Source organism: Leptonychotes weddellii, chromosome 1 (assembly GCF_054177405.1).
Source record: "Leptonychotes weddellii isolate Sample4059 chromosome 1, ASM5417740v2, whole genome shotgun sequence".
NCBI lineage: Eukaryota > Metazoa > Chordata > Mammalia > Carnivora > Phocidae > Leptonychotes > Leptonychotes weddellii.
In genome coordinates, this window is record NC_138369.1 from 176,547,722 (window position 1) to 176,619,810 (window position 72,089).

The 72,089-nt window shown below is 39.7% G+C and overlaps 2 protein-coding genes, 3 long non-coding RNA genes, 1 other non-coding gene and 1 pseudogene across 9 annotated transcripts in view; 6 read left to right on the forward strand and 1 right to left on the reverse strand.

The window, feature by feature from the left end:
- Positions 1-4,622, forward strand: part of LOC145716875 (uncharacterized) — a 12,945-nt gene extending 8,323 nt beyond the window's left edge. The window contains exon 2 of the long non-coding RNA XR_014139832.1: positions 3,351-4,622. This is a non-coding gene — a long non-coding RNA (uncharacterized LOC145716875). The remainder of the gene's footprint in view (positions 1-3,350) is intronic.
- A 10,085-nt stretch (positions 4,623-14,707) lies between these two features.
- MRPL39 (mitochondrial ribosomal protein L39) lies at positions 14,708-34,953 on the reverse strand. 2 transcript variants are annotated; one of them, XM_081802301.1, is made up of 10 exons: positions 34,820-34,953; positions 33,866-34,072; positions 31,722-31,861; positions 29,361-29,460; positions 28,305-28,372; positions 25,398-25,510; positions 22,700-22,765; positions 21,654-21,807; positions 18,014-18,061; positions 14,708-14,811 (listed from the first exon to the last, which is right to left on the reverse strand). In XM_081802301.1, the coding sequence occupies exons 1-10, from the start codon at positions 34,881-34,883 to the stop codon at positions 14,764-14,766; spliced, it is 1,008 nt and encodes a 335-aa protein (XP_081658427.1). In that variant the 5' UTR covers positions 34,884-34,953; the 3' UTR covers positions 14,708-14,763. The 2 variants fall into 2 exon arrangements, with proteins under 2 accessions (XP_081658427.1, XP_081658434.1); XM_081802308.1 differs by having other exon boundaries at positions 33,866-34,136; positions 34,820-34,911.
- Positions 34,954-35,022: 69 nt separating this feature from the next.
- On the forward strand, positions 35,023-49,179 carry LOC115944464 (uncharacterized). The gene is made up of 3 exons (XR_004079013.2): positions 35,023-35,350; positions 43,129-43,180; positions 48,076-49,179. It is a non-coding gene; the product is annotated as an uncharacterized LOC115944464 (long non-coding RNA).
- LOC115944467 (U6 spliceosomal RNA) lies at positions 44,383-44,489 on the forward strand. Its single transcript, XR_004079015.1, has one exon. It is a non-coding gene; the product is annotated as a U6 spliceosomal RNA (small nuclear RNA).
- Positions 49,180-60,495: 11,316 nt separating the features above from the next.
- Positions 60,496-60,618, forward strand: LOC115944466 (U4 spliceosomal RNA; annotated as a pseudogene).
- Positions 60,619-61,763: 1,145 nt separating this feature from the next.
- Positions 61,764-72,089, forward strand: part of JAM2 (junctional adhesion molecule 2) — a 427,760-nt gene continuing 417,434 nt past the window's right edge. The window contains exon 1 of one of the 3 annotated variants that reach the window (XM_081802315.1): positions 61,764-62,261. In XM_081802315.1, coding sequence (XP_081658441.1) covers positions 62,195-62,261 — 67 coding nt within the window. In that variant the 5' untranslated portion in view covers positions 61,764-62,194. Of the gene's footprint in view, positions 62,262-63,708; positions 63,758-72,089 lie in introns of those variants that run through there. The other 2 variants (XM_081802327.1, XM_081802319.1) reach the window with 2 other exon arrangements.
- LOC145716873 (uncharacterized) overlaps positions 70,942-72,089 on the forward strand; it is a 5,536-nt gene continuing 4,388 nt past the window's right edge. Inside the window, exon 1 of the long non-coding RNA XR_014139829.1 lies at positions 70,942-72,089. This exon is cut by the window's right edge and continues 1,249 nt beyond it. This is a non-coding gene — a long non-coding RNA (uncharacterized LOC145716873).

Here is a 72,089-nt window from a genome sequence, read left to right on the forward strand (position 1 = left end):
CTCAGGATCTTGATCTTCACATACCTGCCTTAATCTTCACTGCTTACTTTCATGACCTGAGCCAAAACAGCAACTTCAGAATATAGGGAATCAGAGTAACTTCCATTGGGAACACCAGATAATGCTTCCTTAGGCAATCAGTCACTAGTCGCTTTGAGTGATTGGATCCAAATAGGGATCAACATTGAATTCCATTTTAATGATTATGGTTTTGACTGGTATATAAGAAAAATAAATGTAGGGAATACTTAAAAGAAATTATCTGAATTTAACCATTTTAATTTTCAAAAGCATAATTACATTTCACGCATTAAAATGGCTTTGGATGAGAATTTGTACTGCTACATCAATACAGGATCGTGCCTTTCAGCAGAAATTCATGTACATTCACTTCGTAACAACAAATTAATAGTTTCCAAGTATTTGCACGTTTCAGGATGAAAAAACTCATGATGGCTTAGTTATGAGATTCAACCACTGTGACTTTTTTAAAAGAAAATGTTACGGCATGCAGTTCTTTTGGTATGCAAATATTAAGTAGTTGATGCTAGGAATAAGAAAAATGGGAAAATATAGAGACATATAAAATTGTGGAAGGATATAACTTATGATTCATTATGAAATGAGATCCTTAGTGACAAACTTAGGACATATTCTGTTCTGGATATATAGCTGATACCATCGTTCCTGGCAAATCAGTAAGGTAAGAATTAAAGGATTGGGGTACTTGGCTGGCTCAGATGGTAGAGCATGCAACTCTTGATCTTGGCATTGTGACTTTGAGCCCCACGTTGGGTGCAGAGCTTACTTTAAGGAAAAAAAAAAAAAGCCATTCTTTAGAAAAGCTTAATTTGAGGAAAATTTTCCCGGAATGCTCCTTTCAGTTCTTACTACCAGAGGAAAAGTAGTCCTGCCATATGATGAAAGGTACCTGGTAGTCTTATTTATCTAGTATATATCTAGGGCTTCATCTTGGCAGATTTTTATCCAAGGTGAGAAGGGGTGGTTTTGATGCTTGATTACTTTGAAGCACTAACCTGGAACCTATGTACAGCTATTGAAAAGAATTGTGCAATAGGTAAAGCTTATCTTGACAGTGGATGTGAGCCTAAAAGTATTGTGGAGTGAGGGGCTTTGAAGCAGGTCTTCAGAACCACTCTCGTCAAGACTCCTGTTCTAATTTATATTGTGTGATCCAGAGAAATTTCTCTTGTATTGCCAAACATTGCAAATTATGCTCGTCACGTTCTTATCAAATGCTTAGCAGCTATTGACTGTTGATTGCTGGGTCTAGAATTGTGTCCAATTCGTCCCTTGCCACCCTACCAGTGGGGTGGCTGTATTCATCCCTCACTGCTTCATGACAGCATCTTCTGCCCAGTGTCTTGGCTCTTAGCCCAGACTTTGTTGTCTGTGATCACTAGTTTCTGCTCAGACGTATAGCAATTCTGTTGTTGGTTAACTTGGTTGACAAGCCTAGTTAAAAACACTGAAAGTGAGCTCAACTTCAACACTAATGGGCCTTCTGGCCAATCTAATGTCTACAAGTCTACTGAATGTACTTCTTAAAAAGCTATTCTAGGATATTTTCTCCTTCCTTCTGTTTATTGGGGTTTTTTTCCATCTCTCATTATGTTTTTAATGAGATTTAAGATTGTGTAGTAGAGTCAGACAAACTGCTCATTCTCTGCACTTTTAGGAATTCATCATGCCTGAGAAGTTTATCCAAATACATGGTACCACAGTTTCTCCTTGAGCACTGAGATCAAAAGAGGATCTGCATGATGCTTTTCATTTCAGCATACCTTCAGAGTTTGAGCTAATAAAACAAAAGCTGTTAGAATGTTTAGTATATAGCACATTGTAAAAAACATTTGTCACTCTTCTGAGCACTCCAATCAGGCAATTTGTGAAAAAAGATGAAAGACAAAAAAATCCAATTACTATACTAAATGTATTTTTTTTAATACTTGTATTCAGATGTCATCTTTAAAGAACAGGAGAAAAATGTATGAGTAGAATAGTAGGCAAATAATTTACTTTCAATATGAATTAGACATAGCTCTTTAAAAAAGGGTTGAATTATATTGGTTGGGGAGGAACCAGCATAAAGATATTAATATATATGGAGTATTTACTATATCTAAGGCACTGTGGCTAGGGGGAAAAAGTTATTTTTACAATCTTTATTGAGTGAAAAATCTGTAAAAGGTATTAAAATCCTCAACTGACATCATTTAATTCAAAGCTCTTCATCTTTAAGTTAATTCATCTCAAAAACAGCAAAGGTAAGAAAAAAATTACTATCAGTAAGAATGATATATTTCCTTGGTTTGGAAATTTCCAAACCACGGTATTCTGCCCTGTCAAAATACGTTCATTGGGGAATTTTTAAGTTTATAATTTCTTTTGAACTTAATCACAGTTTTACATCTAGCTGGTTTCATGATTAAATAAAAGAGAAGGTGATTCCCCTCTTGTACTGAGGAGACCACATACTTGAATGGTACTCTAACTTCTAGGTTCTGCTATATAGTAACACTGAAACCAGAAGCTTGTGGGAGAAATGTCACTTTATCTGAGAGACTAAAATCAGACTGTAACAGGAAGTAGCAAATTCATCTTTTTCTTTTTTCTTAATCCACTCCTTGCTGAAGACAAGAAGCTTGAGAAACATCACTTTTTAAGTCATACTTCCTTTATGTAGATCAAAACCAAAGCCACTGGGTGGTGCTTTCCCCACAGGAATCTCTAAAGAGCAGATGGAGCCATTTAATGGTGGATTCATTTATAGGAGAGACCCCCATTGTGTGTACCATACCTCTTGAAAAATAAATAAAGGTAAAGACTCAACTGTATACTACAGAATAAAAAATCTAGCCCAAATTTGACCTTTATAAACCAGGTGAATTCAGGTTTAATTTTCACAAATCATAAAACACTATTTTGAATTATTTTGGCCTTTTACTTAAATGATCTAGTTCCCAGGTAAAACGTAAATCAAAAAAGATAGTACTGTCAGAACTCAAGATCGCCTCTTTACATTTTAGCATGTGGCAACTTTGAAGACTTGTTATGGTTTTGTTTTAAAAGAAGACGATACATATACATAAATAATTCAGAATTTAAAATATAAATTTAAAAATAGCCCTCAGATACACTTAAAGGTAAAAATGTCTTTTAATCGCCAGTTTCTCTACCCTTTTCAACAAATCACTTCCTGGGATTTAATGAGCTCATGCTCTCCCTTAAGAGGAAAATAAAGACTGTTTTTGCTTTCAGATTTATATTCCCTCACTCCAGCTTTATGACTACAGGTGCACACACAACCATCTCTCTCTCTCTTGCAGGTGGCGCAGACCAGGAAGGGGAAATCTGTGGTTTAAATTCTTTATGCCTCATCCTCTGAATGCTGGAGGCTTGCTGTGTAGGCTGTATGCTGTTAATGCTAATCGTGATAGGGGTTTTTACCTCCGACTGACTCCTACATGTTAGCATTAACAGGGTATGATGCCTGTTACTAGCATTCACTGGAACAAATTGCTGACCTGGGAGGATGACAAAGAAGAATCAGTCACCCTGCTGGATAAACTTAAGACTTCAGGCTTTATTATTTTTGTTAATCATAATCTGGTCACCGAGATGTTCTGCCATCAGTTTTTAAGAGAGTAAGGTCATTCGAAAGATTTATCAGCAGCATTCTGAATGCAGACACTTTTACGCGAATCTTCAAGCCCACATCTTTGTTTGGATCTTTAGTGGAAAACGTATTTGCGTCGTTTTTGATTCAAAGTTATGGTGTGTTCATTGTTACTGTTCAGAAGCACTTTTCATAACTCAACTGAAAGAAATATGGACTAAACACATTCTGAAATAAATTTCTAGAATATCTTCATAGTTAAAAATTAGAAGGACCCTCCTGTTACATCAAGATGGTCCGGCAACAGTTTTAAACAGATTTACAAATTGGCATGTTTTTTCCTTCGTTTTACAGTTTTCTATTCAGACAACTTTGGTTTGAAGTTAGCATTTTTATCTGAATCTTAAGGGGTAATTATAAGGCTATAACAATGAGTGTTTTTTAGAAATGAAATATTTTTACCAATTAGCATGGTAAATGATGTCTGAGAGATAACCCCTCCCTTTTCCCTACAAGATACAAAGGCTTAATAAAAAAATTTCATATTTGAAATTAAGTCCCAAATCTAGGCTCAAGTTTAATAGCTTGGCCACCTAATTATGTCATGGGGGTCAAAGAATCCACTTTTCCTCTCAAAGCCCCACAAGATGGGGCTAATACTTTACAAGGTCAGTGTGAGGTTTATGTGAAATAGAACTATTTTGTAAAATAGAAAATTACATTAATGTTATAGTAAAATTCATCCAAGAACTAGCACCGCCCCCCCCCCCACTTTGTTAGAGAAAAGCTAATGATTTGATTTACAGAATTGTTCAGGTTTGGATTTCTCTGCAGTTTTTTTTTTCCATAATTGACTATATCATTTACAAATAAATAGTTAATTGTAATTATTGGCATATTTAGTGTATACTTGTATTAGCAACTCTTCTCAACATTTTGTCAGTTACGCACTGTAACCAAATAAACCTCTTTTAGTCACTTAGTTGATTTAAAATAATTTGTTATGGCCTTTTTTCTTTTGCAAAGTACAAACTGTAATTTCAGAAGTCATTTATGCAAAAAACAAGCCAAAAAAAGACAATGGGAAGAAACTATGAGAATACCAGGGGGAACGTCCTGACCCTCAGGACATGGTATTCTCATCTCAGGGCATCCCCTCGGCCTGGCCCACATTTGTGTTCAAGTCGTGTGTGCTGCCAAGATAAATTTCTCCTCTTAACCCTTGAAATGAACATTTGGCTCCGAGAGCCCCAAAGTAGGCACATCACATTGAAGGGAGTTTCTTCAGACTATGCATTTTATCTGCACTGCTCATCTCAAAGAGGAGTCCTTGTTTTGAGTCCCAATTCTCAAAACCCTGCTTGCTGCCTACAGTCAGAATGTTAGGCCTGGAGTAGACTGATCTAGTATTACCTTCCTGCTGTTATAAGGAAAAGCTATGAGCATCAAAAAGCTTAAGAAAAACTCTGCCATGAGGGGCACCTGGGTGGCTCAGTCGGTGAAGCATCCCACTCTTGGTTTTGGCTCCGGTCATGATCTCAGGGTCCTGGTATCCAGTCCCACGTCAGGCTTGTTCTCAGCGCAGAGTCCGCTGGAGACTGTCTCTCTCTCTCTCCCACTGCCCCTCCCCCTGCTCGCGCTAAGTAAATAAAATCTTAAAAAAAGAAAAGAAAAACCGTGCTGTGAAATGCTTTATTTGAAGAGCGCTAGAGTACATGAAACTTGGGTGAGTTCCTTAATCTCTGTAAGCCTCAATTTTCTCACCAGTGAAATGATGAATCTATTTCAGAAGGACGGTTAGCTCGAGTGAAATAGTGCGTGTAAAGAGCACTATTATGCATTACATGTTAAAGGAACACTGGCTTTAACACTTCTAGATTTCAGTTATTAAATCAAATGGGCTCCCGTAGCACATCTCCCCGAGGGCGCATTAGCTCCAACCTAGCTATAATCCCATGGTGACAACCCAGAAAAGTGAGATCTTCCAGGGGTGCTGGGTTTTCTCTGATGCCCAGCTCTCATAGGCTGCTAGTTCCTGATCTCTCCATCTTAGATGGAGCCTTCCGGACTGATAGGCTCAGCCGTGCCAAAAATTCTAGGCGTAAGATTGGGTATGTGTTTAGGTTGGAGGAAGCGGTAAAGTAGTAAGGAAGTGCATGTGTGTTTTGAAGTGAAAAACTCAGGGTGGCTGAAGTGAAAGTGGGTGATGTGGCAGATGGAGAAGGTAAAAGGAACCCGATTTTGTACACAGAAGGCTGAACTGAGTGAAGCATGACATCATGCAGGACATGGTTTCTTTAAAAAAAAAAAACAGAAAACACAACACTTGAATATTAAGAGGGTTGCCTAGGATCTGACCCACTTCCCTAGAAACTTGCTGAATTAGAGACTTCACTCTCAGCAGTAAGACTCAGTAGCTAAAAAAAAAAAAAAACAGAATGGGGGGAGAAGAAATGAAGTCAGGGGATTGAAGAATATAGAGAAAACTAATATAATATAATATAAACTATAAAATATAAAATAATATAAACTAATACTCTAATATAGAGTATTAGAATTTTTCCAAAAATAAAGAGATGACCAGTACTTTGATTAAAGGAAGTGGGGAAAACTTCTGAAGAAGTAAAAGAGCTTGAAGAAAATTAATAAGAAGTCTGTAAATGGGAAGCACTCAAAAGAAGTTGACTCATTAGGTGGTTTTCAGGTAATATTGACTAGGAAACAGTGAAATCAACAGTAAAACTTGCACATAAGTGTTCAGCTTTCCACTTTGGACTTCAAATTCTTTCCTGGCAGTAAGGATAAGGAAATAATGTACATATAGAGGGTTTGGGTTTTTCTGCTACTATTATAACAGATCTAAGTGTTCACCTGCTTAACACATATATTCCTAACTGCTTGAGTAATGGATTTGTTTTAGATAGATTTCTCAAATACCACTCTTCAGCGCTTCTTCGCAGGACTCAGGGATTTCCCAGGTCCCTGGTTCTAAAACATTGCATCGTAATTTGCTGTGGTGTGTAAACGACTGCACTAGAAAAGGTATATCCTTGAGGGCCAAGCCACCTCTTGCAGATTTCCATCTTACGCAAATGTTTACTGACTTAATCATACCATTATTATTCCAAGTTCAATTGTCAAAACAACTTAAGTTTAAATATAGTGAACATTTCACTCTATACCCATAGGCTCAAAGAGGTGATTTTTAGTAAATAAAAGGTCATTACAGCAAACAAATGACTGAAAAATTCTACATATAACTGAAGAGCTAGGGCAGTGATTCTTACTTTGGAAATGGGTCAAGGTGCAGGCTCCCAGGCTCCCACCGCAGAGCTTCTGATTCTGTCATGGAGCTCAGGAAATTGCCTTTTTACCAGGCTAACTGAGTGATCCAGATGCAAACAGTTCATAAACCAACTCTGAGAAACAATGGCTTATACCCTACGCTACTGCTGATACGGCAACTAGGAATGGCGCCCAGCAGAAATCCTGCAACATACAGATGCAATTCTGTGTACTGTTCACACACAGTTTATTCTGTGTAATGAGAGGCTCTGCCACGTGGGTGGAGTGATGAGTTGCCCGATCCTTGATCTCTTTGGGAGATAAGCAGCCATTAAATTTCAGGTCCCATTATCCCTTCCCACCAAAAGCATCAACGACCTTGGACTAGCCATGCCCAAACTATCAGCTGCTGCTTAGAGCAGTCATTAGGGAAGGTCAGTGAAGGGATCGGGTGCCAGTTCCTGCCTGGGAAAGAGTGGGTTGACTAACGAAACAATCACAAGATGTCACCGCCATCTTAACTCACTCTGTGCTGCCAAAGCTTCACCAGTCAGGATATTCAATCTTTACTGAGGAAAATCCTACCCTTTCCCAAATGCTGACAGCTCAACGATTTCGGATCCTTTAGCCTGTGCCTAGAACATAGGAAAAGAGCGCAGGAAAGGGTTGCACCCAGAATGACCTTTCTCCTCTGGTCTCCCAAAGTACAGTTTGTGGCTCTCCTGTAAAAGTGCTTCACGCTGTGCCCCACATTTGTTATTTGCATACATGTTGTCCTCTCTTCTAGATCATGAGCTCCTGTAGGAAAGAAATACCCTTTTATACTTTCCTGTATCCCACTCAGCTCAGGGCCTTGCTCAAGCTGCTTGAGTGGAATGGGGAAATGTATCCAAGTCTTCAGTGATTTGGAAATACAGCCTGTTCTGATGTCAGAGACTGTCTGTAACTGGCATATGTATATGTCTTGACTAGAGGGACTGTTTTTCAAGTTGACCTGTATGGACTCGTTACAGACAGCTCAAGCATCAATTTGGCTTTTCCTAAGTTTTGTATATCAAGAAGGCCATCTCCATATTCATCTTAATAAATTCCATTATTGAAAAAATATATATGAAAATGTGTCCTTTTATTTTATTTTTTTTTAAGATTTTATTTATTTATTTGACAGAGAGAGACAGAGCGAGAGAGGGAACACAAGCAGGGGGAGTGGGAGAGGGAGAAGCAGGCTTCCCGCTGAGCAGGGAGCCCGATGGGCTCAATCCCAGGACCCTGGGATCATGACCTGAGCCGAAGGCAGACACTTAACAACTGAGCCACCCAGGCACCCCAAAAATGTGCCCTTTTAATCTCTACAGGCAGGCTTGACAATAACACCCAACTTGGAGATCCCTTAGAAATAATATTGTAGTAGTAACCTCTCCTAAAACTTTTCCCTATTTTCCCTTTCTTTCAACATATGAAACCATGTATGAAACCTTAAATCTGCTCATTGGATAAATTTATCTTTAAGAGGATGTTATCTATACTATCAAAAGTTAAAATGCACATAATCTTTGATCAACAGGATCACCTATAAGAATTTATATTTCAGGGGCACTGGGTGGCTCAGTCAGTTAAGTGGTGGACTCTTGGTTTCGGCTCAGTCATGATCTCAGGGTTGTGGGATCGAGCCCACGATAGGCTCCATGCTCAGCACAGAGTCTGCTTGCCCCTCTCCCTCTGCTCTTCCCCCTCCTTGTTCTCTCTCTCAAATAAATAAACAAAATCTTTAAAAATAATAAATAAAATAGGGGTGCCTGGGTGGTGCAGTTGGTTAAGCACCCGACTCTTGGTTTCAGCTCGCATCACGATCTCATGGTTGTGCAATCAAGCCCGGTGTCTAGCTCCTCACTCAGCACAGGGTCCACTTGAGATTCTCTCTCTCCCTCTGCCTCTCCCACTCATGCTCTCTCTCTCTGAAATTAATAAATAAATCTTTAAAATAAATTTTTTAAAATTTATATTATAGATCTACAAGCACATGTGTACAATCATATATACAAGTTACTAATTGTAGCATTACTTTAATAGCAAAAATTAAAAATCAACCATCAATAGGGAGTGACTAAATAATGGTACACCTGTACATGGAATACTATATACTGAAAGAATAGAAATAAAATGTGTAACTTGTAAAATAGAAACGAGGGAGCGCTTGAGTGACTCAGTCACTTAAGCGTCTGAATCTTGGTTTGGGCTCAGGTCATGATCTCAGGGTGGTGAGATCCAGCCCAATGTCGGGCTCAGCACTGAGCATGAAGCCTGCTTAGGATTCTCTCTTCCTCTCTCTGTCTCAACCCCCACCCACCCCGCTCACACTTTTTCTCTCCAAAAAAAATTTAAAAAGAAAGAAAGAGAGAGAGAGAGAGATACTCTTAGAAAGGAAAAAGAGAAAATAGGAAAATCAGATCAAATACTTGACAAGAAAGAACAAATAATGAAATAATGTAAAGAAATGATAATCATTGTAAAATATACATGCATTAAAACTTATCTATTAAAAGACAGTAATTCCAAGACTCGGTTTTAAAAGAAAATGACAGTTACATGCTGTTTGCAAAAGAGACCTGAAACATAATGACCAAAAAAAAAAAAAAAAAAAAAGGTGAGAGTAACAGGACAGAAAAACAAATACCAGGAAAATACTAACAAAAACCCAAGGTAATAACAGAACCAGATTAAAGAAAAAATCAATTAAGGAAACCAGATTAAAGGGGATGAAATCATTATGAGGGATACAGAGGATCCTTATTTAATGATTAAAAAAAAAAAAACAATTTGCTGGCAAGTTATAAAAACCCCAAACCAGAATACATGGTGCTAACAATACAGTCTCAAAATATAAGCAAATACTGATTTAATTACAGCAGAAATTGTCAAATCCACAATCATTGCAGGAGCATGGATTTAAAGGGAGAAAAAAAGATTCCTCTCTGCTCTTTTAAAGAGAAAACCTAACACATAAAGACACGAAAAGCTGAAAGGAATGAAAAAATATTTACCATATTCTAAAGAAACCTCATGGAGAAATTTCAGTATCAGAAAAGCAGATTTTAAGACAAGTGGCTCAGAAGTTGACAAGCTGATCCAATAACCACTATAATGTTGAAAAAGAAGAATAAGGAAGGACTCATCCTACCAGAATTCTGAATTACTTAAATTACAGTTAGTTAACATCCAGTGTAATACTAGTTTCAGGGGTAGAATTTAGTGATTCATCACTAACTACAACACCCAGTGCTACTTCAACTTAGAAAAGGCTTTATTGAATTTCTTAAGCACATACAAATCATAAAGAAAAAAAATGGATAATTTCAACCACATTAAAAATAAAAACAGCACAAAGTTAAAAGGTAAGCCAGACCAGAGAAGATATTTATAGTAACAAAGGTTTAACTTTCTGAATATATAAAGAACTCCTGTGAACAGAACCAAAGATCCCCTGTAAAAAACAGGTGGGGGGGGGGCGGCTATAAACTGGTAACTCACAGAAGAGGAAACCTTCTTGGATAAAAAACAAATGAAAAGACACCCATTGTCACTGTACGTTCAGTATTAAACAAACTGATTAAACGATAGGATCGGGCATATCCAACCAACCTGAATGTCAGATAATGACAAGTGTTTGTGAGGGAGAGGGGAAACAACCACCACTGCTGATAGGGAGTAAACTGCTACAACTATTGTGGTAACTAATAACATTTAGTAACGTTGAAGATGCATGTCCCACTTGTAGGTACATACCCTAGAGATACCGTCAAATGTGTAAACAAAGAAACATACACAAGAACGTTTTCCTTTTGTAATACTAAAAAGTAAAGGGGCACCTGGTGGGCTCAGTGTGTGGAGCATGCGACTCTTTATCTCAGGGTTGTGGGTTTGACCCCATGTTGGGTGCAGAGATTACTTGGAAATAAAATCTTAAAAAAAAACTAAAAAGTCAGGACCATCCTCAATGGCCATCAACAAGAGAAATGAACTAATGGTGGGATTAATCATACAATGGAATAGTACATGTATCAACCAGTTCTGCATGTAAACTAGCTCCTCACATATCAACATGTTAAACGTGAAAACAAAATGCTGAGTAATAAACTTTAAAAGGATATGTATCATGAAGCCAATTATGTTTAGTTTAAAACATAGAGGGTACTATACATTGCAAAGCATGAAGGGTAAGGATATGCACGAAAAAGATAGTAGTTCTTGGAAGGAAATGACGAGAGGGAGATGTTCAATGGATAGGTAGCTTTTTGTTTATTTAAAAAGAAGAATCTGAAATAAATAGGGAAAAGGTTAACAATGGTTAAATTTGGGTAGTAACTATATGTCAACATTCTTGGCTGCAAACAACAGGATCTGTTCTAGCCAGTTTAAGCAAAAAACAAATGGCTCACAAATGGGCTCAGGCTTGGAAATCTGGTTACACAACTCTGAAAAATGCCATTACACCAGAGCAGCTGCAAAGGGAAGGACTGCTGGGCATAGCCCACTGCACCACGGCTGCCTGGAAAGCCACGAGTCCCTGCTCCCCGAACAAAATGGATCCCATGTGCCATGGTGTCTTCATGGTGTCACTTCCAAATTTCATACAAGTATGTCTAACTGGTGACCTAGGATGCCTGTCTGAGCCCCCAGCTACAAGGAAATTTTGGAAATTATGTTTTAGTCTTCCCCTTGGTGAGATAAGATCCATAGAGTGGGATGTCACCAGAGTGGATGTTCAAGCGGTACTAGGTACCCAAAAAAGCAGGACAAATGTCCACTCAAACAGGGGTTATGTTTCTATTTTTCTGTATGCTCAAAATAGGTCATATTTATTTTTAAAAAATCAAAGTATAAATCCACCAAGAGGATGGGAGAGGAAAGCAGCAGCAGAAATTTCCAGGAATTTCCAAAAGATGGGACTAACAGGACAGTAGAGGGTGTCACCACTTAGATGTATGTGGAGGGAGCCCATCAGAAGAGAGAGCTGACCTGCCCAGATGGGTCTGGAGAAGCTCAGAGGTGGTAGAAGACAGAAGACAGGAGAGGGGCTAAAAAGAAAAGGATTAAAGGTCTATATGACCTTGACCCCACATGCCCTATCTCCAAATACAGAAGGGCATGAATCCAGGTATTTCCCCCCAGGTAAACTAATGGAAGGATCTCATGAAATAAGTGGGAGCACTGTCTGGGAAGAACAAGAGCAGTCAGTATAGAAATCTGTCAGCAAGACTGAACAGCTCTTCATTCTAGCATTGAGAAAATCCCCATCATAACAGTCAGTGGCATAAGTTCAATTAAAAAGATAGGATACAAACACACACACAAAAAAAAAAAAAAAAAGAAAGAAAGAAAAAGAGGGGAGGGGAAATACAGAAGACCAATACAGAAGATCCAAAATCCAATAAAAGGTATTGGAGAAACAGAAAAGGAAAAGGAACAAAATATTTAGAAAGAAAAAGAAAAATTTCCTAGAGCTCAAAAGAGATGTCAAAATTGAAAGTACCAAGGAGAATAATTAAAAATCTAGATACAGACATAAAATTTTACCACTCTAAAACACCAAGAACATTAAGATCCTAAAAGTATCCAGAGTGTGTAATGCATGTGGGTGTGCGGCAGGGACAGTGGTATGGAGGAAGGCAGGGTTGCAGGGAACAGTTTATATAAAAAGGAACAAAGTCAGATGGGTTATCAGACTTTTCATTAGCAACATCAGATGCCAGAAGATACTTGAGCTGCTTTCAAAGTCTTGACAGAAAATTATTTTTCAATCTACAATTCTCTACCTAGCCAAACAGTCGATCAAATAGAAGTTGCAAAACAAAGCTACTTTAGACATGCAAGGGCTCACCTCTTACACGCTTTTTCTCAAGATGTAACTTATATGGACTCCAGCACAATGAAAAAGTTAATAAAGGAACAGGAAGTTATGGTCTCTAGGAAGAAGTAGATCCCACCCAGGGAAGAAATAAAATCTTCAGAAGAAACCGGTGTACTACGCCCAGGAAGAAATATTTTGGCAAAACAGTTTGAAGACTGATAATCAAGACTTGCCCCAGATACAGGAAAGCAGGAACTCTGACACACTGTTACTGGGACTGCCACTGGCAAAATCTTTTGGAGGTTAAGATCTGGTAGCATCTGTCAGTAACTCTACAATCAGAAATCTATTCCTACAAACTGTATGTGAGGCGGTGCAGAACAGTACGTAAGAGCATGTGATGAAGTAACCTGGGCCCAAATTCCAGCTTTGCTACTGGCCAGTTCTATGGTCTGCTTCCTCATTTACAAAATGGAAACACCTTCTCAACACATTGTGAGGATTAAATAAGGGACTCATGTGAAAGGCTTAGCATCGTGGCCAGTATATAGGAAATACTCAGTTAACTTAGTAAATTCTCAGTTAAATCTATCCATCCACAAAACACTTGCCATTTTGTACAAGGATATTTATTGTGTCATTGTTTATTTTTTTTTTTAAGATTTTATTTATTTATTTGACAGAGAGAGAGATAGCGAGAGCAGAACACAAGCAGGAGGAGTGGGAGAGGGAGAAGCAGGCTTCCCGCCAAGCAGGGAGCCCAATGTGGGACTCGATCCCAGGACCCTGGGATCATGACCTGAGCCGAAGGCAGACGCTTAACGACTGAGCCACCCAGGCGCCCTGTGTCATTGTTTAAAATAACAAAAATGGTTGACTTATTTCGCTAGTCAATCAGAGAAAGACATGTATCATATGACCTCACTGATACGAGGAATTCTTAATCTCAGGAAACAAAGTGAGGGTTGCTGGAGTGGGGTGTGGGGTAGAGGGATGGGGTGGCTGGGTGATAGACACTGGGGAGGGTTATGTGCTATGGTGAGCCCTGTGAATTGTGCAAGACTGTTGAATCACAGACCTGTACCTATGAAACAAATAATATATTATATGTTAAAAAAAAAAAAAGAAGATAGCAGGAGGGGAAGAATGAAGGGGGGGAAATTGGAGGGGGAGACGAACCATGAGAGACGATGGACTCTGAAAAACAAACTGAGGGTTCTGGGGGGGAGGGGCGTGGGAGGATGGGTTAGCCTGGTGATGGGTATTAAAGAGGGCACATTCTGCATGGAGCACTGGGTGTTATGCACAAACAATGAATCATGGAACACTACATCAAAAACTAATGATGTAATGTATGGTGATTAACAATAAAAATTTAAAAAATAAAAAATAAAATAACAAAAATGGAAACTAGTATGATCCTTTATGTTTTTAAAAGATTTCATTTATATTTGTACATATATGTTTATACACGTAGGAAAAGGGACTGAACAGAGAAAACATGTCAAAGTGTCATATCTGGGGAGTCAGAGAGAACAGGGTTGTTTCTGCATAAAATTTTTACTGTGAACAGTGTAAGTTGTTTTAACCTTTAGAAAGTAAAAAGTAAAAATAATAATAATAATAATAAAGAGGAAAAAATAAACATCAGTATAAATCTAAGGGAGAAAAAAGACAATTTTTTTTTAAAGATTTATTTATTTATTTTAGAGGGAGTACTCAAGGAAGGGGAGGGGCAGAGGCAGAGTGAGAGAAAGAATCCCAAGCAGACTCCACGCTGAGCACAGAGCCCATATGCTGAGTACTGAGCCTGACACGGGGCTCGATCCCACAACCCCAAGATCATGACCTCAGCCAAAACCAAGAGGGGGACGCCCAGCCAAATGAGCCACCCTGGTGCCCCAACAGTTAATCTTTAGAAGCACACACGAATATTTCATAGAAAACTTTTATTTTAATTTACTATACATATTTAAATTTTAGGAAGTTACTAGGCCGATGCACTTTCCTCTGTAGGTTTAGTTTGATCTTCAGTTACCTGTAAATACATAAATACTTTAATTTTCTAATAATAACCACTTTTAGTTTTACCCTTAGCCCACCATTTTAAATCATTCCACAGTCCTTCTCCTATAATGACCCTTGGTCTTTCTCCTTTATTAGTAATTATTATAGGAAGTTAAGCAGAAAAAGAAGAAAACATACAAGGCCAGGTTCCCAATATAAATTATCAAGTAAAGTACAACAATTTCATTAAAAATATAATCTGAAGCATATAGCTAGGCTTCTCCAGTTTGTCATTTTATTTTTCAATTACAAAATGAAATCATTCATGTTAGAAAAATACCAGCAATGCTGTAACACAGTATCTTAAATCAACAGATTTTCTTGGGAGGTATAATTCTATTTTAAATATAGTATATTACAGGTTTAGCAGAAACAGGTATCTGTACATCCATATTTCTATTCTGTGACACTTAAACACATCAAACAGCTATACTTACTCCTCACCACCCCGACACCCACCACACCTCCAGCATCATCTATCTCAGTGAAGGTCTCTACCCAGCTGTCCACACCTGCCATTTGGGAATCCATGGTTCTCTTATGTGCATATTCAATCCACAGTCCTACTAATTCTACCCAAGTGGCTCTCACTGCAACACCTGAACTTGAGGATCTCACCACCTTCTATCCCTTTAACAGGACTGCTGGCTTAAGTCACAGCTTTCTTCCACGCTGCCCCAGAGTAAGCTTTTAAACATGAACAGCTGACCCATAGTTTACTTCCTTTTTCAGATTCCCCAGTGACCCCCAATCACCTCCAGGAGGGGAATGTAAATTCTGTATCATGGAAGACAAGCCCTTCATATGTTATTTCCAACAGACTTTGTTGAACTCATCACCCACCCTACATAAGACTGTACGTTCAGACCCATCTTATACTCATCACGCTCTCCATTCCTCCACCCCTCTAGTCAAGCAGCTTCCTCTGAGACATCCACCAACCTCTCCCCAAGCAAATTATTTGCCGGGCCCACTTTAGTCATCCTCTCCAGCCGGCTTAAGCAACACCAATCCCTGGAAACCTTCTTTAACCAACCCGCCAGCTTGGTTTGGGTCCTTTGCTGTATGCCAGAACTCCACATGTACACCCAACTGTCTGCTTCCAAGTCTAGTTATCCGTTAAAGTAACTTCCCTGAGGCCAGTAAGTAGGTTTTGTTCATTTCTGTACCTACAGCTCCTGGCACATAACAGACATCTGAATCAACGAACCATATGTTTAACCTACTCCCTTCAAACAAATAAAATGGACAGAAGGAGGAAACCGAACCAGAATAAATGTTGCAAAAAAGCTACTCACTGATTCGTATTATATACTCTAGGCTACTTCCTCTACTATTTTCCTACATTTATTATATACTCATTTCTTCTCTAGTTTCCTAATCTAAAATGATCATTATGGTGAAGGGGACTAAGAGCACACTAATAGTGATGAGCACTGAGAAATGTACAGAATTGATGAATCATTATATTGTACACCTGAAACTAATATAACTCTGTGTGTTAGTCATACTTGAATATATAAATTAAAAATAAATAATAAAATGATTGTGACCAAAGAGACAAAATTATTCTATCCATTCAAAAATACTTTCTTTTCATGAGAAAATTACATGTAATCTAGACTAAGTGCCTCAAAAATAAATTTTATCTGTAAATTCATTAATAAAGACTAGGTTTGTACATCATCATAAAAAATAATCAATAAATACTTACCAGCTAACCCATATACCAAAGGTTGGGCTCAAAATTTGGCATGATACATACATAATAATCCCTGAATGGGTTAACAGACTGAATGTAAATGTACTAGCAAAAACAATTGGAAAACCATATGAGGAGGTATATAATCAAGTGGAAATTGTAAGAATGGATATTTGTTCAGAGATTACTTTGCAAATGTTTCATGAGGACAGTAAGACTTGGATGAGGTACGGAAGAATGAGTAGGATGTATTCATTCATAGACAGGAGGAGAAACAGACACAGAGTCCAAACAGAAAAACTGCCGTGAATAAACAAACTTGAAAATAAGTCTGAGTTAACAATGCTAATATCATATATTTGAAAGTTACTAAGAGAATAGATTTTAAAAGTTCTCACCACACACACACAGAATATGTAACTCTGTGAGGTGATGGATATGCTAACTAACCTTACCGTGGTAATTAGTTTGCAATACATACACATATCGAATCATTACAATGTACATCTTAAGCTTACACAACGTTATATGTCCATTATATCTCAGTAAAGCTGGGAAAAAATAAAGTGATATAAGACCGCAAACTAGGGGCACCTGGGTGGCTCAGTCAGTTAAGCGTCTGCCTTCAGCTCAGGTCATGATCCCAGGGTCCTGGGATCGAGCCCCACATCAGGCTGCCTGCTCAGTGGAGAGTCTGCTTCTCCCTCTCCCTCTGCCTGCCTCTCTGCCTACTTGTGCTCTCTCTCTCTCTCAAATAAATAAATAAAATCTTTAAAAAAAAAAAAAAAAGGAGAGAAAAGAAAAAGTTTGATGTACGTTTGCAAACTTGACTAGAGTAGAAAATTAGGATGACTAGGAAGGGTTCATGGCCAGATTAAATGGAACAGCTATCAGATAATGTAAGTAAAGGATGAGCACTTAGCCTATGAAAGAGTAAATAGGGATAAAATAGGTCAAGAAATATAATCATTCCTACTTGTGAAATCTAAATGCTAATGACACAGAATGAACTACAAAACACAAGTAACTTACTCAAATACTGTTTTTCAGGACATTTGCACATTTAATATGTCAACCAAAAGTCAAGGCATTTTTAAAATATATCTGACAAATCTTAATCTCTCAATGCTCATTTAGTTTACAAAAAAATTACCAAAGACCTAATTAACACCACTGGACCCACTAAGATCTATTACTACTATAAAGCAGTATTCTTCTTCTTCAAGTTCCACAGTATCATTTCCATGATATTAACAAACAAAAACAGGAGAAAGGCCAAATTACAACTCTTCTCTTGCCAAGATACTACTGGGCTCACCAACTATAACACTGCTTTAGCTATTGAGACAATTAGTTACTTTTTTCTTTCATTTTCTTTTCTTCCCTTTTTTATTTATTGTTGTATTGTTGCCTGATTCCAATAAAAATTTCTTCATGGAACAGTACTCATTAGCTGTCAAAAAACACTTACCATTTTCCGAGATCTTCCCAACAGCTTATCCCATATCGTAAAATGTGCCTTGAAAAGAAAAGATTCACTATGAATTAAATAAAGCAATAAAGTTAAAATAAAAGGAAATGAGTCTTATATAGGTTTTAAACAAAACAAATACATAAGAAGTCAGGCAGTACTAATGAGGCTAAGCAGTTACAAAAGTAGATTCGAGTAGGGGGAAAGGTACTTTACGGGACAGCTGCTTTGTTTGGCATGTAAGAAAAACTGACATTAAGCACTGAAAATGCCATTCTTCCTCTTCTGTCCTTCCTAATCATTACCATCACAGACAGCATTCCTTCTAATGGGAAGCAAAACTCTGCCCCACTTTCCCATGGGCTGTAGTTCTTTCCTTAAATAGCCATTTTCAACAAACTAGAAGTCATTCTTCAAATCACTAGCAATCACAAGGAGAGGTTCATCAAGAACCGATGGTGACCAATGGTGACATCTTCACGCTGAAATGGCAGTTCTAGAGGATTTAGCAAATTACCTAAAGAACAAGTAAAAACTAATGTAGAAAATAGTAAAATCATAGAACCAATTTACTTAATCCTTAAAAATTTTATATAGTTGGGGATTCTCAGAATGCACAGATGAAAACTGTGTAAAATGCATTAAGGACCGCATCAATTTTACTAAGTCATTTAAAGGTGATACTGAGGGATATGGGTGGGCCAGTGACTACATCACACTGAACGACCTGGTAAAATCTATGATAAAAGGTAAAATTACTATATGCACGTGTAAGCCCTTCTGGAGAAAAGAGCAGTGTTGTATGTTTAAAAGGAAAACCACACCTGACTCCAGCAGAATGGACAGCTGGTGCAGACCCTACGGTGTGGCTGGAAGACAGTGGATGATGGAGAAAGTCGTGTGAGACGTCAGAGAGGCAGGCAGGGGCCAGATAATGTGGGGCTTTGTGAGACAAGATACAGGGTTGGGATTTTTATCAGAAGCCCCTGGAATGTTTAGGGCAAAGGGATTATGTGATCTGATTTGTATATGAAAAAGTCCTTTTGGCTACTAAGTAGGGAATGTGCTTCGGGGGGCAGAGTGAAAGCAAGGAAGGGGTGAAGAGTAAGAGGGGCTTGGAAAGGGTGGTGGTAGCAGATGGGATGCTATGCAATGGAGGGACTCAGGGCATGTTTCAGAGTTAAGAGTTTAAATGCCTTGATGATGAATGGGATGGAGTATGGATGGGAGGGAAACAGAATCAAGGATTACCTCACAGCTAAGTAGATGATGGTGTCATTTACTGAAATGCAGAAAGCTAGGAAAGGAAACAGGTACGTGGAGAAAAATCAAACATGTCAAGGACAAATGCTAAAAAGTACAAAATGTTGATGAATGAGATGAAGAGTTTAAATAAAAAATATACTATGTTCAAAGACTAGAAGATACAATTTAGTAAAGATGCCAATTCTCCCCAAATTTATATATAGGTTTAATACAATTCCTATCAAAGTTCCAGTAAGACTTGTCAATACAGAAAGATTATCCTAAAATTAAATGAAAAGGCAAAGGACCTAAAATAATTTAAGCAATTTTTTAAAATAATAACATGGAATGAATTATTCTACCTGATTTCAAGAACTGTTTACTGTTACAGTAATCAAGACTGTGATACCAGCAGAAGGACAGACACACAAATCAATGGAACAGAATAGAGAACCCATAAATAGAACCATACAGATATGGTTTTTAAAAATGATTTTTAATAAGGGTACAAAAGCAACTTAATGGAGGAAGGATAGCCTCTTTAACAAATGATGCTGGAGCAATTTGACATGTATAGGCAAGAAAAATGAACTGCAACCTAAATCTCACACCTTATACAGAATTTAGCACAAAGTGGACCACAGACTGAAATATAAAACTATAAAACTATGAAACTTTTGGGGGGGGGAAAGGGAAAAAATCTTTGGGATCTAGGTCCAGGCCAAGAATTATTTGAATTAACACCAAAAACATGATCCATAAACAGAAAAACTGATAAACTGGACTTCATCAAAATTAAAAACTTCTGATCTTTTGTTAAGAGGATGAAAAGACAAACTACTGACAGAGAGAAAATATATGTAAACTACATACCTAACAAAAGACTAGTAGCCAGAATACACTAGGAAAAAAACTCTCAAAATTCAACAGTAAAAAAAAACAAACAATCCAATTAGAACATAAGCAAAAAACATAAACAGACTTTTGCCAAAAAAGATATACAAATGGCAAATAAACACATGGAAAGATGTTCAACACAATTAGCCAATAGGAAAATGCAAATTAAAACTTCAGTGAGAAATCACTACAAGCCTATCATAATGGCTAAAAATAGTGACAATGTCAAATGCTGGCAATGATCAAAAAACTGATTACTCACACATTGCTGGTGGGAATGGTAAAATGGTACAGTCACTCTGGAAATCGGTTTGATAGTTTCTTAAAAAACTAAGTATGTGCCTACCGTATGACCCAGCAATTGTACTCATGGGCATTTATCCCAGAGAAATGAAAACATATATTCACAAAAGCCTGTACACAAATGTTCATAGCAGCTTTATCCATAATAGCCAAAAAACTACAAACAACCCAAATATCCTTTAACAGGTGAATGGTTAAACAATACACAGTAGGTCCATACCACAGAATACTACACAGCAATAAAAAAGAACCAACTATTGATATACACAACAACTTCGATGAATCCTCAGAGAATTATGCTGAGAGAAAAAAGCCAATCCCCAAAGATTACATAATGTATGATCCCATTCATGACATTCTTGAAATGAAAATTTGTAGGAGCAGAGAACAGACTAGTAGTTGCCAGGGGTAAGGAGGTGGGGGTGGGGCAGAGGAGAGTGGATGTACCTATAAAGGGCCAACAGGTGAGAGCCTTGTAAAGAAATTGTACTGCATCCTCATTATGTCAATGTCCATACTCTGGCTGTGAAATCTACACAGATTTTGAATTATCTGAAAATCCAAAGTTGAATTTAAAAAAAAGCATTAACGAGGGGTGGGAACAATATGGAAAATAACAGACTCTGGGTCATGAATAGATTAGGAAAATTAGGGAGAAGAGCCTGCCAAACCTAAATTCAAAAGAGATTCCAGAAGGGCTTACCAATATGCACTCTAATAATCCTCAATGCACCCTCCTCCCCTATACTAATTTGAAAAATTAAAATTACTATCTCAGTCTGATTCAACTTTTTCAACTAAATCAGTTTACATTCCGGGGAAAATTATTTTTATCATAAACCTGAATTTACAAAGTATTAGTGTCACACAACTTAAATGAAAATTAAAATGTATGTCCTTCAAATTGGTATAAATCAAGACCAGAATCACACCCACGCCCAAACTGGACGTCCTGAAACTTTAAGCTTTACTTACTCTTTTTTTTTTTTTTTTTTTAAAGATTTTATTTATTTATTTGAGAGAGAGAATGAGATAGAGAGAGAGCATGAGAGGGGGGAGGGTCAGAGAGAGAAGCAGACTCCCTGCTGAGCAGGGAGCCCGACGTGGGACTCGATCCCGGGACTCCAGGATCATGATCTGAGCCGAAGGCAGTCGCTTAACCAATTGAGCCACCCAGGCACCCAGCTTTACTTACTCTTAAGTGTACAGGTAAAGACAGACCCTGGAATCTTCGTACAAGACTCAACGGGGTGGCTTGAAGATTGTGAACCGCTGACACTTCATACTGGAAACAAATACTTGTTCTTGGAATAAGAGGACCCTCACTCACATCAATGAAGTCACCAAACCTGATTTGATTTTAAAAACAAACAAATAAAACCTCAAAATCAAACCATTTACAGTAGTTTGGAAAAAAATCTATTAATTCTCTTTGGGACAATGTCCCTAATCAATAACATTCCATGTGGCTCTATTCAGTCTCTACTGCTCCTGACACAACAACCTCAAGTGAAGAGGCTAAAACTATGAAAATTAAAGTCAAGTGAACCTTGTTCTTTATTAGCATTGATAAAACTTTAGAGAGATTATTAAGATCACTGAACACATCATGCTATCGAGTGAATCCAATGTCTAAAACTGATCACCTACAACCTTATAACAACTCATTGTAATAGAGTTAGGAACTCAGTGTATACGACAGATTGTCCAAAGAGCAGCTTTGTAGAAGAAAAAAACTTAACTCTGAATCAAGAAAACATGAGGCTGAGAAAAAAGATACAGGTCATGGAGTCACTTCTGCATATGCATTATGCATTGTCATACCTCCCTCATCCCTGTATCAGAAAGCACATTCCTATTCTACTTACTTATATGTAACGTAAGTAGTAATTAGTCAGTATTCATATTTGTACATACACATGAATTATGTTCAATTCATAGCAATGCATATTTTGCCCACTTTCAAAATTAACTTAAACAATGGTTTTTAACTCTTGAAATGCAGAAATAAAAATAACAAACAATAAAATGAGGAACAGAAAACACAACTGCTCCTGAAGATAATTTAAATCTTCCAGTTACTACCATACCAAAACAATGAACAAAGCAACAGAAAATAAGGTAATAAGAATAACAAATTAGGGTACAAATTCATTTTTTTCAGTCATACACTACATCCGGGTAACAATAAAGCTAAGTCTTCCTATAAATTAGCATGACAGCCAATTTATTTTTACTTACCTGTGTAGCTTAACTATTCTCTCAGGGTTCTGAGATGCCTTCTCTTCTATGAAATCTGTTTTGTACCTAAAAAGCAGCAAAGAAAAAAAAGTTTTACTTCTAAATACACAAAAAGGAGTTTAAGGACCCCTCCCTTTCTCTTCCTCTTTAGCCATAGTTTTTTAAAGAGGGGTTTACACTTGGAGCCTCCCCTTCACGCCTCATGTCCTTCAGTCTGGCCACAGCCTCACAACTCCACCAAACTGTTCTCCCCAAAGCCCTAGGTACCTCCCTGGTTTGAACATAACGGATACCTTCCTGTCCTTATTTCCACTGCTCACCCCCGTCTCTCCAAGTGGTCTCTTCCACCGGCTTCCTTGACACTCCCTACTGCTTGTTATTTTAACTCTCTGGCCACTCTTCCCCTTCTCCACCCTCCGGGGGACCTGTCCTACAGCCTCTTTTCACCAAACATCCTCCCTGGGCTAGCTCCTTGACATGCACAGCTTTAATTCCCACTTCTGCGTTCCTCTCTTCCACAGTTCAGCTTCTAATCCACATCCCTCTTCTGAGCCCTGAAATAAGACCCTCCTGAACACCTACTAGACTGTTCCACAAGTATCTTACACTCTGCAACTCTCAAACAGAACAAAAACTTACTCCTTCTTTTCCCACCAAATGTATTCTTATTCCTGAGTTTCCTAGCTTAGTAAATGACACCGCCAACCACCCACATGTCTGAGTGAGAAACTTCATAGATTTCCTTGATTCCTGCTTCTCCTGCCACACCCCCTCCATCCAATTCATTGCCAAGTCATGTCAATTCTACTGCCTAAATGTTTCTCAAATCCACCCAATCCTGTCACTACAGCTAATAGCACAGATGGAACTGCACAGCCCAGGTTCAGATCATAACTTTACCACTCACTAAGAGCCCTGTCTCTTTACCCCAAAGCTAAACAAATATTAGGTGGGTGTATGGCAAGGTTGGGAAGCATTCGTTCACAGGACAACATCTACTTACTGCCACACCCCTTCTGCCAAAGCTCCCCATACATTTTTTTTAAACACTTTATTTATTTATTTGACAGAGAGACACAGCGAGAGAGGGAACACAAGCAGGGGGAATGGGAGAGGGAGAAGCAGGCTTCCCGCGGAGCAGGGAGCCTGAGGCGGGGCTCGATCCCAGGACCCTGGGATCATGACCTGAGCCCAAGGCAGACGCTTAACAACTGAGCCACCCAGGCGCCCCAAACCCCCATACATTATTAAGGGAGCCAGTTCCCTTAAATATTTGTCCCTCTTGACCCACCTCTAAGAGATGTACCTGTCCCCTGGGAGTCAAAGCCACTTAAGGCTCCCCCTGCAGCAGAAAGGCCCAATCACTGATCTACCTTCAACCATCCAAAATTCTCTGTCCCCTCAAACTTGCCCCAAACCATCCCTACACCTCCTTCCATACATTCAATTAACTTTCCTACAAGCCCTCCTAGACCTGGAAAGTGGGTTGGAGGGAATGGGAAATCTCATGGAATGAACATCTAGAGTACACTATGGTAGCTACGGAGCACTTAAATGTAATTAGCCCTAACTGAAATGTGCCTTAAGAGCACAGATTCTGAAGACTTAGCATGAAAAACTATAAAGTAACATCAATTTTGTAATATTGGTTACATGCTGAAATAACATTTTAGATACACTGTTTAAATAAAATGTATTATTAAAATTAACTTCACCTTTTCTTTTGACTTTTTTAATGTAGCTACTAGAAAATCTAGTTATGTAGATGGCTTACATTGTATCTCTTGGATAGCACAACCCCAGAATTGTAGCACAGGAAGTGTGCTGATATGTTCCAATAATACAAGGAATTTTCTTACAGAATCAACAGTGGTTTGGTTCTACAGAACTATCTGCAGTCCAGTTCAGTTAAACTAGTACATTCCTACTGCTTTCTAAGTACACTGGTTCCAGGATATGTGAAATATTATAAACTATCCCTATGAGAACTTATATTTCAATTTATAAATACCTAAAGAAATTCCGATCCATAACCTTGAACAATTTGCAGGGACTTATTCTGTCTTCAGAATCTAGTATCTATGTTATTTTTTTGCAATGCAGATTTCCCTACTTAGTTCTAATTTCAATTAGATTAATATTAAAATATAGCTTATTTTGTTACAATTAGTAGAAGTGAGAAAGGGAACTGAGGACCCAGGGAGGATTTAAAATGTTGGCAAAGAAAATCCACCAGATGGATACTTCTGGTGCAGAAGACTAAGCCCTGGCTGTGTGAATGTTTTATTTTGGCGGTTAGCTCCCTCCAGAGCACTGGTATTCTCCATCTCACTCCTGTCATTTCAAGAGTAGGAGGGTGAGAAGGAACGGCTGCCCAATGAACAAAATAACACAGTTCCGTGTATGCTATCACCTGATGATGGGAGGAAAAAGGGGAAACACACCTTGGGGTTGCTGTGAACTAAAGGACTTCTCTGGCCAAAGAAACAGAGAAGCAAGACAAACTGAGAGAATTATCGAAGGTGGGGGGAGGTTTTTTCTCTGTGAAATAAATTATGAGATGAACCAAAGTAAATAGGCTAGTACAGAAAAAGAGATCTTAGATACATCAGATATAAAGATTCTTAAGAGCTGAATTTTCTTCATTACATATAACTTTGGGAGGTTGAATCTCACTTCCAAGGAAGCCAACACTTACTTGTTGTGCTGAAATATTTCTAATGCCACTTTTGCTTCCACTTCCAGAGTTTCAAATGGAAGATCTTTATAAATTAAAGTGTGAGCATCTTTCGTGAGGGAACGGAGGTTCTCCTTCAAAATAAAAGTATTAACTTTTTTAACAATTGACTTAAAAGCATTTCTCCATAAGGCAGATAACATTGTATGCTAAATATTATAAATCCAACTAAAAGAAAAAGCAAAAGCAAATCTGTTAGGAAAGAAAGTTATTAATTTATAACAATTAAATATTTAGACCTTAAAAGGTAGGGTTAGCAATTTATCTCAACTCTACAAACTATGAAACTTGTAATTTACTTGTAATTAAAATATTAGCCTATAATTATTAAAGATAATCCTACAAAGAAATCTTAATAAACATTTTATCCAAATTTTACAACCTTATAGTTTATTAAAACAGGATGCAATTAAAAATGCTAATAAAGTGGTGCCTGGGTGGCTCAGTCATTAAGCGTCTGCCTTCGGCTCAGGTCGTGATCCCAGGGTCCTGGAATCAAGCCCCACGTCGAGCTCCCTGCTCCGCGGGAGGCCTGCTTCTCCCTCTACCAGTCCCCTTGCTTGTGTTCCCTCTCTCTATGTCTCTCTGTCAACTAAATAAATAAAATCTTAAAAAAAAAAAATGCTAATAAAAAGAAAGATACAAAAATGTGCTTACATTGTGAGTGAAACTAAGCTTTTTTAAATGAACAGGGAAAAAAATTATTGTTTATGTCATTCAGAACGTTTTACCAGGAAACGTAATGTCATCATTGGCCCTGCCCAAAATACAGCATACATCTAATATTAAAAATTCCTGTTTAATGAAAAGTCCTTTTTATGCAATTAAAATGATTGATTAGTACATATTAACAGTATTTATGAGACTTCTAATAAAAACTGTAATTGAGTTTTCATATTATAAATCATTACTAATACAGAAAAGACCAAGCACTGTTACGCAAGTAATTTTTGTAATAAAATTCTTTCCATAAGCTTCCTATTAGATTTTTTTTTTTTTTAAAGATTTTATTTATTTTATTTGAGAGAGAGAGAATGAGAGACAGCATGAGAGGGAGGAGGGTCAGAGGGAGAAGCAGACTCCCTGCCGAGCAGGGAGCCCGATGCGGGACTCGATCCCGGGACTCCAGGATCATGACCTGAGCCGAAGGCAGTCGCTTAACCAACTGAGCCACCCAGGCGCCCCCTATTAGATTTTTTTTGCATGAAATGACTCTTCTCCATTCTTAAAGGGACAATTTATTATATAACAAATCCACATTCATGATTTTATACAACTGTTACTTGAATGTAACTCTCCACCACTTTTTCTAAATGGTCCACCCAACCCCATGGTGCCCGCAATTAGCTAGTACATTTCTTTTTTATTTAAAGTTTTGTATTCAGGGCGCCTGGGTGGCTCAGTCGTTAAGCGTCTGCCTTCAGCTCAGGTCATGATCCCGGGGTCCTGGGACCGAGCCCCGCATCGGGCTCCCTGCTCGGCCAGAAGCCTGCTTGTCCCTCTCCCGCTCCCCCAGCTTGTGTTCCCTCTCTCCTGTCTCTCTCTCTCTGTCAAAGAAATAAATAAAATCTTAAAAAAAAAAAATAAAGTTTTGTATTTAAAAAAAGGAAAAGGAGGCAGCAAGTTTCATAGATAATGAGAACTGAATCTTGATCTTATTAGTTTTTACTTAACTCCCCCAACAAAGCGAGAATCCTTTCTTAAATCTGAGGGCATATCTGAAAAAGAACTTATACTGACATGAGTTCAGAGATCACTAAGAAAAAGTTCCCATACCTTCCCTGCATCCCTCTCCCCTCTCTCCCTTTCTCTCTTTGTTCCTTCCTCTTTCCCTCCTCTCTCCTGATATTAAGCAATTTGAGCAGGATTATACAAGAAATAACTTCCAAAACCAGAATTTAAACCTGGATCTGTACTGACTCCAAAATTTTGCAATAAGGAACTACAATATTTCACTAAATCGAAAATGTACCACTAAGGAAAAAACACTACCAATTATAACATGCTATCTACTGTAAGACACATTTTTTTTCAGAGATATTAAAATGTGAAAAAAAATGTACACAGTAGCATTGATAAAATGGTATGGTACATCACCTTTCCTTTTCTGATCTCCAGACTTCCAATCTGTAGGACATACAGTTTTGCTTAAGAATCAGGCATTTGCCTCTTCTCCCCAGTGATAACTGAATTTCTAGGCTTGACATTTGAAAGTCATCAGCACACCCTCCTGACAGGGCATCGGATCTAGAACTTCCTTGTTAGCCAGGTGTTACCCAATTGCCAGACCAACAAGAAGAACACTTACTACACAATCAGATCATTCACCAAGAGTCTAGTTTGTTGCTATTTGAGTTAGCTTTGTCAAAGTCTGATTCTTAATTCACTCTATCCTCTACCCTCTATCCCTCCTCTCAAGGTAAGCTTTGTATATAGGGAGATCTCACAGTATGCAACAGGCTAAAATGGTTTAGGGCAGTGGTTTTCAAATTGTGCTCAGAGGATCCAAGAAAGTAAATCTCCAGGCTCGCACCACCACATCAACCAAGATGATTAAGCTTCTATATTTTATATTCTGGGCATCTTGAAAACCACTATCTTAAGAAATAGAATGAACAGTACCAGGAAGAAAGTACTTCAAGCAGAACACAAAGCTTCCATACAACTGACCACATTGTGAATACGCCCATTATCTGCCTCTATCTTGAATTCACTGAAAAAGCAACAACACAGGTAGGTACGTAGGTAGGTAAGTAGGGTCTTTTAAATTAAATATTCTCAACATGCAGTATCACTCAACAATGTAGGAATCATTCTAACAATGAAAGGCACAGATTCTAAAATTAATATTCCAAACACTATACTTACTTTTGTTGGCATCCACTCATCAAGTCGCTTATCCAGAACTACATCATAGCAGAAGGCTCCACAGATTACTGTAAATCCAACCAAAATGAAAGGCAAAGTCAAATCTGTTATGGTAGAGGGACTTATTGGCAACAATGGAATATTTAGACCATAAAATGAAGGGCCAGCAATCTCTCTCAACTCTACAAATTATAAAACTGTAACCATTATCCCAGCTCTTGACAGAGTTCTACCAACTTTCCCCCACCCAAAAAACTAACTCACCTTTTGTTAACCCAAAATCACTAGTATGTTTTTAAACATTCATGTTTGCTTCCAGAATATTATCACTATAGAGATTTCAAATAGTTACTAGACATAAAAATTCCAAAAGCATGAGATATTTAATATGTAGATGAATGACTAAATGGACATAAAATGTTGAATTTCTTTTTTAATGTCTTCTAAGCTTCTTCATTTTTGTTGTTTTGCTCTTCTTAGAATCATTCATTGAGCTTTTTAAATATTTTTGGTATATATACTTCTATATTTTTTTAAAAATTACAAATGTGATCTTACTGTACATACTGATGCAAAATCCTAGTTCTACCAAAATTACAAAGAGTGTGTGTGAACTCTTCCATCTCCCCAAAATGGTTCCTCTCCAGAGTCATAGACATTTCTGGTGAAATGGTGCCACCTAAACATAGCTTTCTCCAGAATTCTATTTATACTCTCATTTCCTCCTCCTTCACACATTTGATTTAGAAATACATGCTTAAAGTGGTAGGAAACAGACACCGAGACAATGTAATTACATGAAATTCATATTCAAGAGAAACATTCTCCTCGAATTCCATTATGTAATTACTGACCTCCAATAATTCAATAAGATGGATTTTGTTACCCATTATAAAAGGAACATATATATGACAGTAATTTATATTACATAAAATTAGACATAAGCTCAAAAAAAAAAGAAGCTCTATAAAATACCAAAAATAGGTACCAAACTACTCAAGGATTACAAAAATATGTGTGTGTGTGTGTGTGTGTGTGTGTGTGTGTGTACATTACCAGGAACTTCGGGAGCTCTGACCAAACTGACCACATATTCATCTTTGAATGCCCTCTCTATCACACAGCCCATCATCATGGCACAAGAACGCCAGTAAGCCTAGAAAAATAAAATACACACAAACATAATACACAGTAAGATTCACTAACGTTTCTTCAGTATTAAAATTTAGATTGACTTTTGACTTAGGAACTATTTGTCCATCCTCAGCATGTAGCAATAGTGAACATGAGGCCATGACATTACCTCTCCCAAGCAAAAAGCACAAAAGAATGAAGCACCAACTTGTGCTGTTAGTGGTGTTTCTGTGCAAGATATCACACACTATAATGTTTGTCAAACAATAGACAGTTTTACTATCTGGTAGCAACTTTATCTTTAACCCAAGATAAAGGTAACTTGTTAACAAACTTGTGCTAAAATTAAAAAAAAAAAAAATGTATTACTATAAACCTGTTTATACCACATATAACAGAGAGGGAAAAACTCAACTTTTAAGAATTTATGACTCCTACCCTCTACCTAAGATCACATAGCAATCACTCAAGTTATTCATATTTACAGCAAAGCAACCTCACTATTAATTGGGCTTTCATTTTACCAGCACATTTGACCCATGGGCATGCCTAATATGGGTATCCATGCAATGACCTGATCAGAGTCATGAAGAGAGAAACACAAGTCCAGCACCAGACCTGCCCATCTTATGTCCCATACTGGCACCACTGTAACTGGGCACTTGACCTTCATAAGCTCTTCTCCACATCTGGAGACTAAAAAAGTGGGCTCACTTGGTTGTGTGCAGCAGAAACTGCTCCAGGATGTATTCTACAGAACCACATAAACATACACTAAAAATAATTACAGACCCAGGCCTTGAAGGCAAGTAGCAAAATGCACCTCCTCATCTATCCTACTTAAATGTTTTTAATGTCTGTTGAACTCCAGAGGCGGAATGCCTAGATTAAAATCCAGGCTCCACTATTTCCTAAACTGGTAAGCTTGGTCAAGCTGCTGAACCTCTCTTTGCTTCCGTTTATTTATCTGGAAAATGGGAATTACAGTATCCATTTTTATGGGATTTTTATGAAGAGTAAATGAGTTAATACCTATAAATCAACTAAGATAGTGCCTGATACATAATTAATCCTTGATGTGAGCTATTATTATCGTATCTATCATTTTCTTAAGTGTTTCATTTCAACATGTATTTATTGAATACCTATTGCATGTAAGTCAAGGACTAGGTCCAACAACGGACATCCTGTCTTAACAGAGCCAAGAATCCAATGCATTCAACGGTTCATATAGCAAGGCAATATTAAAATGTAATATAAAATATAAAATGTTGTATCTAGAGACATTAGCCAAGTGCTATGAGCCCTAAAGAAAGGAGGGATTCATTCTGACAAGAAGAAACTGACAAGATCCCACAGAGCAGGTAGCACTTTAACTGAACTATAAAAGAGAAACAGGATTTTAACAGGGAGGAAAGAAAACACCCAGGGTTGAAGGAGAACATCAGTAAAAGCCAGGAGGCTCACACAGCCTAAGCCATTAGTGACCACGTCCTCTAGTGTGGCCAGAACAAAGAGGAAGTGGAAAGCTCCCATGAAAGTGAAGCTTGAAAGCCAAGCTGCTGTCAGATCACACAGGGCCTGGAGAGGCACGGGAATAACTTTCAGGTCATTCCTGAGAGTTACCAGGTAGGGAAAAAAGTGACACAATCCTTGGTCATGTCACTTAATAAAACTCCTAGTATTAAGACTTTAGTATTAAAAATGGGGGCAGAAGGCAGAGTTAAAAAGTTACCGAAATAATCCAATGATGATCAAAGGCTGAATTCAAGCAGTAGAGGGAATGAAATATAGAGAGTAATCAATAAATGTTAGTAGAACAAAGACATGAATATAAAAGACAAGTCATATAGTTTTCTCAAACCAAAATACAAGTTTGGGCGCCTGGGTGGCTCAGTTGGTTAAGCTACTGCCTTCGGCTCAGGTCATGATCCTGGAGTCCGGGGACTGAGCCCCGCATCGGGCTCCCTGCTCAGCAGGGAGTCTGCTTCTCCCTCTGACCCTCCCCCTCTCCTGCTCTTTGTCTCTCATTCTCTCTCTCTCAAATAAATAAATAAAATCTTTAAAAAAAAAAAAAAACCAAAATACAAGTTCAAGGATTTTTTTGAACTGTGAAAATGCTTAATCTAACAAACAAAACATTGATTATCTAGTACATTACAACATTTGACCTTGGCCATATTTGCACATTTCAGGCTCCGTAGCAAACAGATTTTAATAAATAAAAAAAAAGAAGAAGAAGAAAAACTAGGGGGGAGAAAAAGAACATAGAGGCAGAAATACCTTATTCACTTCTCCTGGATCACGATCTTTGAAAGTAAGAAATTCAATTTCACAGGATTTGGTCAAAGGTTTATACATGTCCCAAGGCTGTCCGTCCACAAGAGCCAGAATGGACTTCCTGCAGTACCACTCACTTAAATCTAGGAATTTAAAATAGATCGAAGGTCTAAATCTAACAAAACCCAAAGTGAAAAGTTACATGTTTAAATGCTACATTAAGAAATAGAACAACAGAAAAGCAAGATTCTGCAATGACTTCCTTCAGGAGAAAAAAGTCTTACATCTTACATCTATAACTAATAAAAAAAATAATACCCAACACATCCAATGTATTCTTAACAAAATTGCCCAAACCATTTATAAAAATCATTAAGGCTAAGTCTAATTTCAAATTAATCTGTCAATTATTAAGTAGTAAAACAATTTTCCAAGAGCTACACTTAAATATTAAGAGAGCAGCATCATGGATATATTTGGATATGTGCACACACAACTTAAAAGATAAAATATATAAATATACATCCATAGTAAATCTGGTCCTAATGAGTTTGGGGTCTTGCTCCCAAACCACCTCTTACTTCCCTAGCATGGCCTGTTCAAGTTAAATACCGAAAACAGTTTTTTGTTTTTGTTTTTTTTTAAGATTTTATTTATTTATTTGACAGAGAGAGACACAGCGAGAGAGGGAACACAAGCAAGGGGAGTGGGAGAGGGAGAAGCAGGCTTCCCCACTGAGCAGGGAGCTGGACGTGGGGCTCGATCCCAAGACCCCAGGGTCATGACCTGAGCCGAAGGCAGCCGCTTAACCGACTGAGCCACCCAGGCATCCCAATACCGGAAACAGTTTTTAATTATCAGTATGAATTCACATATAAGCCAATCAGCTCTGGTCTGTTCTTTGACCAGAAGGCAAGTGCAACTCCAACCCTGATGAGATGTTTTTCAAGGACACAGCTACTCACAGAAGTGGTCAAAGCACAGGCACAGGGTCTGAGTAAGTTCCATACAGAGGGGATCAGGTCTGTTTTTGCTCACTCATTCGTATATCCAGAACCTAGTACCACACCTGCAGCACAGTACGTACTCAAAAGTGCACGGAACGATCAGAGGTGTGAATGACAAGTGTCAGCACAGGAGTCGTGCTGAGGGTGCTCACAGGCTTCATCTCTACATGTGAAACGTATAAAACTCCTTAAGGACCTGTGCTTTGTCTTAACTTCCTCTGTAATCCTAATGCCCAACACACAGCAAAGAAATGTTCACAAAACAAGTAAACAATGATCATAAGTACTACTTCAAGTGCCCAAGGAAAGGAAGATCCAGAGTAATACACTAGCTTAAGCTTTTAACTAAAATTGTTAATTACTTAAATGGAATCATTACTGAGTTTTCCAAAAGTTTAAACGATGCAGCTAGTCACATATATGAGTGAGCATGCTGGTGTATAGATCTATTTTGGAAGCTTTCTAAATTTCAATATTACCAGTTCTATCAAAGCTACTTTAAAAGCATTTTGATCAAAAATAATCTATAGAGAGGCCCTGTTTCCTTCATTCACACAGCGAATCACACAGAGGGCACAGTTACCTCCTTTAAAATATGAACACAACACATACTTGGACCCTCATCCCATTCACCCCATGCACATTTCCACTTACACATTTACTACACACACGTGAGTATGAACAAAAACCAAACACACAAGGAGGCAAGTGGTAAGCAGATAAGATTGAAGGTAGGCCATAAAGAGCTAGAAAGGAAAAGGCGGCCAAAAAAGCTGGTCATCCGAAGCCAGGGCAGTCCCTCTACCCAAAATTCCTCTGCTGAGAACCATCACCCCAGAGTGCTGTCTAAACCGGCAAGAGCACCAGTAACACCTCCGCCTCCTTGCGCCTGAACAGTTACAGCACCCCAAACCCAGCCCGATTCAACAAGTCCCGGGACAACCTGTGCATGACAGGACCAGTGTTTCAAGACCCACAGGACCCTCAAGGGTTAAAGACAGTGAACAGAGAGTAAGAAGCTCTATAAAGGAGAACTTCTCTAAGTTCAGGGAGCAATGACCAAATCTTGCCTCCTCTGAGCCAGTCCTTCCGCACAGCTCATGTGAAATAGTCAAAACTGGATCCTGATTTGCTACTTACGCAGAGCACAATTATAGGGAGTTGAAATGTTTTTATTCATCACAAAGACCGTGCCAGGGTCGGTTTTCCCAACGTGTTTAACTTCGATCTTCTCAGTGCGAGGAGTTAATGATAACTGCCTGTTCTTTTCTTTATTAAAGAGATCATTCTGCATCACTATCAGTTCTGTCTGTGACAGCCGAGAAGCTGGCGATGTTGCTATCAATCCTGGGTGGAAGTGACAAGAAATATCAACGGTGGAAGAATGCATACCCCAGCCCGCACCAGCCTCCTACGAGGAAAGAATGGGAGGCAACAGAACTGTAAAACGCCGTTGGCCAAAATGCGCTCGGCGATCCACTTAAACCGCCTTCTAAGATTAATTAAAACGCCAACGGAAGAAAACCGCAGCCAGCCCAGATCCACACCTTTCAACTTTGCTCTTTCCCCATCAGATCTGTACTGCCCACCGATTTTCTGTCGTATTCCAGTCTGTGCTTTACAACAAGAGGCAAAAAGTAGCCAGGAAGTAGTCAAAGTCAGACCAGTCACTGGGAAGGTGAACAAAGCTGTCGCTTTGTAAGATCTTGAGGACAAGAAAGCTCCAGGGGACTGGAGCTCCCTCGCCAAAACGATAAATACCTAAAGCGAGAAATACCGAGCTTATTTTCCAAACCCTAAATCAGAGAGGATTTGACAAAGCCAGTACGAGTACTCCAACGGGAAAATAAGGACATGTTTGCACCGGGACGCGGGCTCCTCCCCAGAGGGGCCCTGAGCTCCCCCCGCGGCCCCGTGCCCCCTGCACCCCCAGGTTTGGACCCTCAGGCCGGGAGGGGCGGCCGCCACAGCCGGGACCGAAAGACCCTCCTCTGCCCTCAAGCCCGTGGGACCTCCCAGGACCCGCCTCAGGCCCCATCTGAGCAGATAACCCTTCAAGCCTCGCTCTCCGTCCCCACCGCCGCTGAAACTCACTCCAGCCAGCCGGGCCACCTGGGGCGGCCTGCCAGAGGCGCAGCCCCCTCATCCCCAGGGCCATTGCCTCCTTCGCCGCCGTAGGAACCGCCTCGCGCAGGTCCTCTCCTGCCCTCCTCCCCGGAAACTCTGAGCACGCACCCTGCGTTCCGTGGAACAGTTTTGTTCCGGTCCCGACGCTCGGGCCGCCCGCCGCCACTAGGGGGCGCGTTTGCGCCTCGATGAAGATTAGTGGTGGGAGGTCCGGCGTCCGGAGCTGGGGTACGTTCCAGGGGCGCGGAGGGTGACCCGTCCGCCACCCCCGGGGGCTCCGCAGGGAAACACACTTCCTCTTTGGAGTCGCACAGTCCGGCAGTCTCCATCACCCGCTTGCCTCCGTGGGTTCGAGCCCAAAGAGCTGGGCGAAACCCTTGCTTCCCGCAAAGAATATTTCTGGGGAGAAAAACGGGAAAGACGACTTCCGTTGACTCTTGCTTTCGTGGTCAGCCCGCCGGTCACGCTGATGACATCTTAACTCTCCGTTTTGCAAGGGTGAGTTCTTAGGTGGGCGGAGGGGCCTGTGCCAGGGTTCTCCATTTATTGGGCCACTGAAGGGAACTCTATAAGCCATAGAGCTCTTTAGAAATTAAATTGCTGGCAGGCCGATCTAGGGACCCAGAGAGAGCGGGTACCGCAGGACCAGCCTCTTGAGAGGATCCCTGGCTGTGTGCAGGATGGAAATCAAACACGAGCCAGCAGGAGGGGAAAGCAAAGTTTGTTGAAGGTCTAGAGAGAGCGCAGGTACAGACAGAAAGGAAAAGAGAGAGCCTCGTCCTTGCTTGGGCCCTGGGAGTTTTTATCGAGGACGTGGTGTCCTCGTAGGCATCCAGGAACCAGTTAGAACAAAGATGAGGGCTCAGGCCTTATTCCTTTGAGCCAGGGTGGTCTTGGTGTCCAGATGTCTAGCTCTGGTGGTCTGGAATACCATATGATCGCTTCCTCGCCATTCTCACCAGAATAGAATAGAATAGAATAGAATAGAATAGAATAGAATAGAATAGAATAGAATAGAATAGAATAAATGTTACCTATTCTAAAGAAATCATTCACTCCTTATCCCTTACAAAGAGGACACACACTATTTGTATTATAAGGCATGTGTAAAGTGGGGGTGCAGGTCCTAGCAAGAACAGAAGCAGGAAAGGGAGCAGAAAGCAGATTTTTATGGAGTCCTTCAGTTTCCCTATCTCACTGGGGTGGAATTTTTGTCTCTTATCCCAAGGGGCCAGAGCAGTGCATTGCACACAGTAGGCACTCAATAGAATGTGCTGAATGATTGACTGCCTTTGAGGGAAGTTCCAGCGCAGCGTCTAACTCCTTTGCCAGAACAGCATGTTATTTCTATCGAAGCAAGCATAACCTAGGTGAAGTGGGATAATGATTTTTATTCAAAGTTGTCGAATGCTGTGGCTTTACTTGAGCCGTTAAGTTTACAAATTAAGCCCGTGGCCTTTCCCCCTCCGCTCCGACTTGCAATGGGAACACAGTGCCACCAGGGGGCGGCACTGGCTAGAGAACAAATACCAGGCATTGTTCCCCCCGCCCCAGGCCTTCCCTTGGGGAATTGGGTGAAATGTGGTCAGGAAGTAGACTTTCAGCTTTAAGATAAATCAGTACTGGAGAGGTAATGTCCAACATGATGACTATAAGTAACAATATGGTATATTTGAAAGTTGCTAAAAATATAAATCCTCAAAGTTCTCATCATAATCTCTGTGAAGCAACAGATATTAATTTACTGTGGTAATCCTTGTGCAATATGCATGTATTTCAAGTCTTTGTGCATGTATTTCAGGTCTTTGTGCTTGTACACCTTAAACAGTGTTGTGTGTCAATTATAAAACTTGAAGAAAAACAAAAGACTCCCTGCCTCCATACATGTGTCTCCTTGTTCTGAATTTTATATTCACAATTGCTCAGGGAGTGTCATTCCTTCACTTTTAAAATGAAAAACGTTAAATAAGCAGCCGATCTTGGACTTAAAGCCGGTCAAGTTTTTCTAGGCCATTTCTCATTTAAAATCCTATTTCAAACCATGAAATACACATATACATCTGTGTGGGATGTGTGTGTGTGTTTTGCATACTCCTTAAATTTGCATACACTTACTCCCTCAAAAGATCTTTGTTCATCAGTCTTTTAGATTTTAACCCCATCTAGTTGCCTTCAGAACATTTTAGAGCAATATTGAACCAAAGCCTCAGAACATAAATTTAAGCAAGTTTAATCATAAATCAATCACAGTGGGAGCAGTAATTGGAAGTCCAAAGTATCACAGAAATTAACTTAGTTGGAAGGATGTTAGTAATGGTAATGTCCAACAAATGTTGAACATATGCCAATCAATCAGGTTTATTAATTTTTGCAAACCTACTCATTCAATAGGCATAATAATCTTTATTTTCCAGATGAGGAAATTCAGGTTTGGAGAACCTGAGAGACCTACCCAAAGTAGATCTTTGGTCAAGAATTCCCTCAAAATATTTCCTTATGCTAAATCTCCTTTCTGGCCTCCTTTATCAGCTTTCTCCCCAAATCTTAGTCTCACTCTCTTGAGTCTCTCTCCCAAACAAAAAGAATCGTCAGGTAAGTGGCAGTAAATATCAAAGGTCAGCCTAGAACATCTTACTGTGCCAGAAAACAAGAAAATTCTCAAAAGACAGGCAGAAGCATGTTAAAAGGATGCAGGATCCAGCTTGACAAGACCTCCCATTGTACAAATTCAGGACAGTTTAAACAACAAAAAGGATAATGATGAAGGATTATAACATTATATATGTTAAAAAAAAAAAAAAGTCCATGAGTCCATAGTGATACTCAAAAATAAATGGGAGCAGAAAGGAAGTTTTCTTACAAAATCCACATAATAGAATAATGGAATGGGGAAAAAATCACCACTCTGCAACTACCCATGCAATAATTGATTCAGAAGGGGATCACCTATGGATGCTAAAAGCAGTGGGGAAAATTTGTTGGGAATCAGGATATTCCCCAAGGATCTAAGTATCACCCCACAGATTATCTCCACAGAGGGATAAAGGAAACGTCATTGGAGAAATCTGGTGGACACTACTTTAACAAAGTGGTCAAAATTTATCATCACCTCAAGTGGGACAATCTGACATTATTTGTGTCTCCTGGTTGTGATATAAACAGTGTGACATGTGTAGTATTCCTACCATAACTGTTTAACCTAAATCGAAAGAATCATGAGGAAGAGAAATCAGATATATCCAGGAAATTCCACAAAACAACTGGCCTAAGCGCTTCAAAAACTTCAGTTTCATGAAAGAGGAACCAAAACAGTTCAGGAACTGTTCTAAATTAAAGGAGACGAAAGAGAGAGATGACAAGTAGCCATGTATGATCCTCACTTGGGTTTTGGATCAGAAAGAAAAAAAAAATTCCAAGGATATTATTATGACAAACTTGAATATGAACTGTATGGTAAATAATAGCATTGTAACACTGCTGTGTTTCTTGGACCTGATGACAGAATTATGGTCATGCAGGAGAAAGTCCATGTTCTTAGGATACAATGTGGAAAGATTTAGGGGTACAGCATCATCATGCCTATAATTCTAATGGCTCAGTAAAAATCAAGGGCTTTATATCTAGAGTGGGAGCAAGACAAATTTAGCAAATTGTGGCAAAATGTTAACAACCAGGGAAGCTAAGCAAGGTGTCAATGGTACTACCCTTTCAATATTATTCTGAAAATTTTCAAAATAAAAAATTGAGGGAATAACCACAGTGGTTTTCAACCACAGAAGTTGTTTTGCTCACATGGCACATCAGGGGATGGCAGCTACAGGACAGTTGTGGCTCAGCAACTTTATTCCAGAATCCAAGCTGTCGAAAGCAGCCCTCTGCCCGCCCCCCTACCCTTTTCCCCTCCTGCCGCGCCCACCCCCACCCCCACCAGCTTGAGACTTGTGGTTCCCTCGCAGAAGGAAGGGAGAGCAAGTTCTGCTCAGTGCACTGGTTCTTGAAAGCTTCTCAGACTCACCAGCTCGTGGCCTCACTGTCCCCTAGCCCTAGCAAGTCCAGTGGCCAAGCCCAGTGGCAACCGGGCGGGCAGCGTATGCCTTCTTGGGAGCCAGTAAATGAGGTTATAGAATTCAAGGAGAAAAGCAACTCACTAACATCTAGAATCCAATAGCCTGGTGACCCTCCCAAGATCCGTTATTCTTCCATGATCACCAGCTGAGTGGGGACTCAAACTCAGATCCATCTCCAAAGCGTATCCTTTGTTTTTCTCTCCAATTCATTGTTTGGGGTTTTTTTAATCCAAATATTTGATTTTACATTTTCAAATTATTATACATTTACTTGCTTGGAAAATCAAGGAAATATATATTATAGGGCATACTTTGAAAAGTTTTGCTCCCAGCTCTTGGTCCCCATTCATTCTTCCCAAAACCTCACACGGGATACCACTGTTATTAATTTCTTGTGCATTCTTGAGAGTTCCGGGTGCCTCTATCAGCTAACCCAAATAGATAAACTCCCTGTCCTCCTCCTTTATGTTTCCAAATGCAGCATACGAAACACATAGTTCTTTGCCTTGCAAAACTGTGCTTTTCATCAGCTTGAATGTGTTAGTCTGGTACTCCTGAGGAGCAGATGCCAAAACAGAATTAAATATGCAAGAATTTTCTTCCAGTGAGAGAAGAGGAGAAGGCTGGCTCCACATGAAGTAGAGGAGGAAGAGAGCCTGGAGGCATTCCTGACTGCCAGAGCAGGCTAGGGAAGCTGGTCAACACCACGAAAGGAGGGGGCACAGTCCTTGAGCCCAAGTCCAGAACTAGAAAGATCCCAGATATTCCCAGCCTGCCAGACTCAGTCTCCGGCTGGGAACAGTGGGTGGGAGGTGTGCCCTCAGAGCAAACAGGGTGGATTTCAGAGTTCAAAAGCAGGGGCTCTTGGTCATGACCCCCCCACCCTCATAGGTGGAGGTCTATGAAGCATTTGAAATAAGCCATCTTTAAGAAATCAAATAATTAGGGCGCCTGGGTGGCTCAGTCGGTTAAGCGACTGCCTTCGGCTCGGGTCATGATTCTGGAGTCCCGGGATCGAGTCCCGCATCGGGCTCCCTGCTCAGCGGGGAGTCTGCTTCTCCCTCTGACCCTCCTCCCTCTCATGCTCTCTGTCTCTCATTCTCTCTCTCAAATAAATAAATAAAATCTTTAAAAAAAAGAAATCAAATAATTAAAGAAGCACTTGCTATGCATTTTACATTTACTATGTAATAAACACACACACACACACATTTCTATCAATGATCTCCATACCCTCCACTTCCACCTGGCTTGAAAGGTACAGACAAACACACAACTCCTAAGATTATAAGAACAGAGGAAAAAGCAGGTGCAATCCAAGCCTTTTCTATTAGTGTGATACCATGGGGCAAAATGGTACCTTCACTTCAACATCAATCCTTACTAACTCCTTAACGGGCTAAGGTAGCAGTGGAGTGTGTCTGTGTGTGGGTGTGTGTGTGTGTGTTTCCGTGGGCTTCTAGAGAAATGAAATGCAATTGAATATAAAAATGTACATATAGATGGGGCACCAAGGTGGCTCAGTCAGTTAAGCATCTGCTTTTGGCTCAGGTCATGATCTCAGGGTCCTGGGATCAAGCCCCGCATCAGGCTCCCTGCACAGCAAGGAAGTCTGCTTCTTCTTTTCCCTCTGCCCCTCCCCCACTCATGTTCATGAGTGCTCTCTCTCTAATAAATAAATCTTTTAAAAAAATAAAGATTAAAAAAATGTACATATAGGAGCACCTGGCTGGCTCAGTCAGTGGAGCATGCAACTCTTGATCTCGGGGTTGCAAATTCAAGCTGGGTGTAGAGATTGCTGGGTGTAGAGATTACTTAAAAATAAAAAAAAAAAATTTTAATATACATAGAGTCCACTCCTGCTAGCATTCCTCCTTTAAACTATTCCATTCTTCCTTTCACCACAAGAAAATATTATCAGTTCTTTCTTATTAGTAAAGAAGAGAGAACCAAGCATACAGATCACCAAAGTATAGAGTTTCTTCTTAGGTAATATTTTCCATCTCATTTTACAAATGTAATGCGTGTGTGTGTGTTTGCACATGTGTGCATGTGTAAGAATTGTGTTAGGAAAGTAAAATTTTTGTTTCTAAGCTTCATTAATAAAGACCAAGTAATGTTTATTTAAAACACTAATGATTCAGTAAGCCTTGAAAACTATAAATTAAATCACAAGTTGAAGGGAGAGTATGGATCATTTATTCCAGCCACCTCATTTACTAGAGAGAGAAGATGACTCACAGAAAGACTAGTATTTGGCTCAAGGTCGTACAGAATGCTAGTGTAGCATCTGGGATTACTGGAAACACCAGGGCATGTGGAAAATGCCAGGACTCCTGAAATTGGCATGCACTCCTTAAAATGCTCTGAATCATCCCACCCTGCTGCAGCCACACCAAACCCTTCATTTCATAGTTCTGTGAACGCTGCAAGAATTCTCTTCCCATTTGCTTAGGATTTCAAAGATGTACTAATCCCTCAAACACATGTTAATGCGGATTTTCTTTGATGAGAAGGGACAGATATATTCTCCAGAAGTAAGCTCCTCCTTCAGTCCTCCCTCCTATTTGAGACTGAGAAAACCTTTAAGAGTACCCTCAAGTTCACTTACAGTCTTTTAGGATGAGGGTTCATGGTGAGTGAAAATGGGGAGTGGGGTGAAAATTCATGAAATTGGCCAAGGTGATGCTTTTTTGGTGAAACAAAATACTTTCCTCCAGAATCCCTCTCCCTAATTATACATAACTTCTTTTTTCCCACTTTTTATTGTTCTTTTAAACTCTTGACTTTCCCTGTCTAATTCACTATTCCTTGACTATGACACTGGCCCGTCCTCCCTTCTCTCTCCACCATCCAATCTTGACCTGCTCTGGGAAAACACACAAGCTGGATCCTGAACACCCAAAAGCAACCCACACCCACTGACTAACTTATGAAATGTGGTATTGGGAGGAAGTGAAAGCCTCTGTTAGATCCCAGATGTCTACTTCTTAGCCCTGTGACTTGGGGACAGCTGGACCATAATTTACTTAACCATACTCTCTTTCATGTACACTTAGGATATTTGAAATATTTTGCTGCAATGAGCATCTGTCTATCTAAAATCTGTACACTGGTGTATTTCTTCAGAAGAGGTTCCTAGCAACAGAATTGCTTGGTCAAGGGTATATGCGTTTGAAATTTTGATAGGTGCTGCCAAAGTGTCCATCAAAGCCATTAAACAAGACAAAGCAGAGATAGGTTTATTCCAGATGACAGTTGCAAATATTATCATAGTGGTAAAAGGCCACACTTTCATACATCTTTGACTTGGTGAATGAGGTCCAAGGTCACACCCTCTAACCTTCCACTTTCCCCATTTCATATACAAGAGCCTTTTTAACTTGACCTGGCATTTATCTGTTGGCGTCATCACAGAAAATGCAAACTCAGAGCCAGTAATTTCTTGACAATCTTTATTTCAAAGGGCTGGATTATATCTCTCAATCCTATTATAAAAGCATATACCACCTTACTGTATATCTTCAATAGCAATGAGTTGATCTCTCCAGACTTGACTTCGTGTTTTCCTCTAGATTCCATTTCAAATGGTTTTACATTTTTTATTGCTGTTTTACGTTACACAAACAACATAGTCTCTCTATAAAACTGCAAACACATAGAGAGTAAAGCATGAGTCATCCTTCCCAATCTCGCTGCACTATATATCTCTATATTTCTATACCTGGATCTCAGATATTCTTAGTTTCTCAATCCATTCTTTAAGACTCAACTGCTCCATATACTGTTCAGGTTATTCAATAAATCCCCAAGAAGTGGCAAAGGCAATGAAATATAGGAACAACAAGAATAAAGAAACAGAAACTCCCTGAACAGTTCTCTCTGTGGCAACTGTGGGAGTATTTTGATAACTGTTGGCAGCAGGACGCTGCATGTGATGTGGGGAAGGAAACCTTGGCATTCAAACAAGCAAATGGTTTGGCGACAGTTTATTAAATTTCTGCAATGCTTGCAAATGCCAGTAACAATTTCTCAGACTGCAGACTTACTACATGTGACAGGTTTGAGAATGGTTCACAATTGTCATCAAATAAATTACCCTTCAAAATTAAAAATCATAGGGACTCTGAATAATTTTCATTACTAAAACAAAAGCTCCCTAGAGTTTCTGTATTTAACTTGTGTGTTTTGGTTGTTTTCTTGCCACAGAAGCAGAAGGCAAGCAAAGGCATCCAAGTAAAATTATAATTAAATCTCACTGGTAAGTTTTTATCAAACTATTAGATCTTATTTGTGCAAAAAAAAAAAAAAAAAAAGAAGTCTATATTCCTTCCTAAATGTATATCTATAAATGCCTTAATTAAAAAAGATTTTCAAAGCAATAGCTAACATTATACCATAAGGAACTAGAATAAGAAGACCAAAGCTAGCAAAAGGTAGGAAATAATAAAGATTAGAGCAGAGATCAGTGAAATAGAGAACAGAAAAACAATAGAGAAAGTCAATGAACCAAAAGTCAGTTATTTGAAAATATAAATTTTTTCTTGGTTAGCTAAACTGACCAAGAAAAAAGAGAGAAAACACAAATTACTAAAATCAGGAATAAAAGAGGGAACATTACTACCAACCTTATAGTAATAAAATAGATTATAAGGAAAGTTATGAACAACTATATGCCAACAAATCAGGTAACTTAGATGAAATGGACCAATTCCTAGAAAGACACAAACTACCAAAACTGACTCAAGAAAAAAATCAAAAATCTGAATAGGCCTATAACAAGTAAAGAGATAAAATTAGTAATTTAAAAAATTTCCTACAAATAAAAGACCAAGTTCAGATAACTTTACTGGTGAAGTCTACCAAATATTTGAAGGAAAATTAATACTAATTCTTTGCAAACTCTTCCAAAATATAGGAGAGGCAGGAACACTTTTTAGTTCATTTTATGAGGCCAGAATTATTCTGATACCAAAACCAGAAAAATATATCACAAGGAAAAATAAAACCACAGACCAAAATCCCATATGAATATAGATGCAAACAATCTTCAACAAAATACTAGCAAACTGAATCCAACAACATATAAAAAGATTACATACCAGGACCAAATGGGATTTATCCCAGAAATTCAAGGGTGGTGTAATATATGAATATCAATCAATGTAATACACTATATATAATAAATGACAAAAAAAACACATAATAATCTCAACAGATGCAGAAAAGGCATCCTTTCTTGATAAAATCCAACATCCTTTCTTGATCAAAACACTCAACAAACCAGGAATAGAAGTGAACTTGCTCAACCATCCACATCTAACATCATACACGATGGTGAAAGACTGAATACTTTCTCTTAAATCAGGAACAAGAAAGAAAAGAATGTTCACTCTTTCACTTCTGTTTAACATCATACTGGAAGTCATATCCAAGACAATTAGGCAAGAAAAAGAAATAAAAGTGCTCACTTCAGCAGCACATATACTAAAATTGGAACAACACAGAGAAGATTAGCATGGCCCCTGAATAAGGATGACACACAAATTCATGAAGCATTCCCCCCACCTCAAAAAAAGGAAGGAAGGAAGGGAGAAAGAAAAGCATCTGGATTGAAAAAGAAGCAGCAAAAATATATTTGCAGATGACATGATATTGTACATAGAAAATCCTAAGGAATCCACTAAAAAAGTATTGGAACTAATAAAGTACAAGAAGGTTGCAGGATACAAGATCAATATAAAAAATCAGTTTCTATTCCTATAGACTAGCACTGAAAATTCTGAAAATAAAATTAAGAAAACAATCCCATCCCATTTACAATAGCATCAAAAAGAATAAATCACTTAGGTATAAACTGAGTAAAAGAAGTGCAAGACTTGTTCACTGAAAACTATAAAACATCACTGAAAGTAATTAAAGACCTTAAAAAATGGGAAGATATCCTATGTTCGTGGACCAAAAGACTTAATATTGTCAGGATGGTAATACTCCCCAACTTGATTTGTAGATGCAGTATAATCCCTATCAAAATCCCAGCTGGCTTTTGAAGAAATTGACAAGATGATTGTAAAATTCATACAGAATTGCAAAGAACCCAGAATAACAAAACAATCTTGAAAAAGAAGAACAAAGTTAGAAGACTCATACTTCCTGATTTCAAAACTTACTACAAAGCTACAGTAATTAAGACAATGTGGCACTGGCTTACAGATGGACATAGAGAATGGTGGAAAAATTGAGAGTCCAAAAATAAATCCTTACATTTATGGACAATTGATTTTTGACAAATGTATCAAGACATAATAGGGAGAGAATAATATTTTCTTTTTTTTTTTTTTGATTTTATTTATTTATTTGAGAGAGAGAATGAGAAAGAGCACATGAGAGGGGGGAGGGTCAGAGGGAGAAGCAGACTCCCCGCCTAGCAGGGAGCCCGATGCGGGACTCGATCCCGGGACTCCAGGATCGTGACCTGAGCTGAAGGCAGTCGCTTAACCAACTGAGCCACCCAGGCGCCCGAGAATAATATTTTCAATAAATGGTGCTGGGACAACCGGATATCCACATGCAGAGAATGGAATTTATTTACCAAGATATATCTCCCATACCAGACAACATACACAAAAGTTATATGACTACCTCACAACATATACAAAAAGTTAATTCAAAGTGAATTACAAATCTAAATGAAAGAGCTAAAACTAGAAAACTCTTAGAAGAAAACAGGACTAAATCATTTTGACCTTGAGTTAAAGCAGTGGTTTCTTAGATGTAAAAAAAAAAAAAAGCATAAGTAAAAAAAGAAAAAATAAATTGTACTACATCATACTTTGTGCACAAATCATCAAGAAAGTGAACAGATTTCCACAGAATGGGAAAAAGAAATTTGTAAATCACATACCTGACAAGAAATTTGTATCCAGAATATATTAAAAAAACACAACCCAATAACAAAAATGGGGCAACTAATCTAAATTAAAAGTGGGCAAAACATTTGAATAGACATTTATCAAAGAAGATACACAAAATAACCAGCAGGCATGAAAAGCAAGGAGAAGATGCTCAACATCATTAACCATCAGCGAAATGCACGTCTAAACCAAATGAGATACTACTTCACACCCATTAGGTTGGCTTTAATTAAAAAGGCAGTTTTGACAAGAGCTGAGGAGGGTATGGAGACACCATAACCTACACATTGCTGGTGGGAATGTCAAGCGGTACGGCTGCTTTGGAAAACAGTCTGGCAGTTCCTCAAAATGTTGAGCGTACAGTTATCATGTAACCTAGCAATTCAACTCTCAGGCATACACCAAGAGAAATGAAAACATACATCCACACCAAAAATCGTACCTGAATATTCATAGCAACATCAGTCATAATAGCCAAAAGGTGGAAACGACCCAAATGTCCATCAACTAATGGATGAAAAACAAAATGTAGTGAATCCATACAACAGAATATTATTCACCAGTGAAAAGGAATAAAGTACTGATACATGCTACCACAACGGATGAGTCCAGAAAACATTATGCTAAATGAAAGAAGCCCATCACGAAAGATCACATAGCGTATGGTTCAATTTATATTAAGTGTTCAGAATAGGAAACTATATAGAGACTGAAAGTAGGTTAGTGGTTAATTAGGACTGGGGAAAGGGGGTTGAGAGTTGGGGGTGAATGCTAACGGATACTAAGTTTCTTTTAGGAGAGACTAAAATGTTCTAAAATTAGATATGGTGATGGTTGGGGTGCCTGGGTGGCTCAGTTGGTTAAGTGGCCAAATCTTGATTTTGGCTCAGGTCATGATCTCAGGGTCCTGGGATAGAGCCCTGTGCCTTGGAATCTGGTTGGGATTCTCTCTCTGCCTCTGTCCCTCCCCCCCACTTGCTCGTTCTCTCTAAAATAAATAAATAAATCTTTAAAAAAAAAAGATGTGGTGATGGTTTCACATCCCCGTAAATATACTAAACAACACTGAATTTATGCTTTAAATGGGTGAATTGTATAGCATTTGACTAATATCTTTTTTTTTAAGATTCTATTTATTTATTTGTCAGAGAGAGACACAGCGAGAGAGGGAACACAAGCAGGGGGAGTGGGAAAGGGAGAAGCAGGCCTCCCGTGGAGCAGAGAGCCCGATGTGGGGCTCGATCCCAGGACCCTGGGATCATGACCTGAGCCGAAGGCAGAGGCTTAACCATCTGAGCCACCCAGCCGCCCCAGTAAAGCCGTTTTTTAAAAATTCCCAACTAGTCTGGTTGGCCTTTTGACAGGATACCTTATTCCCAGTCCCTTGGGCATCACACTTTCCTGCCTCTTACCGTCAACCTTGACATGCCCTAGAGGAGGCCAGTTGAGTCCTGATCACCTAAAACCACCCCCAAATTAGTTGCATACAACCAGCATGAACCGCCAGTGAGAGCACAGCTCCAGAGCTAAGCTGCCTTTGTTCAAATCCCTGCTCTCCACTTCTTAACCCTTGACTTGTATTAGCTTATTTGCACCTCACGTTTCTAATTAATCATTAAAAATTGGAGTAATTATAATACCGTGTAGCACTTGGGGACAATTAAAGCATTGGCATTCAGCTCATTAATGGGTACGCTCAAGGAGGTCGGTTTTTGTTATCGGGAGTAACCTTCACACTGTGACCCTCATGGGTGGGACTTGTTCTGGCCCAGATCTGGATGATTTCTCATTTTATTTCACATGGAGATGACAACAGGTGCCTTCACTGGGCTCCCTAACCTAGCAGAAGGCACTAGATCTCTCTGCTACACCGTGGGTTGGCCACATAGCCATTTGGATATGGGAGGTAGTTTAGCACATATCCATAGTTAAATGGAATTATGTGTTTTTAATTAGAATATTCTCTGCATCAAGTGTGAGCTAAGGGGACTCATTACCTCATTCTTAGAAAAATAATTACACATAAATAAGAGTATAAAGAAATGCATTTAGAAGGTAGTGAACATTTAAAACATCAGGAAAAGGGAGTGTATTTACAATTCCAGTTTGTAAATCTCTCACTTATTTGTAATCAGATTGTTTTTTATTCAACTCAGGTTAATTTTCCTGTTGGTATAAGTCATCTCTGATAATCATTCTATATTTATTCTCATCCCTTTCCTTTGCAATCCACAATATTTAGATGCTCGACAAGCTGGAAAATTCAACCCAGCATCTTCTACAATAAAAAATTTCCATCACAAGGATGCCTGGGTGGCTCAGTTGGTTAAGCGTCTGCCTTCGGCTCAGGTCGTGATCCTGGAGTCCCAGGATCGAGCCCCGCATCGGGCTCCCTGCTCCGCGGGAAGCCTGCTTCTCCCTCTCCCACTCCCCCTGCTTGTGTTCCCTCTCTCGCTGTCTGTCAAAAAATAAATAAAATCTTAAAAAAAAAAAAAAGAGTGGCATGCTCTATCAACTGAGCCAGCCAGACACCCCCCAACCATGATATTTTAATGTCACTGATATACAGTTGACCCTTGAACAATGTGGGGGTTAGGAACACCAACCCCCCACACAGTCGAAAATCTGCACGTAACTTTTGATTCCCCCCAAAACTTAACTCCTAATAGCCTGCTTTTGACCAGAAGCCTTATGGATAACATGAACAGTATATTAACACATAGTTTATATGTTACATGTATTATATATTGTATTCTTACAATGAGGTAAGCTAGAGAAAAGAAAACGTCATTAGGAAAACCATAAGGAAGAGAGAATACATTTACAGTACTGTATTTATCAAAAAAATCCACGTATAAGTGGACTTGCGCACTTCAAACCCCTGCCGTTCAAGGGTCAAGTGTACTATATATCTGTTTAAGCTTTTTTACCTCCAACAAAATAATTTCCTCCGCCTTGGGGGCAATATTGCACCCACTGACAACTGATGGCCTTATTCTAGTATTCAAATTTCATATGGTAAGAGAAAGTCAGATGAACTAACTTCCTCCTGCCACCTGTTATTTCAGTAGCAGAAATGAATTCAAAAAACATTCGATTATTGCTGTGCTAATTCGGAGTGGTCCACGGATCAGCAGCATCACCACCACTGGGTAGTTGGTTAGCAATGCAGACTCTCAGCCCCACCTCAGACCTACTCCATCAGCATCTGCGTTTTAACACGATCCTCTGTTAATTCAGATGCCCGTTAGCCTGAGAAGCATTGGTTTACAGGACAATCCTCTACTCAACTGGGAAACATTAAGATAATGTGTGAATGGAAAAAAGATGCATAGGCCCTAAAACCAGTTTTTAAGTAACCCACAACTTCCTCTCAAATTCTGACTCATACACCAAGTTTCTTTGGTCATCAATATTATTTTTTAAATGTACAACTGGGTGTCTTTTGTTTGAGAAACGGTAATTTCATTTTCTTCTAAGCAAGTGAGAAATCCCCATGAGGCCTCATCTTGCTGCCCCGCCTCCTCACCCCCACCCCCCGCTGTTTCTCTCCCAAAAAGCAGGTGTGTTCCAATTAGTTGGAGAGAACAAGATAAATAAAGAGAAGTTTCTCTTTTTCTCCCCAATGAATTAGCCTTCCAACTTCCAGTCAGGGCCTCCATAAAATTAAGCTTGTTTTGTCAGTGATCATTTCTCTTGGATCAAGTAAGTGGGTGGAGCAGGTAATAAGGCAAAGAGGTTTTATCTACTTTACCATTTCGAAGAACTAGCAAGTCAGCATGCGGGAGAGGATACTGAATTAATTCAATACACTTTGGTTCCTTATTTATAAAAATAGAGTTAATTTTTTAATTAATTTTTGAGAGGATAAGAATGAAATTTTGAAATGTGTGTGAAATAAATGAAAATTCTTAGCCATACAGAAAAGAAGACCTAGCATGACAAACACCATGGACCCACCACCTACATTAACAATCTGCCGCATTTAAGTGCTTCTATATTTTTTCTGAAGCATTTTAATATGAATTATAGATAGATGACAGTTCACCCTAATCTTTCAGGGTTTTTTTTTTTAAATAAGGATTTTTTTACATAAGACATGAGTTTTACTTAACTGAGACTTTTGAGGTTAAAACAAAGCTTCCATTGTTATTCCCATCACTTTTTCCCCAACCAGCAGGAGATGAGAAAAAAAAACCTGGACCTGTTAGAATTGGCCCAAGTACCAGCAGCTGAGACTTTATTTTTTGATGTTTCCAGAAGAGCCTTGACAGCAGAAAGCAAAGTTCTCTTTAATTCTACACTATTGACGAAGACCGTGGTCAAGTTAGGCGAAAAGCAAAAGCTCTCCTCATGGAAAAACGCTGTGGAAGATTTGGCTCAATACCAGCCACTTTTTCTTAGTTAAGACTCTCAGCTAACATGTCGGAGCTTTTAAATGCAGAAAGAAGGGAGCTTGGAAAAGAGGTAAGAGTAAGATCAGAGGAGAGAAGACACAGAGTGTCTTATAAACCCCAACTCAAATGCCAGGCAAAAGGCATCTCTCCCTTCTATCTCCTGATATCCCTTTCTATTCTAACACTTGACTTACTAGGATAAATTTAAATATATTTTATTTATTTTTAATTTATCTGACAGAGAAAGACACAGCGGGAGAGGGAGATGCGGGGCTGGATCCCAGGACCCTGGGACCACAACCAGAGCCGAAGGCAGACGCTTGACGACTGAGCCACCCAGGCACCCCTGAAGATATTTTAAATAGTTAATGAGAGGCGTGTGTTGGTGCGTGTGTCCGTGCGTATGTGTAGTGGCTGGGGGTAGGAAGAGAAAGAAAAAATCTGTAGTAGTTGAGTGGAGGTCGCTTATCATATTGACATCTTTCCAGCAGCAATATATGGTATTGTTTTTAGAAGACTGGCTTATTCTTCATTTTTAAATTGAAAGACTAAAACATGAAGTTGTCCAGTTTTATTGTTGAAAGTGCCTTTACAATCACATACCTCAGTCCCATCTTCTACATATGAGGGACTGAAGTTCCAGAGGGGTTAGGTGTCTTATCTAAGAGTGTATCTAGGAAAAAAGAAATGTTGCTTCTGGAATGGCGTGTGTATCCTCACTTTTGACTTTCAGGACTCCAGGATGTTTGGTCGCTATCCTAGGAAGGAATAACCAGGATGGCCACTTGCCCCAGGGGCTCTAACCCGGGCATCCTGCTTGTTAAACAGCATCCATCCCCACGGGGCATTTTCAAAGCCTCCAGTGTTCCCCGTCATTGTGTTCACTGGCTCCAAGCCAGCAGACAAGCATTTGAACTTCTGTGCCTGGGATGATGCCTAACACTTCAGGGAATCAACAGCCCGGCTTTCTTTATAATATTACATTTCCAGGAAAAAAATATATTTCTGAAAAGTGTTCTAATTCCTAAGAGGATTTACATCTAAAAGGCACAAGGCAAACCTTAAAAATTCAGTGAGATGACAGGGTTTTAAAGGATATCATGTGAGAAAATATGCCCTCTCTTGACTTTTCAAAAAAAAAATAATAAGTCTTGGCTTGTGCGGTGGACAGAATGTTGTCGCTTAGAGTATTATCAGTGTCGAAACTAAATGTTAATTTGACTTTTCATCAGAGCCCAAAAGAGCATTCTGGAAAGACTGAAACTATCCACCTGGCCTAAAGGAGACAGATCCAAGAACACAGTGGAATTCCTAAATCTTTGCGAGTGAAAAGGCATAATTCTATCCCTTGTCCCTCCCATCCAGTTTTTGCCAGAGCAAGGTAGATCAAGTTCATTTGTGTTCTCCAACACCTTCCCAAGGATCTTAAAGATGAAAGAATGCAGTTGAGATGCTGGTAAGAAAAGTTCTTTTAAGTATAGAGTTCCATCAGCATTAAAAATTTGATGATTATGGGGCATCTGGGTAGCTGCTCAGTAGCAAGTCTGCTTCTCCCTCTCCCTCTGTGATCTCTCTCTCTCTCAAATAAATAAAATCTTTTTTTAAAAAAGAATTTGATTAGGCAAAACATTAAAAAGTTTATACAGATCTATTAAAGAAAAATATGTTTGGGATATAAATATCAAATAAATAATAAACAGCCTGTTTTGCTACACGCACTTCTATTTATCTGCCTCAGTTGGAGTACATACTAAATTCCATACTTCAGAAGAGTGCCTTGAGGACTAGGCCCAAAGAGGACTAGGCTACTATCTTTTTCTTTCTGTAATTCAAGAAAAATTAACCAAAATGCAAAGAATATTTTTTAAGTCATGTTTTTCTTTGTTGGCACAATGGCAGAAATACTCTTTTGGAAAACAGTCAGGTAAGAGACTGTACTACTAAAAACTCAGTACTGCTATTGCCGATTTGAATCAAAAGCTTGCCAATTTTTTACCCACCAACTACCTTGAGGACATAATTAGACAAGAGCACAAATGTATAAGAATGTGCATCACAGTACGTGCTATGGTGAGTGCTGTGAATTGTGTAAGACTGATGAATAACAGACCTGTACCCCTGAAACAAATAATACATTAAAAGTTAATTTAAAAAAAAGAATGTGCACCACAATTTTTGATGTTAAAAAAACAAAACAACCTCAAAGTATATAAAATACGAATCTGTAATATAATTATTATATCCCTACAGTAAATGCTAAGTCACCATAAGGACCCATGCTGCAGCAGATTGATTGACTTGGAAAGATGGTTACAAGAGTGGAGGGAACATGGCAGTGTCAGACTTGGAACCATGTCCTTCGGCCACTGACCAACTGGGTGTCCTGGGGCAATCTTTTGAACCTCACTCCTACCCTTACTTCCTCCGGTATACAATCAAGGATATAATGGAAATACAGTACTTAGCAATGAGATTAGCGTATAGAGATATTGAAGCTATTGACTTTACAAAGATATTGTTAGGTGCTATGGATCGAAAGTTTGTGTCCCCTCAAAATTCACATATTGAAACCATAATCCCAATGTGATGGTATTTTGGAGGTGGGGCCTTTGAGAGGGAATTAGATCATAAGCGTGGAACCCTCCTGAATGGGATTAGTGCCCTCATAAAAAGAGGCCAGAAAAGCAGCCAGTTCTCATTCTGCCATGTGAGGATACAATGACAAGGTGGCTATCTGCAACCCAGAGGAGGACCCTTGCTAAAAACTGATCATGCTGGCACCTGGATCTTAGACTTCTGGCCTCCAGACTGTGAGAAATAGACTTCTTTCGTTTAAAGCCACCTAGTGTCTGGTCCTTTGTTACGGCAGCCTAAAGAGACCAAGTTATTGGGTTAAAAAAAAAAAAACAACTTACAGTCCAATCACATTCTCATCAAAGATATAGGGATCTGTGTATTCATCCAGTAGTCAAATATTTATTGAGCATTTAATAACTGACACTTTGTTAGGAAAAGAGGCTATAATAAAGAAATGAAAATCAGATGAACTCTGCCTTCATGGGGTCCAATCTATTACTAGTGACTGAGTGTGACCACTTGAGTTTAAAATCCCAGCCGTGATGCTAGAGAGGAAGGGGGTAATTCGAGCTTGCAACAGTAGGATTTGATCCAATTGGGAAAGGCAGGGAAGTTTCCTAAGGAAACTGCAGTTTAGCAGAGACAGAAGGATGAATAAGCTTTGACCAGAGGACGGGGGTGTATGGGAAATAGTGCACATAAATGGTTAAGCACATTGAGTCTGGAGTGAGCCAGGTGCTATTCCAAACCTCCCTCTACCACCCACAGGCTGTTGTGATTCTGGTCTGTGGCTCATTCTCTCTGTCCCAATGACCTCACCTGTAAAACAGACATAATAGCTTTCCTTATTGAACATGATTGTCGTGAGAGTTAGAATAGAATAAATGAAAAGAGCTTAGCACGGTGCCTACTACTTGGAAAATGTTTAATAAATGCTAGATAACACTGAAAGGGGGGAGAAAAGAATGAAGATCCAAGTGCAAAGGGGGAGCAGGGTATGCAAAAGCCCTCTGGGAGCATGATGACAAAAAGGGAAGGAAGCCATGTTGGTCAATCTGCTTTTAATCTGAAAGCTCCTGGAAGCCACTGAAGGATTTAAGCAGTGGGCATTCCATTGTCTCCATCATTCTCCCTCTCAACCTTGCTGCTACAGCCCCACCTGCCAACGCTCATTCTCCAGCACTTGTCACAAGGCCCTCACACATGATGTTTCCTCATCATAGACTGTTCTTTCTACCTGTCTTCTCCCACCTCCTTCAGATTTTAGGCCGGGTCACTCCCTCAGAGAAGTGTTCCCTGACCTCCCAACCAGGCGAAGCCTTATTAACAGCTACCCTAGTGTGCAAGCTTGCTTTGCCTGATTGAGGTCTACCTCCCTAACCTACAACTCCAGAGATGAGACACTGTCTGTTAGTGTGCTTCATTGTGTCCCCAAACATTAGCACAGTGGTTGGTCTCTAATTTCATATTTCATATTAGGTAATGGAAGACAGAAATGTTGAAAGAGAAGGAGGAAGGTTAAAAAAAAAGTGGAGAAAAAGTGAGGTAGGGTGAAGAAGTGATAAAATCGACTCAATTTTAGACTTAATTTTAAAATTTTAAAATCAACTTAAATTGACTGTGGGTGGCCCATCTATGTACAGATGTTCTAAAAACAGGGAAAAGTGATCTGGAGTCTGAGAGATCTAAGCTAGAGAGATATGTCTACTAAGGAGTCGTTAGGACATGGGAGAAAACCCAAGCAAGGGAATGGGGAATAGCAGGGCCTGTGGCGACAGATGGTTTGGGGTCACTACCTGCATGAATGTGGGCAGGTTGCTAAGTCCCTAGGTCTCCTTTGAGAACCAGAGAAGGGTAGTACCCTATCACAGCCAGCCACACACCCAATAGCATGCTTCCCATATGTCTAGCCTGTCTCATACCCAGCCGGTCACCCAGAGTACCCTGAATATTAATCATACAGAAATGAGACTCTCCTATTGGCTTGTACTGGAGTTTCTCAAGTACGGACTGATATCTGTCAGTTATAGATGGGGCTGTTAAAATATGCATCATTTTACCTTTCCCTAGCTCCTGCACTGGGTTGTACAGAGATCCAAAGAGAAAATGCATATGAAAGGACTTTCAAAATCTCAAAAGAAGTCAAACAAATGAAGATGTCATTATCATGACAGAAATCAAGTGACAACATTCATGATGTCTTTTTCTTCATCCTAGGGGAAGAGAGAAATGCATTCCATTGGAGTCCATCTTTTCAGATACATTAGCAGTTAACATAGGTCTTGGAAGTACGAAAACCTGGGTTTACATCTGGCTCAGTGATTTCCTAGTTGCCCAGTCCTGAGTCAGGGACTTAATTTTTTTAAGTCTTTCTTCTCATCTGTAAGATAATAATAACAGCACCACTTCACAAATTTGTTTATTAGATAACACCTATGAAGTGCTTTGCACAGTGCCAGGCATAAGTAGTACTTAATAAATATTAACATTTATTCATTATCATTATCTTTAGGAGTGTTCTGGAGAGCAGTGAGCAAATGGAAGAATCACTGAATCTTGCCCAAATTCTTTCAGCATCCTCTCATCTGGGTTGTATTGCCCCAGATCCAAGATGTTGAGTTAGATGGCAGAACTCCCTGCAACTCAATGGAGAGTTCTTACCTTCTCCACTCACTCTTTAATTAAGGACATATATGAAGTGTACTCGTCCCAGGCAAGGGGAGAAATCAGGTGATAACTTGGGTCAAGTTGTACACAGAAAGGCAAACCTGTTCCCAGACAATGCAGAGGGCTCCATGCTGTTTTGGGGACTGCATCAAAAAAGATCACAAGTGTTCATTCCAGGCCTGGCTGTCCTCTTATCTTGCCGTGTGATCTTGAGTAGGTCATTTCACCCTTTGGGTCTCATTATCTATCATATTTTATTTTTTTAAAGATTTACTTATTTAAGGGCACCTGGGTGGCTCAGTTGGTTGAGCGTCTGCCTTTGGCTCCGGTCATGATCCCGGAGTCCCGGTATTGAGTCCCGCATTGGGTTCCCTGCTCCATGGAGACCCTGCTCCTCCCTCTGCCCTTCACCTTGCTCATGCTCTCTCTCTCTCTTTCTCTCAAATAACTAAATAAAATCTTTAAAAAGAAAAAGATTTACTTATTTACTTGAGAGAGAGAACAAGCAGGAGGAGGGGCAGAGTGAGTGGGGGAAGTAGACTCCCCGCTAAGTGGGGAGGTCACTATGGGGCTCGATGCCAGGACCCTGAGATCATGACCCTGAAATCATGCCAAAGTCAGACGCTTAACCCACTGAGCCACCCAGGCACCGTCATTATCTATCATCTTTAACTGTGACATGAGAAAGGGGAGAAATGGAGAGAGGAATGGAGTTGTGAATTATCTCTAAGTTCTCCCCAAGTTTTGGTTGTCATGATTCCATGCTTATAGACTAATTGGTGCCTGTCCATTCTTCATTGACCCTAGCAAATGTTTGTTAGATGCTAGCTCCTCCCTGAAGGAAATTTCATGTACAAAAAAATCATTTTCATATTATCTAATTCCTTATGAAATTGCTAATTGTCACTAAATAAAGAAGCCAGCCATTGAGTTGGTAATAAATGTGCTTTTAAAAAAGAAAGAAAGCATTAATAATTTACTGATTGCTGGTGAAGTTCACTTAGTTGGCACGTCGAACCACCTTAGTGATGTTAAGTCATTTGAGAGCAAAAATGTGAAAGAAAGATATTCCAGCTTGTAGTAATTAGAACCAGGGTCTAGTGAGGGTTTTTTTGTTTGTTTTTCTTGGAAGAAAGTTTTGCTATGATGTACCTGAAGAAAGACGTCACTTTGGGAGAGTAATGAAGGCTACATGCTGGAGACACTGTGGGTTTCTCTGAAGAGGTTTATTTGGCTTGAAAGGGATGTGGTTTGAACATGAGCCATGAGTGTGCTTGTGGGCATATCAGAATGAAATGTTGAAATGAGGATTATTCCGGAAAACGATCTGAGGAGAAAATAATGAGGGATAAGTAATGAGGATCCCATTAGTTAAAGACCTTAAATTCTATCCATAGTTTAAAATTATAGGAGAGACACTTGGGAATTTGTGTGGTTCTGGAAATGACTTTTTTTCCTTTTCTCCAAATTGCAGAGTGTAGACACACTTTCCAGCACCTTCTCCACACCCATGAAAAAAAATAACCCAGCCAACACAGAAATACCAGATCTGAGGTGTTGTGAGAAGTCCCTCAATTTAAACCCAGCCCTTCTCTCTATTGCCTGTTTTAGTAAATGTGCCTTGACACCCTCCTCAACATTACCTTGAATTCAGAATTAAAGTGGGTGGAAAGAATAAAAAATGGTACGATGTCCAAAAGCACCAAGTCCCCATTTATGTTAACCTGACAAAACTGTTTATAGTGTCAGAGTGATTATGACACCTGGGGAGAGGGGGAGCCCAAATATGATCACAGAGAGTAAAAGCGAGTTTGAGGGACTCCCTGTATTTCCTCTTCATTCCTCCCTACAAGCTGCCCCATGCTCCCTGGGGCAAGGATTCTTACAAGCAGAACAATAATGAAAGCAACTCCCAACCACTCATCGATGAAGCAATATTAACTATTGCTATTCCTTTCATCATCTGGCTCCTGACGTTTGTAAGCATTTCATTGTTTGTTTTTATCTTATGCACTAGTTTTATACCTTATTAAGTATAGAACACAAGTCTCTTAAGTTTTTTCTACAAGTTTTTCAGAGGCTTGCTTTCTCTATTGTCCAAGTGGTCAATGCCTTCATAATTGCTAACTGCAGGAGAAATTCTCAATCCCCTTTTTGGCATGGGATGCTGTAAACACCTCTTTCCTTATTTCTCTCCCAGTTTCTCTCACACTTTCTGACTTCTCTTTTCTGTGATCTTTCCCTAGGTCTTCTTTTGTTTTAATTTTGTTGCTAGATTTTGTTTTTTTGTTTTTTTTTTTTAAGAGCAGTTTTAGGTTCACAGAAAAATGAAGCAGACAGTTACAGAGACTTCCCATATACCCTCCCCCCATTATCAACATCCTCCTACCAGAATGGTATGTTTGCTAAATTCATAAACCTACATGGACACATCATAATCACCCAGAGTCCACAGTTTACATTAAGGCTCACTCCTGGTGTTGCACATCCTATGGGTTTGGACAAATATATATTGACATGTATTCACCACTGCAGTATTATACAGAGTAGTTTCACTACCCTAAAAATCCTCTGTATTCCACCTATTCATCCCTCTGTCTCCCCTAATCCCTGGAAACCACTGATCTTTTTGCTGCCTCCATAGTTTATACACTTTTCCAGAATGTCATATAGTCAGAATCAAACAATATGTAGCCATTTCAGTTAGTGGCTTCTTTCACTTAGTAATATGCATTTAAGGTTCCTCCAGGTCTTTTCATGGATTCATTTCTTTTTAGCTCTGATTATTATTCCACTGTCTGCATGTACCACAGCTTATCTATCCATTCGCCTACTGAAGAACATCTTGATTGACAATTATGAATAAAGCTGTTCCATGAGCAGGTTTTTGTGTGGACATAAGTTCTCGACTCCTTTGGATAAATACCAAGAAGCATGATGGTTGGAGTGTATAGTGTGATATTGTGATATAATAAGAAATATATATTTGGTCTTCATCTCTGATTCCTTGTACAGAGCCTCTAAAATCCTTGTAATTTCCTGAGTGATGGGGTGATAGGAGCATCTTTTGTTATAATGTTTGATCTTAGTCCCTGTTTCCTAACATAAAAACTTCTAAGACACTTGGGAATCTCCAGAATCATGAATGTCTTTTGAATGCTAATGAGATGTCTAGTGGCTGGGGGCCCCTAAATAGCTTCAGACTGGGGGCTGGTCACTAGAAAGCCCAAGGCATGATTAGAGGGTTAGAAGTTTAGCCCTACCCTACACCCCCAGAGAGGGGAGAGGGGCTGGAGATTGAGTTAATCACCAATGGCCAGTGGTTTCATCAATCATACCTGCCTAATGAAACCTCCATAAAAACCTCTAAACTACAGGGATCAGAGATCTTCCAGGTTGGTGAATGTATCCATATGCCAAGAGGATGGCACACCCCAAAAGCTCCTGTGCTCAGGACCTTCCAGACCTCACCCTATGTACCTCTTCATCTGGCTGTTCAGTTGTACTGTTCTTTATAAACAGGTAATAGTAAGTCAGTGCATTTCCCTGAATTCTGTGAGCCATTCTAGCAAATCAGTCAACTCATTTCAAACCTGCTGGAACTATGTATGCTCCCTATGTTTTTTATTCAGTTAATGTGCTATTTATAACTACCACATACATCCATCCAGGCTACAAAACTCAGTTACCTTCTCCCCTTCATCACCTCTATACCTAATCGATGACCTAATCCTGCTACCCAGGCTTATGAAATATCTTTTGAATCTACCTGCTTCTTTACTTACCCTATTTACTTCATACCTCATCTCTTTCTAAGAATATTGCAATAGTTTTCAGACTTGTCTAACATTCTGATTCTCTTATCCCTAATCCAGTCTATATTTCCATATGAGTCATCATTTGAAGGCAGCAATGTCTTGTAGAACTTTCTGAAATGATGGAAATGCTCTATATCTGCGCTGGCCAATAGGGCAGCCATTACCTCCTATGTTGCTATTGAGAACATCAAATATGGCTAGTATGACTGAAGAATTGAATTTTAGGTTTAACTGATTTCAAATCTACATAGCTTCATGGATCTAGAGGCTACCATATTACACAGCACAGTTCTAAAACGTGGATTTTTTTTTTTTTCATATCCTACCCTAGTGCTTTCAAAAGGTCTTTAACTATAGGATAAGGTCTAGCTAGAGTTTCTAGTATGGCACTGAATGACCCCCATAATCCAATTCCCTCTTCAGTTCTTTTTTTTTTTTTTTTTTTGCGAGAGAGAGAATGAGAGAGAGCACGAGACGGAGGAGGGTCAGAGGGAGAAGCAGACTCCCTGCTGAGCAGGGAGCCCAATGTGGGACTCGATCCCGGGACTCCAGGATCATGACCTGAGCCGAAGGCAGTCGCTTAACCAACTGAGCCACCCAGGCGCCCCCCCCCTTCAGTTCTTGCCACCTCTTCTGCACCAATCCCACATATAAACTGGCACTGTAGAACACTGCTTTACCTAAACAAGCCATAATTTTTAGATCTTCCAGCTTTTGATCCTGCTGTATCCTCTACCTAGAGTGCCCTTTGCTTGTTTCATTCCTTTCAGCATCTGTAACTTTCCATGCCTAAATAAAGCCATGCACACACCCTCCAACAGAGGAACATTCCCTTATCCTTGACCTTGAACAAGCCAGTAGAATCTCTCAGCCCAGTTTTCTCATCTGCAAAGTGGGAGTGATAATATTTTCTGCCTTACAGAATTGTTGGGGGATTAGATTAGCACTATCCAGACTCCACCACTGAGAAAGCACTCAATAAGAACTGCTGTTACTTTTTTCTGTTCTCCCACAACACTTAGCATGTAGTATTAGAGGTCTTTCCAGATGGGACTCTTTCTCTCTCTCAAGACTATGAGCTCATGAGCAGCAAAGACTCAATCTTGTTCATCATTGTACACCAGCATCTACCACAATGTAGCTATTTGGCAAATGCATTAACTGGGTGACAAATAATGGAGTGAATCAATTATTCACATAGTAAGCTTTGTGCAGCGGCAGTATCATACCCAGTGAGGTTTATCCGAGACGCGATTATTGCTAATTGAAAACAATTATTCACATAGGATGTCACAGAATACTAATTTTAAAAAGTATGCCCTTTTTTGTGTGTATCTTTAGGGAGGAGCCAAAGAGATATACAGTGGCAAGAATGAGAAAAGAGAACGCCATCAACTTCTCTTGTAAAGCATTACATTTTTCTGGTTGCTACCCAGAAAAACTGGCATAAGCCTGTTGTTAAATCTGTGTCCCCTCTCCTTGCTTGACTGGAGTATAGCTCTAACGTTCTGGCCATTTTGACTGTTTGGGTCCTCTGCCCCTCCCTGCCTTGGGTATCAAGCTTCCATCACTGTCACCAAGGAAACAGCAGGGATGTCTCCTTCCTCACAGCTCTGCATATCTCAACTCTGGTCGCCTTTGTCCAGTGAGCTAAATTCTTCATGTGCACCCCACTAAACCAACTCTCTTCTATTAAGTATTTTATTCATTATTCTACCTTTAAAAAAAAAACACAAAACTGATGTATAACAATTTCTTCTCTTGAGAAAGGTCCAGATCTGTCACTATTCTTGGATGCACTAGACATTTTTGGTCTCTGGGAGCAAATACAAAAATTGTCTGTTTAGCCCTTGGAGTGTGTGCAGTGTAAGTGCAGGTCAATTTTAAAGAAGGCAACAGAGCATTCATAATGGGTCTCCCTTTTAAAAGCACAGTAAACCAAAAATAAACCTGACAAAGGGCAGCTGTAGAGTTTTAACATGTGGAAAACTCCACAGGCAGCAGTTATATAACTGGAAAGAAACATGATAAATATTTTACACCGTTAGATGAACTTCCAACCCTGACACGTGAAAAGCAAAGAACACAAAACACACCTCAACTCTCCGAAGAGCGAAAAGCTTACACTGAGAAGGGGCCAAGGCTATTGCTAAGATCGGAGCCCTGCCTTCTAGCAAGAGTCTTGATTGCTTTTTCTTTTTTCTTCCTCCGGCGTCCAAGGCGGAGCCGGCGAACCCCATCTCCCCCCCCACACCCCGACCCAGCGCCTCCCCCGCAGCTTCGCCCGTTGGCCAGAAATTTTCCAAAAATCTCCACCCCTAGGCTGAAAACCCAAAAAGTTTTGTGCCAGGAGAAGGAAGAGAGGAGTTGGAGCGAGGCAGGCGGAGTTGCCCTCCACCGCCGCCTCCCCCCAGCCCCCGCGGCCCGCGCCTCCCGCCCCCTGCTCCTCGCCCGGGGGACAGCGGGCAGCCCCGCGCCGGACCAGACACAAAGCCGATCAATCCCGGCGGCGCGGGGGCGGGGGACGCCCGCCAGGGCTTCCCTTCCGCTCCTCGCCTCCTCCTGCCCCCTCATTAGGACCCAGCCCACACCTCGTCCGGCATCCACGGCCCACCCCCTCCCACCACTCACCCCACAAAAGCAATAGCCCAGCCGCACCCCCACCACCCCCCCGCAGCCCGGGGACAGGCCAGACCTGCCCCTAGGCTGCCCGCTGAGAAGGCGCCCCCGGCAGGGGGAAACTGACATCCATCAGGGTCCGCCCACCGCTCCCCTCCTCTCCCCGGAGCGAATCTCTCCTGCACTCCCGCCCCAGAAGTTGAGGGGCCCCCGCCCGGCCTGCCGCGCTCCGGCCGCCGGGACCCTCGGCCTCCGAGGAGCAGCCAGTTCGGATCCCGGGAAGATGGCGAGGAGGAGCCGCCACCGCCTCCTCCTGCTGCTGCTGCGCTACCTGGTGGTCGCGCTGGGCTGTGAGTTGCTGGGGTACCTCCACCCTCCCACCCACGCGTGCCGGGACCTGGCCCCCAGACCTCCAGTCCCTGGACGCGGCGCTCGCGGACGGCTATCTCCAGGGCCCGGGGCTGCGGGTGCGCCGCGGGGCGTCTGACTTGGCACCCAGCGAGCGGGAATTGGGGCGCAGGCTGGCGCGGGGGCGGTTTGTTCGGCTTATTGTAAATAGCATCTGACTTTGTCAGTTCTGGGTGGAGAAAATTAACAGCCCACACCAGCAGGTTTCTCACCTTCTTCCAAAGTTCGGGTACGTTTTCAAAGACGCACGGACGCGAACAGAATGCAAGAACTCACTAACTACTTGGAAGATGCTAGGATCTCAAGATGGCATCACAGGGAGGCAGGCGCCGGCCACACGCGAAGTGCCAGAGAAGGAAGGGGGTAGTGTTAGAGTTGTCTTGGTTTCTGAGGCTTCCTGCTATACCGGTAAAACGCGGCGCGCTTGTGGGGCAGGGGGATGAGGGGAATTCGTGGCCGTTGAGCCAGAATTACTTTTATCCTCTCCACCTGCCCATCTATATTCAGTTAGGGAAGTCTGGTCTGGGGACTCCAGCCAGCTGCTGTGTCCTCGGGGGACGTCCACAGGAATGATTGTTAAGAAGAGGCAGAAGCTGAATGAACGAGTAGCGGGAGGACGTCCCAAAGCCTATTTCACGGGGTGGTTCTAAACAGGATTTTCACGGATTCTGGGCTCATGAGATTTAAAATCCTGGGAACGTTTCCTATTAGTTGGTTTTCTTCCCGTTAACTTTTTAGGAAAATGGAGGAAATCGAAATAGATCTTAAGCACTTAGGCAATGAAGTCCTCCTTTTTTCTATTGTTTTTCTTGTTTTCCTTTTTCTTGCTCTTTTTTTCTCCCCCCCCCCCTTTTTTAATAGAATGGGTTATTATTGTTGCTATTCAAGTTCTGGTAATATTTAAAATAACCCGCCGGATGAGTGTCTAATACCATAATACAATGACTTTTTCTCACGCTCTTATTGCCGAAGTGAGTATCGCTGAATTCAACGTGATGTGAGCTTTGTTCCTTAGTGGGGGAGGAAGGTGCAAGTTGTCTAAGTGAAGGGGCATGTGCTGACCTATATTATAGAAAATCGAACCAAGAAGGCAAATCTTCACAATAAAACCATTATGCAATTTTGAAATTGGTATCGTGTTGGACACACAAAGAAAAAAATGCAGTAATGGTAAAGGGCAACAAAGAGACAGGCTGGAGGTATTGTCACAAAACTGCTGGGAAAGTTATGTATTTTGTTGACGATCCTAAATTTCAATTAAAAAAGACTGACTTTAGAATTGCTACTAATTAAAAACAGAGAACATGGTTTTACTTTTCTATTCTATTTAGTGATCAAAAGAGAAATACACCCGAAGTTTGAAAGTGTAGCCAAGAAATAACCAAGAGACAAACACAGGCTTAGATGAATGAGCAGAATAACCTCTTCTTCAGACTGGGTAAATCAAACCATTGGCTCGTCTAACCCTGACTCCTATGGGGGAATAATTTGGGAGTATGTGTGGATCTTTTCTATGCTGTTCCCAGGATGCCAAAAGGTCTGGCATTGCAAGAATGTTTTCTTTTCTTTGTTTTTTCTTTTTAATAAACTTAGTTATTTTATAACAGATTTAAAGAAATATTGTGAAGATAGTATGGAGAGTTCCCATATATACCACATCCACTTTCTCCTTTTATTAATATTTTATGTTAGTATGATACATGTCATAATTAATGGAGCAACTTTGGTAATTATTATTAACTAAAGTCCACACTTTATTCAAAGTTCCTTCATTTTTTCCTAATGTCCTTTTTTATTTCAGGATCTCATTCAGGGTACTGTATTACATTTAGCAGTCCTGTCTCCTTAGGCTCCTCTTAGCTGTGACAGTTCCTCAGACTTCCCTTGTTTTTTATTATCTTGAAGTTTGAGGAGTACTGGTGAAGTATTTTGTAGAATGTCCTTTAATTGGTGTTTTTCTGATGTTTCCTCATGACTTCTATATCAGTATGGGCTTATGAATATTTATTTTATACTTTGGATTATAGTCCAATATGATTTTATTTATTTTAGTACTAAAGTTCTTCCAGCTTTGGCCATTGGGAGTTCTTCTAGTGGTTTCTGTATCCTCTAACATACCCCATCATTAATGGTAAATGATAAAATGCATTATATATATATATATATAAAACGATGGGGGATATGTCAGAAGATACAAAAATGTGCATATATATATGCATCTTTGTTTTTAGTGCTTCCTTAGCACTTTGTGTTCATTTCTGGCAACACAAAGTGCTTCAGGCTGATCTTGTATATTTCCTGCTCCAGTCCTAGGATCAGCCATTTCTCCAAGGAGTGCTGGTTCCTTTTATTGGAGAATGGTATTGGAAACCAAGATGTGAGTCTACCACCATACCATCCTGAACACATCTGATTTCATCTGATCTCAGAAGCTTAAGCAGGGTTGGGCCTGGTTAGTGCTTGGATGGGAGAAACCAAGATGTAGGCATTGGATATGCTCATTGCTATCAGAGTGTTGTTGAAAAACAAAAATGTTTTTCAGGACTAAGTTTCACCCCACAGCCCTATTCAGGTTTCATGTCCAACTGCAAAAACAGTATATTAAAGGCTTTGTATATATCAGACACTGTTCTAAGGGCTTTCTTGAATATTGTCTCTTTTTAAGTTCTCAGCAAATGCATGAAACAGAACAAATCTTCAGCTTACATATAATGGCCCCCAAGCCTCAAGAAAGCTCATTCATGTAGGCTGGAAAGAAATGGAACTGGGGTTTGAAGATCTGAGAATTTGTTCCACAGATAATTGGACTTCTCTCTGAGCACTTAACTCCTTCCACTGTCTTCATTCAAAAAAAAAGACTGTGGATTTCTTATTCTCGAATTACATACTCATCTTCTTAATTTCCATCCCCAATATAACTGTACCACCCTTTTGTCCCAATCCTATTTTATATAATATCATGCTTATTCCATTCTTTCCTTTTATTTCTGTTTGTCTGTATTCTTATTTCTTTCTTAGTAGACTGGAAGACTTTTGTTATTACTGCTGCCACTGATATTTGGACTATGAGTTCAGTGTACCTGTTGATACATGGACATTTACTTGTGTGTTTAGTGAAACTATTTTTCTTTACCATGAAAGTGGGAACTCCACGAGGGAAGGAATTTCTTCATGTTTGCTCACCACTGTATGTACAGTGCTAAGCAAAGTGCCTGGTTAATAGTAGATGTAAATAGGCACCTGTTGATCAGATAGGAAGGGCATGAGGTGGAGTAGGTAGAAAAATGGATGGATGGAATTAATGATTGCTATATAAATCATGAAGCCCTAACTAATGCTAAGTAGATGAGGTGTCCGATTTCTTGGAGGTGACACTTAAGCCAAGCAGTTGAATGTGAATGAGAGCAGTGTGCTGTTCCTGACACTACATGGCTGGTAGCAGTTGGTCCTCAACTCTGTACTGGAACCCAAGCCAGGCTACTTGGCCTGAGTCTGTAATCTCTCATCAACTGATAAGGGCTGTGGAGCAGGGAGAGATCTGGATCTTCTGCAAAATCACAAAGTCCTACCCCGGTGGTGAAACTGACCCAAAAGAGCACTCCAGGGAACTAGTGCCAGGAAAATACTGCCCTCTGTAAACATTGTTATGAACAAAGCATCATCATCACTTTGCGGAGGAGGACTGCTTCCATCCTGGCATGGTCTTAATTATCTGATGAACATAAAGGTCAGATTGGGCTTGCTGGTAGACCTGATAACGGTTTTAAAACTGAGACAGAAATGACATTCAAAAGGAAGAAGTCTAAAACAAAAAGTCAGCATAAAGAGAACAGCAAATTCCCCAAGGCTGATAATACTCATTATCCTTCCACCAGAGCAGTTTAATGAGAGGAGCCTATGTACATTTACATATGTTTTCTCTACCCATGGTTTCTATCACATCGGTTTCCTCCGGTTGGTCGGCATTGTTGGTAGAGAAGATGTGTTGAACTATGGAAGCTAGAGCTGCTGTGTTTGTTGAAGTGGGACCAGAAGAAATCTGTAAAGGCCATTATTTAAAATAACCTTTTCATCCCATAGCACTACTGAGTCGGTACTCCAGTATATCTGTATTGCCAGATTGATGCCTTGAGGAAGAGGAAGGTGAATATAGAAAAGGGGAATCAGAGTCTAGGTCAGGTGCTTTCTTTGGCAAAAGCAGAGAAAGAAAACTTAAAACTGGGTACTGTTTTCTTGGGAGGTGTTACTGTTAACATGATCAGAACTCAGAAAAACAATCCAACCATATTCGTTTTCTATTGCTGCAGAAACAAATTACCACAAATTTAATATAACACAGATTTATTATCTTAAAGTTCTAGAGGCCAGAAACCTGAAATAGGTCTCCCTGGGCTGAAATCAAAGTATGGGAAGGGCAGCTATCTCCTGGAGGTTCTAGGGGAGAATCAGCTTCCAAGCTGTTTCTTCCAGCTTCTAGAGACCATTGGCTGGTGGCCCCATTCCTCCAGCTTCAAAGCCAGCAATGCTAGGCTTCTATAAATCTGGTTTTCTTCCATATACCTCCCTCTTGCACTTACAAGGACCCTTATACTTACACTGGACCCACCTAGGTAATCCAGGTTAATCTGTCCATCCCAAAGTTAGCTGGTTAGCAACTTTCATTCCACCTACAACCTTAATTCCTGTTTACCATGTAAGATAACATGTTTTAGGCTCTTGGGATTAGGATGTGGACATTTCTGGGAAACCATCACGCCGACCAAAATTAGGATGTGCCCAATGACAGTGTACTCAGGATTGTAGCCAAGAATATTCTAGATCCCATGGAGCAACCTTAACTTTAACCTTTAAATTATAATTTATAGTGATATAGAACTGTATGTTTCGAGTTCTATTTCAGATTACACAGTGTAGCAGTAAAGAACATGTACTCTGATGCTGAAATCTGTGTCTATTTACTAGCTAACTGTATGATCTGGTACAAGCTATTTGATTTCTGTATGTGTCGGTTTACTGATCTGTAATGGTGACAATCCCAATAATAGACTTACTTCGTAGAGGTAGGTGTAGGGAGAATTGAATGTGTACACATGTATAGCACACTTAGAAAACTGGTCCTGTTGTTATTGATAATATTTGGGGTCAGTGGAGTTAAAGATTCATATTACCATTTATAATGGATCTCCTACATTACTGAGAGTCCTATCCAAACACAAATAATAGGCTGTTACATAAGTATTATACTAATATAAACAGTTTGTTTTATTCACTTTTGTTATTTAAAGGATTTATTTTAAAATGTGTTTTTTTAAAGTTTTATACACATATATCTGTATTATTATAAAATACTCACACGTATATATAGACACCTGTCTATCTATCTACATGAAAAGAATATGCTAGGCAAGTGAAGGAGCAGGGAGGCCATCTCAGATATGGAGGGAACAGTGCTGCACAGAGGTACTTGAGCAAAAGCAAGCAGGAAATGGAAGAAGTTCCTTATGGCCAGAGCATGAAGGACAGGGGAAGACAAAAGGCAACAACCAGGTGGTAAGAAGGCCTTGTGGGACAGATTTAGGATTTTGAATTTATCCCAAAGATGAGGAGAAGCCATTGAAGGCTTTTAAACACTGAGTATCAGTTAGATTCGCCTTTCAAAGAGAACACATTGGATGGAGTGTGGAGAATGGGCAGGATGGGTGGATGGGACATGGAAGTGGGGAGCCCAGTTAGATATTATTGGAGCAGTCCAGTGTTACTTCCTAAGTATTCTTTTATACGGCTTATTGAAAACATGCACATGCACATATATAATTAGACATTTACATTCACCCACAGAAAATCATTTTAAATCTGAAATGTAGTTAATTAAATTTAATCAGGGATTTGAGAAAAACATCTTTTTGGTTTTTAAGGAATTTTTTAAAATGGTGTATGCTACACATGTTTCTAACTCTCTCTTCAGCTCCCAACATCTAAACATGAAACTACCTTTTGGGGCTACTATTTATCATCTTTCAATATTATTCTCTCCCCTCCCCCCTCCCCCCCCCCCCGGGGTTTGTCTTCCTTCAGCATTGTTTTACCTTATTCCTATCTTGCCATCCTTAGGAGGGTGATTGGATTAGATTTGATGGAGAGAAGAGTGACCTTCTGTGTTACTAACTATGTGAGGGTATGCCTGTATGAGAGAGACAGAGACACAGAGAGAGATAGAGAGATAGAGGGATAGAGGTGGAGAGGGGGGAGGAGAGAGGGAGCAGGGGAGAGAAAGAGAGAGAATGTGTGTGCTCAAATGAATGCCTGCTAACAGGACCCACAGAATCCTACTCTTGGAATCCTCAGGCCAGTGAAGGGTTTGGAAATGTTTACAGTTTTAAATTATTCCCACATTTTATGAACAGAGAAGCAAAGAACTACTGGACCTAGTCCCATGAAGGTGTTTCAAGAGCTACACTCTTAGCTCTCCACTGTCTTGGCTCAAACAGTCCTGAGCAAGAATTCTTGTGATTTTTTTTTTTTTAATTTAGTTTAGAGGGAGAGAGAGAATCCCCAACCCCAAGCAGACTGCCCACTGAGCGTAGAGCCCAAAGTAGGGCTTGATCCCAGGACCCCGAGATCATGACCTGAGCTGAAATCAAGAGTAGATGCTTAACGGACTGAGTCACCCAGGCACCCCAAGGATCCTTGTGATCTTAACAGATGGGAGTTTTAGTTCTTAACTGAAGAATTTTGCCTTTCTCTCTCTCTTTCTTATGTCTTGGCAGTTTTTATTTGTTTTGTTAGATTTTCTGTTTTGTTTTAGTTTTCAAAATTTTTCACAGGGACAGTTTGGGACTGAGTTGTTTTTATACTGGTAAGGAGTGAAAAGGCCTAATCTGGTCTTTCTCCTTTATTCTGGGTGTTTCCAGTTCACTCACTTTCCTTTTGACAAAGCAGTCACCTGCTGTTTTTAGTTTTAGCTTTGCTCACACTGTAAAAACTTGCTAAATACTTTATTTATGGGCATAATCAAAGACAAAAATAGATCATTGTTGAATGCATTTACTTACACATTTAACTAAAAACAAGGTGTGTATATGGTAAATTCAAACAGTACAGAAGTGAAAAATAACTCCCCTTTCTAGCCCCCCTGACTTCTATTCCTTACAGATCGCCTACTCTTAAACTTTTTGTATATAGTTCCAGAAAAAATGGGGGAAAAATACATTTCCAGCATATATGAGCATACCTGTATAGTTTCTTTAAAAATAAAAAATCAAAATTTACTATGCTTATTGTTCTGCACCTTCCAACAAATCAAATCATATTATATATGATATTCTGTGCCTTTCTGCAAAACTTTATTTTTTTATTTTTTTAAAGATTTATTTTAGAGGGAGATAGAGCATGCACGTGAGTGGGGGGAGGAGCAGAGGGAGAGAATCCTCAAGCAGACTCGCAGACTCTCTGCTGAGCATGGAGCCCCAGGGTTGGGAGGTTTGATCCCACAACCCACGAGATCTTGACTTGAGCTAAACCAAGAGTCGGAAGCTTAACCAACTGAGCCACCCAGGCGCCCCATGCAAAAATTTATTTTTACTAGTAATTAAACCACAACGCAAAGCTATGTCTCACAAATAGGACTCATGATAACATCTTGCAGAGGCTTTTAAAATCCTTAAGCCAAAGTGCAGCAGGGGTTACCTTCTAGTTAAAACCAACCAAAGTAAGTCGTGAAACAAAATGAATGTAACAAAACAAAGGGAAATAAACTCCCAAACCAGTGACCAAATCTAGAAAGGGAAAAATCCCAACTCCCATGCTATGAAAAAAGTCCAGAGTAGAAGGTAAGGGCCAACACCAGCAATAGCTGAGACTTATAGACAAGTGCAAACTGGTGCTATTTTTAAAGGAGACCAAAGAAGAAGTAATGGCTGCAAATAAAAAGGGAACATGTTGAACTACTGGGAAAGTGCTAAATTTGAAAAGAGAGAATTGTGCTAATGTCTTTAAAAATGCTCTAGAGGCACTTTAAGATAGGAATGGATTCTAATCAGAAGTTGAACTCCCACCGTGGAATAAACAGTAACTCAAGGTCTATATTTGTTCAGTAATCTAAACATGCAGTCGGCTATGTCATTAAAAAAATAGGATAAAAATTCTACATAAGCTAATGGGAGCCGTGGATCATTGGACTTTGGCCCCACACAATGCTTTTGGTCCCAGAACAAGTCATGTGCTTTCATGCCCTGCCTGTGTGGGTGTGTGTGAGGGAGTGAACAACTATGCCATTTTGGATACAATGTTTCTCCTTCCCAAACATCTTCTCTGCTGTTGTGTTGTCATTGTTGCCAAATGCAATTACTCCCTGAAGGTCTAAACCCCTTCTCTTTAACCCTCTCCAGCTCATCTATTCCTCAAAGCTGAAGTCTACCACTATATTACACTCCTGGTGTTCTTGGTATGTTCCTGGTTCTCTTTTGTACTTACTGGGCTACACTGTTACCATGTTTACATGTGTTTCTCTCTGGATTGTGAGTTCGTCAAGGACAGAGACAATACATCTTTGTGTCTCTAGCACCTAGAATCCTGCCTGGCACATAATGATTCTCTAATACGTAATTGAATAGAGGTAAGTAACCTGGAGTTTAATGTTTATTTGTTTCTTAGCTTCGTAAAAGGACATTTTAATACTAAGGCTCCCAGGACATGTATAAAATTAATATTCCCTAATGAATGCATAATTTGACTGCTCTTAAAACTTCCTTCTCCCTCATGAACCATAGCCTCCTTAGAGTTTAGACTTACAAGGTAGTACAGAGACTGGTCTGCCCTATAGAGTTTTAAGAAATTTTGCTGATTGCCTGATGCCTTCTTGTATTGTAAAAGACAAAACAAAACAAAACACACACACACAAAAAAACCCCACATAAGCTCCTCTTGAATTAGTAAGCATTGATTAAAGGTTCAAATGAATCAAACAATACCTTTTCACAAGTTGCCTGAGATAAACTACAACACAGGATGTTAGAGAGTTGTACAAGTACTCTCTGCAAGTACAAGCAGGCGATTCCAGACTTTGCCCTCATGGTCCAATCTCTTTGCCACTCAATTGATAGTATAGCAATCCATGTCCCTCAGTAGGCAAAAGTTTACTAAAAGAGAGGGGAGGGCCTGATAAAGTGATCTTTATTTCCAAACCAAAGATGGTTTTCCTAGGCATTCTTGTCTAGTAATCATATCTTCTTGTGGGATCTTGACACCTGGTCACTAGCAGTGAAAAACTTTCTTCTGGATCCAGGTGACTCATCAACTAGGTCCAAGGGTGTTCTTTCATTGAAAATGCCAAGATTAGATGCATCCTAAGATTTTCAGCTCTATTGTACTACTCTCCCAGAAAATCTGAATGAAGATGCTGAAATGTTCAAAAAATACTGCCTGGAGCACTGGTTCTTCAAACTTTTTTACTCCCTTGTCCTACTTCTCTTAAAAAGAGCATATGCCCCAACATACATTTTTGGTAATGAATTATATACATGTATTTCTGTATCAATAGATTATATTAATTATAAAACACATATAAAATAAGTATCAGACAAATGAGATAATGAAAAATAAATCAGCAATAATGCCCTTGGGGAGAAATGAGGTAATGGTTGCCCTATATTACGGCACTTGATAAAACCTCTGTCGTTAAAACACTGTGAGACTAGCACATGAATAGAATGACAGACCAGTAGAACAGAATATGAAGTCCAGGAATTGGCCCAAGTTCATTTGGAAATTTA

Bases quoted from the DNA above. Each gene is read 5' to 3' on its own strand.
- MRPL39 (XM_081802301.1), bottom strand. From the start codon at position 34,883: ATGGCCCTGGGGATGAGGGGGCTGCGCCTCTGGCAGGCCGCCCCAGGT. The intron at 31,862-33,865 runs GTAAGTAGCAAA...TTAAATTCCTAG, and splicing joins TCCCTATAATTGTGCTCTGC to ATTTAAGTGAGTGGTACTGC. The intron at 25,511-28,304 runs GTAAGTATAGTG...TTTATTTTGAAG, and splicing joins ATGAGTGGATGCCAACAAAA to GAGAACCTCCGTTCCCTCAC.